We start from the raw sequence: 72,089 nt of genomic DNA on the forward strand, positions 1-72,089 counted from the left end.
GTAACTGTCCTACTCTACCCTACTCTATACTGTCCTACTCTACCCTACTCTATACTGTCCTAATATAACCTACTCTGTACAGTCCTACTCTACCCTATCCTGTACTGTCATACTCTACACTACTCTGCACTGTGCTAATCTTAGCTGTGCTACTCTACCCTCCTCTGTACTGCCCTACTCTACCCCACTATCTACTGGCCTACTCTACCCTACTCAGTACTGTCCTAACTTACCCAACTCTCAACTGTCCTACCTTACACTACTTTGCACTGTCCTACTCTGTACTGTCCTACTCTATCGTACTCTGTCCTCCTTTACTCTACCCAACTCTGTACTGTCCTACTCTACACTACTTTCCACTGTCCTACTCTGTACTGTCCTACTCTATTGTACTCTGTCCTACTTTACTCTACCCAACTCTGTACTGACCTACTCTACACTACTTTGCACTGTCCTACTCTACCCCACTTTCTACTGCCTACTCTACCCTACTCTGTACTGTCCTACTCTACCCTACTCTGTACTGCCATACTCTACCCCACTTTCTACTGGCCTACTCTACCCTACTCTGTACTGGCCTACTCTACCCTACTCTGTACTGCCCTACTCTACTCAGCTCTACTCTCTACTGTTCTACTCTACTCTGTACCGTCCTAATCTACCCAACTCTGTACTGTCCTACTCTACTCTACTCTTTACTGTTCTACTCTACTCTGTACTATCCTACCTTACACTACTTTGCACTGTCCTGCTCTGTACTGTCCTACTCTATCATGCTCTGTCCTACTTTACTCTACCCAACTCTGTACTGTCCTACTCTACACTACTTTGCACTGTCCTACTCTGTACTGTCCTACTCTATTGTACTCTGTCCTACTTTACTCTACCCATTCTGTACTGTCCTACTCTACCCTACTTTGTACTGTCCTACCCTACCCTACTCTGTACTGTCCTACTCTACCCTATTCTGTACAGTCCTACTCTACACTAATCTGCACTGTCCCACTCTGTACTGTCTTACTCTACCCACCTCTGTCCTGCTTTACTCTACCCTACTCTGTACTGTCCTACTCTACCCTACTCTTTACTGTCCTACTCTACCCTACTCTTTACAGTCCTACTCTACCTTACTCTCTACTTTCCTGCTCTACACTACTTTCCACTGTCCTACACTCTACTGTCCTCCTCTGTACTGTCCTGCTCTATCCTACTATGTCCTGCTTTACTCTACCCTACTCTGCACTGTCCTACTCTACTCTACTCTGTACTGTCCTACTCTGTACTGTCCTAATCTACCTTACTCTGTACTGTCTTACTCTACCCTACTCCGTACTGCCCTACTCTACTCTACTCCGTACTGTCCTACTCTGTACTGTCTTACGCTATCAACCTCTGTCCTGCTTTACTCTACCCTACTCTGTACTGTCCTACTCTACCCTACTCTGTACTGTCCTGCTCTTCACTACTTTGCACTGTCCAACCTCTACTGTCCTACTCTGTACTGTCCTATTCTACCCATTCTGTCCTGCTTTACTCTACCCCACACTGTACTGTCCTACTGTATACTGTCTTTCTCTACACTTCTCTGCACTGTCCTACTCCGTACTGTCCTACTCTACACTTCTCTGCACTGTCCTACTCTGTTCTGTCTTACTCTATCCACCTCTGTCCTGCTTTACTCTACCCTAATGTGTACTGTCCTACTCTACCCTACTCAGTACTGTCCTACTCTACCCTACTCTTTACTATCCTAATCTACCCTACTCTCTACTGTTCTGCTCTACACTACTTTGCACTGTCCTACTCTCTACTGTCCTCCTCTGTACTGTCCTACTCTATCCACCTCTGCCCTGCTTTACTTTATCTTACTCTGTACTGTCCTACTCTACCCAACTCTGTACTGTCCTACTCTACTCTACTCTTTTCTGTTCTACTCTACTCTGTACTATCCTACCTTACACTACTTTGCACTGTCCTACTCTGTACTGTCCTACTCTACCATACTCTGTCCTACTTTACTCTACCCAACTCTGTACTGTCCTACTCTATTGTACTCTGTCCTACTTTACTCTACCCATTCTGTACTGTACTACTCTACCCTACTCTGTACTGTCCTACTCTACCCTACTCTGTACTGTCCTACTCTACACTAATCTGCACTGTCCTACTCTGTACTGTCCTACTTTGTACTGTCCTGCTCTATCCAACTCTGTCCTGCTTTACTCTACCCTACTGTGTACCATCCTACTCTACCCTACTCTGTACTGTCCTACTCTACCCTGCTCTTTACTGTCCTACTCTACCGTACTCTCTACTGTCCTGCTCTACACTACTTTGCACTGTCCTACACTCTACTGTACTTCTCTGTACTCTCCTACTCTATCCAACTCTGTCCTGCTTTACTCTACCCTACTCGGTACTGTCCTAATCTTTCCCACTTTCTACTGTCCTACTCTACCCTCCTCTATACTGCCCTACTCTACTCCACTTTCTACTGGCCTACTCTACCCTACGCTTTACTGTCCTAATCTACCCAACTCTGTACTACCCTACTCTACTCTACTGCTCTACTCTACTCTACTGTCCTACTCTCTACTGTTCTACTCTACTCTGTACTGTCCTACCTTACACTACTTTGCACTGGCCTACTCTGTACTGTCCTACTCTATCGTACTCTGATCTACTTAACTCTACCCAACTCTGTACTATCCTACTCTACACTACTTTACACTGTCCTACTCTGTACTGTCCTACTCTATTGTACTCTGTCTTACTTTACTCTACCCATTCTGTACTGTCCTATTCTACCCTTCTCTGTACTGTCTTACTCTACCCTACTCTATACTGTCCTAATCTACCCTACTCTGTACTGCCCCACTCAACCCTACATGTACTTTGCACAGTCCTTCTATGTACTGTCCTACTCTGTGCTGTCCCACTCAACCCTAATCTGTACTGCCCTGCTCTTCACTACTTTGCACTGTCCAACCTCTACTGTCCTACTCTGTACTGTCCTATTCTAATCCAATATGTCCTGCTTTACTCTACTCTAATCTGTACTGCCCTACTCTACTCTACTCTGTACTGTTCAACTCTATCGTACTTTGTCCTGCTTTACTCTACCCTATTCTGTACTGTCCTATTCTACCCTACTCTGTACTGTCCTTCTCTACACTACTCTGCACTGTCCTACTCTGTACTGGCCTACTCTACACTACTCTGCACTGTCCTACTCCACTCTACTCTGTACTGTCCTAATCTACCCTACTCTGTACTGTCTTACTCTACCTTACTCTGTACTGTAGTACTCTACCCTACTCTATACTGTCCTTCTCTACACTACTCTGCACTGTCCTACTCTGTACTGGCCTACTCTACACTACTCTGCACTGTCCTACTCCACTCTACTCTGTACTGTCCTAATCTACCCTACTCTGTACTGTCTTACTCTACCTTACTCTGTACTGTAGTACTCTACCCTACTCTGTACTGTCCTACTCCACCCTGCTCTGTACTGTCCTACTCTACCCTACTCTGCACTGTCCTACTCTACCCTACTGTGTACTGTCCTACTCTACCCTACTCTGCACTGTCCTACTCTACCCTACTCTGTACTGTCCTACTCCACTCTACTTTGTACTGTCCTACTCTACCCTAGTCTGTACTGTCCTACTCCACTCTACTCTGCACTGTCCTACTCCACTCTACTCTGTACTGTCCTACTCTACCCTACTCTGTACTGTCCTACTCCACTCTACTCTGTACTGTCCTACTCTACCCTACTCTGTACTGTCCTACTCCACTCTACTCTGTACTGCCCTACTCTACCCTACTCTGTACTGTCCTACTCTACCCTACTCTGCACTGTCCTACTCTAACCTACTCTGTACTGTCTTACTCTACCCTTCTCTGTACTGTCCTACTCTACCCTACTCTGTACTGTCCTGCTCTACCCTACTCTGTACTGCCCTACTCTACCCTACCCTGTACAGTCCTACTCTACACTATTCTGCACTGTGCTAATCTGAACTGTCTTACTCTACCCTTCTCTGTAATGTCCTACTCTACCCTACTCTGTACTGTCCTGCTCTACCCTACTCTGTACTGCCCTACTCTACCCTACTCTGTAAAGTCCTACTCTACCCTACCCTGTACTGTCCTACTCTGCACATTGCTAATCTGAACTGTCCTATTCTACCCTCCTCTGTACTGTCCTACTCTACACTACTCTGTACTTTCCTACTCTACCCTACTCTGTACTGCCCTAGTCTACCATCCTCTGTACTTTCCTTCTCTAACCTATTCTGTACTGTCCTACTCTACCCTACTCTGTACTACCCTGCTCTACCCTCCTCTGTACTTACCTTCTCTAACCTATTCTGTACTGTCCTACTCTACCCTACTCTGTACTACCCTACTCTACTTTACTCTACCCTACTCTGTACTGTCCTACTCTATCCTTCTCTCTACTGTCCTACTTTACCCTATTTTAAACTGTCCTACTCTACTCTGTAATGTTCTATTATACCCTCATGTTTGTTGTTGTGCTCTATCCCCCTCTGTACTATCCAACTATACCATTCTCTGTACTGTCCTACAGTACCCTACTCTTTACTGGCCTACTCTGTACTGTCCTACTCTATCGTACTCTGATCTACTTTACTCTACCCAACTCTTTACTATCCTACTCTACACTACTTTACACTGTCCTACTCTGTACTGTCCTACTCTATTGTACTCTGTCCTACTTTACTCTACCCATTCTGTACTGTCCTAATCTACCCTTCTCTGTACTGTCTTACTCTACCCTACTCTATACTGTCCTAATCTACCCTACTCTGTACTGCCCCACTCAACCCTACTTTGCACAGTCCTTCTATGTACTGTCCTACTCTGTACTGTCTTACTCTATCCTACTTTACTCTACCCTACTCTGTACTGTCCCACTCAACCCTAATCTGTACTGCCCTGCTCTTCACTACTTTGCACTGTCCAACCTCTACTGTCCTACTCTGTACTGTCCTATTCTAATCTAATCTGTCCTGCTTTACTCTACTCTAATCTGTACTGCCCTACTCTACTCTACTCTGTACTGTCCTACTCTACTCTAATCTGTACTGCCGTACTCTACTCTACTCTGTACTGCCGTACTCTACCATACTCTGTACTGTCCTACTCTACCCTTCCCTGTATTGCCCTACTCTACCCCACTTTCTACTGGCCTACTCTACCGTACTCTGTAATGTCCTAATCTACCCTACCCTGCCTGCAACCTCCGTGTATCGCGGTACTTGTCATGTACGCTGAACGGAACAAAATGCACTCACTAACCTTTATGATTATTTGTGTTCTCTGTATCATACGCCATTTATTTTATCTAAATATGCACATTTTACTGATAAAAGTTCATTATTTCCATTCGTAGCGCCGAGTAAAAGCCAGGCCTCGCGCTCGGTTTGACAAGGGAGAGAACTCCATCGTATCGCGGTAAAGGGAAAAGTTGTGTATGGAGGCCCAAGTCAGACAAAAATGTTTACCTGCCACAAAGTATGATGATGCCAGACTTCGTGATTCATCCAGACAAGTGCAAAGACAGCACACAGGAAGAAAATGCATAAATAGTTCATTAGTCCCGAAATTTTTCAAAATCTAGAACAATGGAGTAATAGGTTAACAGTTAAATAGTCACCAAGGAGACAGTTTAAACACAGTGGGGGCACTGGAATTCACCATGACGCCTTACAAATGTGGTATTTGTACAAAATGACAGATGTGTCCAGTGTTGACATTTGTCACACTGAGCCCACTTGACAATCACCAGATAAGGGCATGACCTTAGTCCTGGTGGGGTGTGCTTGCCACAAACACAGCAGTTCTCTGAATCATCCTCAGACACATCAGGAGATGAACCTTGTTCTGAGTCGGAACTGTTAACCCAAAATGAAGATGGACCTGGCTGAGGACTTGTAGGTTTGGAATGCTTGACACAGGCAGCACGTTTTGTCGAAGTAGTAGCAGATCTCTTCAAATGTGTACTCTTTGCTGGAATGTTGGTTTGATTCTGTAGCTTTTTTGTGCTTTTTGAGGACTGCATAATTTCAACATTTTTTTGCTTCAGAAGATTTCCAGTCAGAAACGGTGGCACAAATTTTTTCTTAGGTTTACAGAAGACTTTTGTGATCCTCCGCTCTTGAAGAAACTGGCTTGTACTGGAAGCTGAAGGAACCTGAACTGGTGGTGTAACATCTGAACGGCTACCTGGGGTTTCATGCGTGGATTCTAAAGGTGGAGCATCCAGGGGTGCTTCATTTTCCTGATTTCCTTTGTCTGAGTGAGGATATATAGTTGCAGGTGCTACGGACAGATCCTCAATAGTCTTGTTGGAAAAAGGATAAATCCCAGATTTCCAGAAAGCTGACGCCAAATTATCTGGAGACATTGCCCTCAAATATGGTTTGGCAGTGAGCTTGGCAATCTCGTATTAGGTGATTTTCACACCTGGATTCCGTTGAAGATACAACTGACATTCCCTGCTGTACATAGATTTAAAGGGCCCAAACACTGCAACATCCAGAGGCTGGGTGATATGACTGGTATGTGGTGGCAGGACAAACAAAATCACGTTGTGCTTCTTGGCCCAGTCAACTAGAGTTAAAGACACATGTGATCTATGGCCATCAAAGAGAACTAATGTTTTCGGTGACATCGGATCTGTGCTTATCCCTGCATGCTTCACAAAGTGTTTTGTGAGATAATTCTGAAATATCTTTGCATTAGACCATCCACTGTCTGACATTTCTCCAGAAGATCCAGGTGGCGCTCCATCCAGGAACTGGTCATTCCACCTCTTGCCAGGGAAAACAAAGTATGGAGGAATGTGGTTACCAATGGCATTACCACCACCGATAATTGTAACTGTGGAAGATCTTGGTGATGTTACTGCTTGTGGTTGGGAAGTGGAGTCACAGACGATCTTAGGAGGGGCATGCTCAGTACTGATCCCAGTCTCATCCATGTTGTAGATCCTTTCTGGATTATCTCGCAATTCATTAAAAGTCAAAATGGTGGCAAGCTCCTTAAAGTAGGAACGCAGTGCTTCGCGGGAGGCATATTGTGCTCTCAGCATGGATAGTTTCTGGGGTTTGGCAAGTTTAACTTCGGGCCATCGCCTTAGAAACCCATAAAACTAGTTGTCACTAAGAGGTCTATCACTCTTAGTTTTTCTGCCACATGTCACTGCAAAATCGGCTGCCAGGTATTGCACATTGAGCTTTGTGTAGCCATATCCTATGCTGGACATGTACTTTATGTGAGTGACTAACTGTTGCTCCTCTTTGTCAGACAAAAGCGTCTCTCCACCGGGCTTGGCATGGACAGGAACATTACCCCTTGTTCTGTCTCGAAGAGTTGACTCTGGAATTGTATACAAACGAGATGCACCATATACTGACATACCATCGCGAGTGGCATCATGGTCAAGTGCACGCTGCAAATTGGCAGCATCATATTGGCATCTAATTTTAACTGTCTTAGGCTGCTGAAAAGTTAGCTGCCTCCTTACTTTAACAGTCTTGCTATCCTGAAAAGAGAAAAGGTAAGTAGAATTTAGTCTGTGCAATAAATAATAGGTATTACATGCATTCTTACCATTTTACCCCCCCAAAATTAATTTAAAAAAAACACAAACAACAAGTATGAGTAAAATATTGTAAGATTTTTATGAAAAAAGGATCAACAGTATTTGTCAAAAAAATTGAAAAAATGTGTAAAAATATTGTTTTAAAAAACTTTTAAATATATACATAAAAGGCACTACAGAAAACTATAAATACACATTTTTTCGAATTTACCACTCCTTTTATGACACCATTATGTATTCAACATATTTGGCTCGAAGTCAGGAACGTACTGGTAAATATGGCATTATGGCCCTTATTATGTACCATACATTTCTGACAACTTAGCGGAAACAAATGTGTGGACTACGTCACTTCTGCTACCTTATTTGTCAACATGAATATGCAGACGACCTTGTTCAGGTCGACCGAGAAAGTTTACTTGAGAAAAAGCGGGTTATATCGAAGTCAATTGATAGATAGGGGTAAGGCACTATTTCAAAACATGCCAGAACTAAGTATCAATCTGTCTTTAAATGATTACTTACCAGTAGACGGAACATTCTGCAGAAATTGCATTTGTTTACGAAGCGAAGACTTTCTGGTTGCTGATTTGCATATGTAAACAGCCGCTAGGAGGCGTGTCCCGCGTGAACTACCGGAAATCACAAATGCCGCGATACGATGAATGCCGCGGTACCATGGGGTCCGAGTATACTGCCCTTATCTACCAACTCTGTATTGTCCTACTCTACTCTCTACTGTCCTATTCTACTCTGTACTGTCCTACTCTATCGTACTCTGTCCTGCTTTACTCTACCCTTCTCTGTACTGCCCTACTCTACTCTACTCTGTACTGTCCTACTCTACTCTGTACTGTCCTACTCTATCGTACTATGTCCTAGTTTACTCTACCCAACTCTGTACTGTCCTACTCTATCCACCTCTGTCCTGCTTTACTCTACCCTACTCTGTACTGTCCTACTCTACCCTACTCTGTACTGTCATACTCTACCCTACTCTGTACTGTCCTACTCTACCCTACTCTGTACTGTCCTACTCTACCCTACTCTTTACTGCCCTACTCTACCCTTTTCTGTACTGTCCTACTCTACACTACTCTGCACTCTCCTACTCTGTACTATCCTACTCTACACTACTCTGTACTGTCCTACTCTGTACTGTCTTACCCTATCAACCTCTGTCCTGCTTTACTCTACCCTACTCTGTACCGTCCCACTCAACCCTACTCTGTACTGTCCTGCTCTACACTACTTTGCACTGTCCTACTCTCTACTGTCCTACTCTGTCCTGCTTTACTCTACTCTACTCTGTACTGTCCTTCTGTACCCTACTCTGTACTGTCCCATTGCACACTACTCTGCACTGTCCTACTCTACTCTACTCTGTACTGTCCTAATCTACCCTACTCTGTACTGCCCTACTCTACTCTACACTATCCTACTCTATTGTACTCTCTCCTGCTTTCCTCTACCCTTCTCTGTGCTGTCCTAATCTACCTTACTCTGTACTGTCTTACTCTACCCTACTCTATACTGTCCTAATCTACCCTACTCTGTACTGCCCTACTCTACTCTAATCTGTACTGCCCATCTCTACTCTACTCTGTACTGTCCTAATCTCTACTGTCCTACACTGTACTGTCTGACTCTATGCACCTCTGTCCTGCTTTACTCTACCTTACTCTCTACTGTCCTACTCTACCCTACTCTGTACTGTCCTACTCTACCCTACTCTTTACTGTCCTACTCTACCCTACTCTGTACTGTCCTACTCTCTACTGTCCTACACTGTACTGTCTTACTCTATCCACCTGTCCTGCTTTACTCTAACTTACTCTGTACTGTCCTACTCTACCCTACTCTTTACTGTCCATGTCTACCCTACTCTGTACTGTCCTACTCTTCACTACTCTGCACTGTCCTACTCTGTACTGTCTTACTCTATCAACCTGTCCTGCTTTACTCTACCCTAATCTGTACTGTCCCACTCAACCCTACTCTGTACTGTCCTACTCTGTACTGTCCTACCCTTCAAATCTATCCTTTGTACTGCCCTACTTTACCGTATGCACTTTCCTTATCTGCACTGTCCACTACTCTATATATTTTCCAAGACTATCAAGCTCTTTAATGTCCACATTAAATACTTTACTGTAACACATCATGTCCTGTCATGATCTACACTTCTCAGTAATGCCCTTTTCTACTATGTACTGTCCTGCTGTACCCTACTATGTATCGTCCAACTCTTCCCTCTATTATTCTACTCTATCCTCCTTCATACTGTTGTACTGTTCCCTCTACTCTATCCTCCGCTGTGCTGTCCGAATTTGCGCCCCTATTTATTGCTGTATCTGCACTGTCCACTACACTCTTTATTTTCCTAGACTAGCGCCCCCTACATTACATACTTTACCTTCCCATCATATCCCATTCTAATCTATATTTCTCTATAATGCCCTCCACTACTATGCTACTATGTAGTATTGTACTATTCTACTGTCCGAGTCCGTCCTACTCTGTATTAATCTACTCTCTTTTATATTGTGCTACGCTTTCCTCCACTGTACTGTCCTACTCGACTTGTATTTGAATTTTCCTTGAAATAAATTTAGTGAGAATGTTAAATTGAATAAAGAAAAATATATGTTGAGGAAATATGTCACTGTGCGCTTTTGTAATCAAACCTGGGGTGGATAGGAACGGCTGTGAGGGGAGGTTGGAGGCCGTACATTTTGGATGTAACAGAAGTACATGTATTTGTACATATTTTTAATTTGTTTAAGTTCTTTCTTAATAAAATATCTCTTGGCAGTCTAAAAGTTACTGTTGTATTTTAACGAATAAAGTCAACCGCGGAGCTGGTTAATGTGGAGGAACAATTGAGTGCAAAAATGTTGCAAAACATCTACACACTACTTGATGCCTATGGCAGTACTGTCAAATCATTATCTGAGGGTGAATGAGTAAACATTTTACATCACATTGGCACTATATATTATTGCAACAAATGTAGTAATGAGAGACCACATATGGGTTGTCCATCGGGAGGAAACTATGTTATATGAGTGAGGCTGTACCATTTTCTATTCTCCAAGATAAATGTGAAACATAATGCAACACACTGGTTAGGAAATGCATGAGTAAGTGACAGAAGAAGTTGACAACGTATATCTAGGTATAGTACCTGTGTAGCTTCACATGCATCTCCAGGGTATACTAAAGGAATGTTCTGACCTGGGCCCTTTATGTGAAAATTTCAAATATACCAGAGGGAGGCCCATACAAGCACAATGTTAAAATGGCCCATTGTAATAAAATGTGGGCCTTTTTTCATATTTAGGGGCTAAATGAACAAGGCACCACCCCAGAATTATGCCTGTATCTCTGAGTGAAGCAGTGGAAACGTGTAACACATGTTTGTTAACACACTCATGAGTGAGTGATTGAGGTAATCGGCATTGTTGCAACTTTACCATGGCGGCGTGTCAGGTAATCCAGCCTATACAAGGCAAACCAGTGGTTAGTGGGACAAGATGATTCATAGTAAACCATTTTACGGTTAGTCAATGATGAACACTGGCAATAAGCTGATACAACACGTCACAGCTGGTCCTCCATTTAGAGCTATTCATACGCAGTAGCAGCGTTAGTGTTAGCCAACTAGTCATCATAATGATACCTTTAAAAGGACAAATTTATCCTAAAATTCCTTATGGAACCTTAACTATTAGGCAGTTTGGCACTATAAGACCAGTGCAAAATTCTAACACCGAGTAGCCATTGTCACCAATATGTTCTTAATACAAACATGTGTGACTGGTAAATTATTCCGACTGACTCAAAAGCTGGGTCACTCAGAGGAACACTGATCATAAATGAACATATATTGAAGCATATAATACAACTTCATCAGCAGTATACGGATGGGAAACGTCTTTCCTTGGTGTTGCTGTAACTACAGCATTTTCAAAGTTATTTTCAGTTTCTGTCGGATGTCAAGGGATCGTGTAGTGTCGTGTCGTGTCGTGTCCATCTTCCCTCTCTCGACACTACTTCCTCTCCATCCTCTCTCCCTCGTGTCTACTTCCCCTTCATCCTCCCTCCCATGTCTCTACATCCCTTCCACCCAAACTCCCTACTTCCCTTCAACCCTCCGCCACCCCAACCTCACTAATCCCCACTCACTTACAATCCATTGTCTATGTCCCCTTCACCATTCCTACTTTCCCTTCATTCTCCCTACCTCGGCTCTACTTCCCCTCCATCCTCCCTCCCATATCTCTACTTACCCTCCATCTTCCCTCCTTCATGTCTAGTTCCCCTCCATCCTCCCTCCGACATCTCTACTTACACTCCATCTTCCCTCTCACGTCTCTACTTCTCCTTCATCCTCCCTCCCGCTCAATCACTGGTCTATACTTGCCCTCCATCCCCCTTCCCATGTCTCCTTCCCTACCATCCTACCGTCTCATCTCTACTTCCCCTAAATCCTTCCTCCCTAGTCTCTACTCCCCTTCCACCCCCCCTCCCACGTCTCTACTTAACCTCCTTCCTCCCTCCCATGTCTCTAGTTCCCCTCCATCCCCCTCCCGTGTCTCTTCTCACCCTTCATCTTCCATCCCTCATTTCTACTTCTCCCTCCATCTCCCCTCCCCGACCAGTGAAGACCTGGGGTAGAATAGGTATTCAGCAACCCATACTTGCCATAAAAGAGGCAACTAACGGGATGGGGTGGTCAGACTCGCTGACTTGGTTGATGCATGCAATCGATCCCATTTGCATGGATTGATGCTCATGATATCAATCACTGGATTGTCTGGTCCAGACTTAATTATTTACAGACCGCCGTCAAATACCTGGAATATTGCATTGTGCGGCATAACAAGAAACAAACCAAACCAACCAACACCCTCCATCCCTCTACCACGTCTCTACTTCCCTACCATCCTACCGTCTCTTCTCTACTTCCTCTCTCCCTCAATTCTAATTCCCCTCAATCGTCAACCATCTTCCCTAACTCGTCTCCACTTCCACTCCATCATCCCTCCCACGCCTCTACTTCCCATCTATCATCCTTCCCACGTCTCTACTTACCCGCCATCCCCCTTCCTACGTCTCTATTTATCCTCCATTCCCTACTCCTACGTCTCACTTCCCTACCATCCTGCCGTCTCTGCTCTACTTCCTCTCCATCCTCGCTCCCTAGTTTCTACTTTCCATTCTCACGTGTCTATTTCCAATCCATCATCCGTCCCACGTCTCTACTTACCCTCCATCCCCTATCCTCCCTTCCCTGTCACCTTACCCTCCATCCCCCTCCCACGTCTCTACTTCCCCTCCATCCTCTCACTCTCTCTTGTCTACTTCCCTTCCATCATCCGTCCCACGTCTCTACTGCCCCTCCATCATCCCTCCCAAGTCCCTATTTCACGTCTATCTTCTCTCCCTCGTCTCTACTTCATCTTCATCCCCCTCCTACGTCATCTCCATTCCCCTCATAAGTCCCTACTTCCCTTCCATCCCCTCTCTCTCCAGTCTACTTCCAATCCATCATCCGTCCCACCTCTCTACTTCCCCTCCATCTTCCCTCCCACGTCTCTACTTCCCCTCCCTCCTCCCTCCCATGTCTTTAGTTCACCTCCATCTTCTTCCTCTTGTCTCTACTTCCTCTCTCTTCTCTCTCCCTCTCATCTACTTCCTCTCCATCCTCTCTCCCTCTCGTCTACTTCCCCTCCATCTTCCCTTCCTCGTATCTACTTCCTCCATCCCCCATCCCACGTCTCTACTTCCCCTCCATCACCCGTTCTACGTCTCTACGTCATCTCTTCCCCTCCCTACGTCCCTACTTCCCCTCCATCCTCTCTCTTGTCTACTTCCAATCCATCATCCGTCACACCTCTCGACTTCACCTCCATCTTCCCTCGCACGTCTCTACTTCCTCTCCCTCCTCCTTCCCATGTCCTTAGTTCACTTCCATCTTCCCTCCCTCGTCCCTACTTCATCTCTACTTCATCTCTATTCTCTCTCCCTCTCATCTACTTCCTCTTCATCCTCTCTCCCTCTCGTCTACTTCCCCTCCATCATCCCTCACACGCCTCTACTTCCCCTCCATCTTCCCCTCCAGCATCCCTCCCTCGTCTCTACTTACCCTTTATCCCCATGCCTCTTCTTTACTTCCCCTCCATCCCCGCTCCCACGTCTCTACTTCCCCTCCATCATCTCTCCCGCGTCTTTACTTCCCTATATCATCTTTCCCACGTCTCTACTTCCCCTCCTTCCTAGCTCCCACGTCTCTGCTTCCCCTACATCTTCCCTCCCACGTATCTACTTCCACTCCATCCCCCATCTCTACTTCCCCTCCATCCCCCTCCTACGTCTCTACGTCATCTCTTCCCCTCCCTACGTCCCTACTTCCCCTCCTTCCTCTCTCTCTCTCTTGTCTATTTCCAATCCATCATCCGTCCCACCTCTCGACTTCCCCTCCCTCCTCCCTCCCATGTCTTTAGTTCACCTCCATCTTTCCCCCTCCCCCCCCCCCCCCCCCCCCCCCCCCTACTTCATCTCTATTCTCTCTCCCTCTCATCTACTTCCCCTCCATCCTGGCGTCCACTTACCCTCCATCTTCCCTCCCTCTCCTCTACTTCACCTCCATCCCCCTCCTACGTCCCTACTTACCCTCCATCTTCCCTCCCTAGTCTCTACGTCCTTCCCCATCCGACGTCTCTGCTTTCCCTCCATCATCCGTTCCACGTCTCTACTTCACCTCCATCCCCCCTCCTACGTCTCTACTTCCCTCCATCCTCCCTTCTTTGTCACCTTCCCCTCCACCATCCGTCCCACGTCTCTACTTCCCCTCCATCCTCCCTCTCAGGCCACTACTTACCCTCCATCCCCCTTCCCACGTCTCTGCTGGTAATACTGGGCATTCCGCTGGCAAGATCTGGCTTCAGATGCGCAAAGCGATTTTAGTGCTAATGTTTGAGTTTCCCAAGTTAAGTAGTTTAAAATATACTCTTCAAAAAAAGAAACTTTACGCTGACTTTTAAAATGTAATAGAATGCGATTGTTTCAAAATAGGACACAGAAACCATAATTGAAACATTGTTTGAAGATCAATGTACACAATGTTCAAAACATTAATCGTGTCACCTAAACAGACACACGTACACGATACAGTTAATGTCACAGGGGTACAGAAAATGTCAGTACCAATTGTGCCCACCACGTGCATCAATCACCGCTTGACGCCGACGACCCATAGATGCAATCAAGTTGTCAATAACACGCTGTTGGCTGGCTGCCATTCATGCTGAAGTGCATCAAGAAGAGCCGGAAGTGTTTGGGGCGGTGGATTCCTTCTGAGAACTCGTCGGTCCAACTCGTCCTAAATCTGGTGACCGGGCTGGCCAAGGTAATGTCTGGATGTTGTTGTGCTCTAAGAAGTCCGGACAAACACGTGCAATATCCTGCAGGAACTGTCCGCCATGAACGTTGACGTGAGGAAGAACGTAAGGCTGTAGGATCAAGTCTCTGCAACGCACACCTGTAAATGCACCTGCCACATGCACGAGAGGCGTCCTACCACCGTGATGAATTCCGGCCCATACTATGACACTCTCTCTCTTGTCTACTTCTCCATTCTCTCTCCCTCTTGTCCACTTCCCCTCCATCATCCCTCCCACGTCTCTACTTCCCCTATACCATCCTTCCCACGTCTCTACTTCCCCTCCATCATTGCTCCCACGTCTCTACTTCCCTCCACCCTCGCTCCCACGTCTGTACTTCCCTCCGTCCTCTCTCTCTCATCTACTTCCTCTCGATCCTCTCTCTCGTCTACTTCCCCTCCATCTTCCCTCCTCGTCTTTACTTCACCTCCATCCCCCCCTCCTACGTCCCTACTTAACCTCCATCTTCTCTCCCTCGTATCTACTTCCACTCCATCCCCCATCCCACGTCTCTACTTCCCCTCCATCACCCGTTCCACTTCTCTACTTCCCCTCCATCCCCCTCCTACGTCTCTACGTCATCTCTTCCCCTCCCTACGTCCCTACTTCCCCTCCATCCTCTCTCTCTCTCTCTCTCTTGTCTACTTCCAATCCATCATCCGTCCCACCTCTCGACTTCCCCTCCATCTTCCCTCCCACGTCTCTACTCCCACTACATCCCTCATGCCTCCCTCCAACATCCCTCCTACTCCTCCATCATCCCTACTCCTCCATCATCCCTACTTACCCTCCATCCTTCATACCTTACCGGCTCGCTGACTTGGTTGATGCATGTCGTATCCCAATTGCGTGGATCGATGCTCATGATATTAATCACTGAATTGTCTGGTCCAGACTCGATTATTTACAGACCGCCGTCATATAGCTGGAATATTGCTGAGTACGGCGTTAAACAACAAACCAACCAAACAATCATACCTTACCGCCAACATCCCTACTTCTCCTCCATCATACATACTTCAATTCCTAATGACTTCGAGTTACCTCCATTATCCCTACTTCACCTTCATCTTTCCTACTTACCCTCCACCCCCTGTGCCTTCCCTCCATCATCCCTACTTCCCCTCCATCCCACATGAATTCCCTCCATCCCACATGAATTCCCTCCATCCCACATGACTTCCCTCCATCATCCCTACTTCCCCTCCATCCTTCATACCTTACCGCCAACATCCTAAATTCTCCTCCATCACACCTACTTCAACTCAATCCCCCATGCCTTCCCTCCATCATACCTACTTCCACTCTATCCATCATCCCTACTTCCACTCCATCTATCATGCCTTCCCTCCATCATACCTACTTCCACTCCATCTATCATGCCTTCCCTCCATCATGCCTACTTCCACTCCATCCATCATGCCTACACTCCATCATACCTACTTCCACTCCATCCATCATGTCTTCCCTCCATCATACCTACCTCCACTCCATCCATCATGTCTTCCCTCCATCATACCTACTTCCACTCCATCCAGCATGCCTTCCCTCCATCATACCTCATTCCACTCAATCCATCCCCCATCCCTCATACCTCACCTCCAACATCCCTACTTCCACTCCATCCATCATGCCTTCCCTCCATCATACCTCATTCCACTCAATCCACCCCCAATCCTTCATACCTTACATCCAACATCCCTACTTCAATTCTATCAATCATCCCTACTTCCACTCCATCCATCATGCCTTCCCTCCATCATGCCTACTTCCACTCAATCCATCATCCCTACTTCCACTCCATCCAGCATGTCTTCCCTCCATCATACCTACTTCCGCTCCATCCAGCATGCCTTCCCTCGATCATGCCTACTTCCACCCCATCCAGCATGCCTTCCCTCCATCATACCTCATTTCACTCAATCCACCCCCTATCCCTCATACCTCACCTCCAACATCCCTACTTCCACTCTATCCATCATCCCTACTTCCACTCCATCCATCATGCCTTACCTCCATCATACCTACTTCCACTCCATCCATCATACCTCCATCCATCATGCCTACTTCCTCTCCATCCAGCATGCCTTCCCTCCATCATGCCTACTTCCACTTCATCCATCATGCCTTCCCTCCATCATACCTCATTCCACTCAATCCACCCCCCATTCCTCATACCTTACATCCAACATGGCTACTTCCATTCTATCAATCATCCCTACTTCCACTTCATCCATCATGCCTTCCCTCCATCATGCCTACTTCCACTCCATCCATCATGCCTTTCCTCCATCATGCCTACTTCCACTCCATCCATCATGCCTACTTCCACTCCATCCAGCATGCCTTCCCTCCATCATGCCTACTTCCTCTCCATCCAGAATTCCTTCCCTCCATCATGCCTACTTCCACTCTATCCATCATGCCCTCCCTCCATCATACCTACTTCCACTTCATCGAGCATGCCTTCCCTCCATCATACCTCATTCCACTCTATCCATCATGCCCTCCCTCCATCATACCTACTTCCACTTCATCGAGCATGCCTTCCCTCCATCGTACCTACTGCCATGCCACTCCATCCAGCATGCCTTCCCTCCATCATGCCTACTTCCACTTCATCCAGCATGCCTTCCGTCCATTATGCCTACTTCCACTTCATCCAGCATGCCTTCCCTCCATCATACCTACTTCCACTTCATCCAGCATGCCTTCCGTCCATTATGCCTACTTCCACTTCATCCAACATGCCTTCCCTCCATCATGCCTACTTCCACTCAATCCATCATGCCTTCCCTCCATCATGCCTACTTCCATTCCATCCAGCATGCCTTGCCTCCATCATACCTACTTCCACTCCATCCATCATGCCTTCCCTCCATCATGCCTACTTACACTCCATGCAGCATGCCTTCCCTCCATCATACCTGCTTCCACTCCATCCATCATGCCTTCCCTCCATCATGCCTACTTCCACTCCATCATGCCTTTCCTCCATCATGCCTACTTCCCCTCCATCTCACTCTTAGTTTGAAGCGCAACAAATGAAAATGTTAAATTCCTTAACAGAAAAGGCACCAGTTCAGCAGCTGCAGGTGAAAATATACAGCTCATTCGATTAGTGACCACAGCATGCACGGGACCACGTGCCACCGCATATCGTTGGTTGTTTCATATGTGAGAATACAGGACTCACATGTTTCCGTCCCTAATTTCATCTGCTTAGAGTGAAATCAGTCGGAAATATGCCATGCCTCGCTACTCCACGCCTCGCCACGCCACGCCAAGCAATGTCCCATTGACTATACAGGAAGCTAAATGCCTTGTCACACATTGTGGCAAATCCACAACCAAAGTACATGAATCACATGTGATGATGGAGATTTCTATAGGAAATGACGTGTTGTGCTCGCTGTCATCAGTGAAGGAACAACATTTCAAACTTGTTTTTCAGGAATGTTTGCTTTTCCTCGAGAATCACGCCTGATGTTTACTGGGAAATAATTGACAACAACGTTGCTAGCAACATACCCAAGCTTGTGGCCTAATTACTGTTTTATGTTTAACATAGCTGTATGTCTATTAAAAAGTGCCATCTGCCATGACGACGACAGCTTGTTGAGATTGCTGCATGGTCATGTAATAATCTTAGCCAGTCATCGTGAACTGCTCGCTGTGATGGGTCGACAGACTACTCATCGCTCGCTAGTGCTAATGACAGGATGTGCTTGTACGCGCAAGTGTGTTTTTGTTTAACGCCTCACTCAGCAATAATCGACGCCTTACAATGCCACGTGCAATGAACCAAGTGTCCGAGCCTGACCACCGATCCAGTTCGATGTAGTGGCTTCTAAGGGACCGACCGGTGAGGGAAGCTGGTATTTTGCATTGAGACTAGATATATTTAAGCTACAGCTGCGCCAATATAGTGTTATAGTCCAGTAGAAATTGACGTCATAATTAATTAACCCGAACATTTGTGATAACAACCCAATTATTGCACAAAGTCAATCTTCAGTGTGTCCTGGTTGTCTATACCAAACCCAAGAAAAATCAAGCTTGGGGAAATCAGTTTTTGAGGGTCTCCAAAAAAGGGCCCTAGGCTTTCATTGCAAGTGCAAGGGTTACTGCTTAAACCCAACACCTGTGTTTTGTGACGAGGTTATTGATGAAGATTAATGTGGACTAAGGAACGCTTTGCCTCTTCCTAAATTTAACATTGCAATATATTTCTTCGTCTCTGATTGTCTTCAATTGTTGGTGACTTATAGCAATATGTGTGTATTGATGGCTGAAGAAGTACTGGGTGCTATGAAAAAGTGGTTAGTTTTGTATGTGGAATGATTTGGGGACATTGACAGGATATGCAGTGGGCATATTATGAATTAGATCCCCAAGAGTTGTACTTTGAACTGTACTAATGTAAGGCCAGGCGTTTTATATTTTTCTGATTACAGACCCGCCGACTCTATTTTTATTTGGAAATGTAAAAAGAAATAGCCACATTGTCAGTTATTTTATTTGTTATCATCACCTTTTAACATAAAACATATGTGGTGTTATAACAATCTATATTTGTGGTTAAATGAGCAATGCCTTTTGCGGTTATTTTCAACTCATGCAAGTCCAAAAATTATTTTTGAGTTACATGAGACTGCCAGTAGCATAATTCAGGCAAATGAATCTAAATAAAGCATAAAACAAAAACTCTCTCAAAGATTACAAGAAACTGATGATAATGTTAAGTATTAAGAACTATTATTTATTGAACTTGTGCAATGTTACGCGTAAGTTAATGAAATGCTTAAGATAATAACTGCAATCATAAACTTTTGAGTTTCATAACAGCATTATATGTAGTAGAGTCAATTGAAGGCGACCATCTTGAATTCAAGATGGCGGCCATCTTGAATTCAAGATGGCCGACATTGACTATGCGATAAATAAATACAAATATTTTGTATCCGATCCAAGTAGGATTCCTAAGAAATGACAATACAGACTAGAATGAAGACCACAAACAATATTTTTACATGGTCCATGTAACCATGACAAATGCATTCCTGCTGATATTTGTGTGAAAAAACAACAGACCCCATCCCCAGAACCATCCAAATAAAACATATTTCCCCAACCTTGATTTTCTTTGGGTTTTTTATGGTGACATATAACACCCTGCTGGTGAGTTTATACACAGATTTGGCCTGTTATCAGAAATGTCCGGGTCCAATGCAATTTCTACTGGACTATTAATGTATTTCTAAAAATAACACCTTGCAACAGGGACATTTTTGTGGCCGAAGTCTGAACCACAAAAAATGTACATATAGCCTTATCCGGACTCCTGTCGGAGACAAAACATCTTGTTTTAAAGAGGTTGTAATATAAATTCGCTATCGTTTATCTTCAAAGTTGTGTGCCCAAAGTGTGTGATGCAATGCAAGATATCACAAGAAATCCTGATCATATTACAAAGAAACAAAGGTTCAAACAGGATATTTTCAAAGTCCTATGTTTGTTTCTTTGGTGTGAGTTTCAAGGATGGCAGTTATATCTAACTCTCGGACGTTCTTCAAGATTCGCCATTTTTATTTTCAGATGCTCAGAAGACATGCGCAAATAACATTATTTAATGTTCAATAGAATCAATATCACTACGAATATATATGTATTTATTTGGCATAGTGTCCTTCTGACTCTTCTCTTGCCTCGGGATAGCTTAGTTCAACATCACAGACTGCAGTCGGAATTAATAGTGCAAACAATATCAGTTGAATGATCTCACTGTGCAACATTTAGACAAGTTATTGTTTGACTTGACCATTATTCTTTCTAAAGTTAAAAAGGTCATTCAAGCCCTCAAAACTTTGTTTACAAATTATTTTGGACATATTAAAAAAAATAGGTGTGTTTTTGAACCGAATGAAGAGAACGTCCCAAAATGTGCGACCCCGTCTCGCGGTGCTGAACTGACGAAAACGCAGCCTTCGCTAGCGTAACGCATCGACCACAGAGGAGCCGACTCGCAATAGTCGAAATAGTTTTTTTAACGTATAGACGTTAATAAACACACGTGATTCCGAAACTAAATAAATGGACAGAATAATTGCATTACGGCGCATCGACAAAGAAAAAACAACTGATGATTTGAGGATTTATTAACACTAGACCATAACCACCAAGCTAAAGGATTACGACTCTCTCTCTCTCTCTCTCTCTCTCTCTCTCTCTCTCTGTGTGTGTGTGTGTGTGTGTGTGTGGAGGGGGCGAGGGTTATCTTGTTCCAGCTAAACAGTGGAAACACATAAACTGTGCATACGCTGGACATGTTGGACGTGCTGGAAAATGTGTTGTCAAGAAATAAGTTGTTCAGCTCCTTTCACAGAAAATAAAAGTAGTGCCGCAACAAACATCACCTCCCCGCCAGAGAAAATTAAATGGTTGTTCCTTAGGGCGTCTGTCGTTGAAGACATCCACTGTATCTAGAAATGTAGGAATGGGTGTCCACATTGTCTACGGACGCCATAGATAAGGGACAAACTCTATCATCCGGGGCTTTTACCGAGACCCTAGTTTGTGGGAACGTCCTGTTTCCGCATCTGTTGTACGAGACGGGACATTCCTGTGTCGGATCATTGAAGCGCACACACACTGAGACAGTGGTTTCAAGACAGCATTAACAGTCAGGCAAGGGCTCGTAAGGTAATCATAGTTAAACTTGTATATATGTTTTACTTCTAACTTTCTGATATTATTAAGTACATGTATATAAGGTATCATGAATACAGCAGTCCTTCGGCTTCAAGAAGAACAGTTACCATTGTAACGTGTTTTACACTTAAAGGCAAAAGTATTGTGATTATGTTGGTTTTAAGATTAAATTGCTCTGGCGTATAATTGTCTTTCTAATGGCGTATGTCTTAAAGTTATGATAAAAATTGTTATTTTCATCTACGTTAGACAAATATACCAAGTTTGAAAGGAAAGGAATATTTGAATATCCCCAATAGGCATTAAAACAGCAAACTACTCTTGTTCGTCTTATCAGGTACTTTTTGTGTACACAACAGATCCAAAACAAGATAGTCCCTGTCAACATAAGTGTTATTTTCAGTTCTTTAGTATTAATATGATCACAGTTAGTTTTAACTTTGAGAAATGTATGAACTATGACTGAAACCTTGTGATATTGAACACCCCATAATCGTTTATCCAGTGCATTTTGTACGTCCATTTCATTAAAAAAAATATTCCTTTGACCGATTCGCTACCAAAGTTTCTTTTTTAATCCGATTCAAATACACGACGCTACAACGAGAAAACTTCTGTGCCGAGTTGGGGTAACGTCACTTCGTCACTATAAAGGAAACACGAACTTATAGCAACCTGTATTTCCATGCTTGTTGTAAGAGACGACTAAATGGATTTGGTTGCCAGCTCAGTGACATGTTAATTGTGTGTCATCGTACCCTGACTACGCGGCACATTGCTCATAATACCAATCACTGGTGTGCCTGGTCCAGACCCAATTATTTACAGGTCGCCCTGATGTAGCTGGAATATTGCTGACTGGGGCATTTTAAGCTTTCCTCATCAACATGTCAAACCATATCGGTTAGTGTGTGAACTCTTTCATTTTTGAAATATGATGCTACTAACTGATCTTGAAACAAATTATAATCTTTAAGAATAATACACTTCAAAATAGTTTTACAGACACATAAAAGAGGTTCACATATTGAAGTTACCTAAGTTACTCCGCCCGTGTTTGGTTCAGTAATAAGCGTACGAAGTTTCATTTAACCTTTTGGTGGGCAGGGGCTGGCCCAGTCGTCTATGGCGCCACAATTTGCTGTGCAGAGTTGCGTCCCTTGAGCACACCAGACGCCTATGATTGTGGTTTCGAATCCCGGTACCCATGTTCGTGGGTTTCACGAAAGTTGTAAACCTCTGAGACCTGCATCACTTCAGGCTTTCCTCCAGCATTACGCTGACACACCGTGACATAATGGGAATACTGTTAAATGCAGCGTGATACCAAAATCACTCACTCATTTAACGTTTTGATTCGGTTTGTTTTCGTGCTTTTCTTGGAACTTTTCAAGAACTGCATTTCATGATGACCAACTTCTTACCACGAGACGGCTTGGAGCATTAGAAACCGTTACGTTCAGTTGAATGATCTATGATATGAACTGAGCTATGATGTTAACAAAGTTTAGTATTAAGCTATAAATAACTCCTTATTTAACACAGGTGCCGTATACTGGGTCGTACAAAGGACAACTTGGATTTTCTTACTAAATCCATTCTCCTTTCAATTCAAGAAAATTAATGTCAGAAATCGAGTTGTTGTATGAAACAGCGACTATTGAATGATCGGTTCCTCGGGGTTACACTACATGTCGCAAACAGTCATGTTTTTTTGTGGTAACGGTTAAAACGTCAGACATTTCGTGGTAAATAACACATATTGTTATGGACAGACTGGGGTTTAACCAGCGAGCTATTTTTGGGGCACCCGATCGGCTACATGTGATAATTCCCACTTGAAGTTTAAGCATCGTCACTTACTTCACAATGGCTATTTCCTGATAAATAGTCATGCCACTTCCTATGCATGAGCAAGACGTTTCGGTTTCAGTGTTATTAATATCACAGGCCATATATGGGAATTCCCATGTCTGGTCATATCCTAACTATGCTTGTAAGAATATATAAACATGCTTGCTAGGTTCAGGTCTCAGTTGAGTTCAAAAGGCGCGTGTAACAGGAAGACGTCTTACGGACAGGAGTGGACCCGGAGTTATACCAGGTACCAGTTAAGACACTGCTCTCCACTTCCGGTCAGTGCCAGTTCGCACATTCCTCCCCACTTCCGGTCAATACTGTCTCCCATTTCCGGTCAGTGCGAGGTGTAATATGTCTTTGGCGTCTATTGGGTCCGGCATTTAGCATTGAAAATACATGCTCCAAGTGTCTATTCCCTCGATTGGGTCTCATTGAATGTGTCTGTTCAGTCAATAGCCCTGAAGGCGTCCTTTTTGACGTGTTTGTATGGCAGACTATTGAAGTCGTCTGTATGAAGTGGCAATATTGTAGACCTATAGGGATCCATATGTTTTAGCCATTGATTATTTATTCATCAGTAATCATTCACATTGAGTATTCACCAATGAGTAGAACTTGGTTTAAATAACTCTTCTCACAATGCTGTTTCTGGTGACTTTTCATTTTCTTCTGTCAGTGTGCTGCCCCAAGTGCGTCATGTCGCATGTGCTTACAATAGCGATAGCCACATCTAAATTACACTAAACGAGACGCACCACTTCTGTACGTTAGTCACTGCAGTGCAGTCCATGTATACGTGATGCCTGCATTCGATCAGTAATTAAAGACCTGAAAAGACATGGGGCAAGCTGAAAAGACTACGTTGGGTATTTATGCACAAATTTGGTATCATCCCTGTTCCATAGTGATTAATAAACGCATGCTTATAATATAGTCGAAATCGTACAATGGACTCTGATTTTAGTAGAGACTTCTTATGATTATGGAAAATATTTTTGTCGCTTTTATTTATATTGCGTTGAAATATGTCGTGGCATTCCTATGCAAGCAAATCAAAAATTAATTGGGTCATGGTGATTTATATTGCGCTTTTATAAATATTTGTCAGGTGTTTTGTAATTTGATCAATAAACCTGCTGATTACCTGTTTCAGACACAACAAGGATGGGAGGGAACCACAGCTGGCTCACAACACTGGTCGTCCTCAGTCAACTCGTGATGACAACGACAGCCTGCGCAGGATGCGTGTGCTTCGCTACTTTCGCTACGTGTTCTGACATTAAACACGTGACAACTCTCCCGTCCAATATCGAGACACTAGTTGTCAGGGACATCACAGTGGAATCACTGCCGAGCTTTGCGTTCAGTCATCTGAAACAGCTGACCGAACTTGATATTCAGTCTTCATACATTGGCGTTGTTCGTAAGAATGCATTTAGTGACATTGACAAACTAGACGTGCTGTCGATATCGTTCAGTGACATATCAGTTGTTGAGAATGGAGCCTTTTACGGCCTTAGAGGCATGTCGTCTCTGGAAATAAGTGATACCAGACTCGATAAAATCGAAATGGATTCGTTCTCGGATATCACTGATATCAGCGATATTACCGTGAAATCATGCAACATCTCGGTTATTGGGAAAATGGCGTTTCATAATGTATCCACTGTTGACGTTTTTCAGTTTTACGAGAACAGGGTTGACGTTATTGAAGCTGATGCGTTTTCAAACTGGAGAAACATCAGAACTGCCAACGTCAACTCAAATAGATTCGAAAGATTCGAATGTATTTCTGACAAATCGTTCGCAGTTGCCTTTTCATTCAATTTCTACAAGAATTATCTGACATGCGAATGCCATACAGCTTGGATTCTTACATCGCCGTATCTAAAAGGACATTTATTGTCGAACATGTGTTTTGCCCCGAAGAGTCAAGTAGACTTGAGCATGTCTTCTGTAACAAGGGCCGATCTCAGTTGCCCTTTCAACCCATCGCCATTACAGATGGGGTGCCCTTCTGACGCAGCAGTGACGTCACCTCCCGTCGTTAATGATACAACTACGTCACGTCACTCACGAATGACGTCGTCAACCATGTCTACAACGCCTTCTACATCTACAACCAACTCTCAAACTGAGACTTCTACAGAATATGAGTCAACGTCAACATCAAAGACTCCAACTATTGAGACAGAAACGCCAACGGTGGCCGACTTCTCGCATTCATCATTCATTGCTACAACCACTTCTGGTGAGAACTCCGGAAGTGACGCGCCTTCATCAACTGACCAGTCAGCAACCAGTGTGTCTCCCAGTACTTCCGGGCAATCCTCGAGAGGGACCAACCCACAAGTTCACGTCCCAACACTGCTGGCTATTGTCATGTTACTTTGTACTATCATAGTATAGACACATCCTGCATGGGATAGACCGACAACGTCAGAGACATTTGCATGGAGAACATTGTATATTTTGGATAGTACATATAGTGATCAGCCCAATATATACACAGAACAAGGACCACGCCATACCACATTTAATATACAGATGTGAATGGACTCATATGTCATACGTTTCGATCAGTTACCACGCTTTAGCGTGTTCCTCGTCAGAATTGTTTTGTTTTTATTTTTGTTTTGCTCTATTGTCACATTTCATCCACGTGTTTGAAATGACCTTGTGGTGATGAGAAACACCTAGAAGGATCATGCTCTTACATGGAAACACTATCGCTAGTTTGTGATGGTGATATATGTGACAGGAGTGTGTTGTATATACTGAATATGTCGGTGTGATGTCATGTGAACCAACAAATTAAACTTGACTCATGTAATTTTTTATGTAAATAGTTAGCTCCTTATTTATCAGGTTTTGTCAAATGTTTTTTAGAAATAAACATATCATTTTTATACTACAATGTAAAATGCATTCCTCTCCAAAAATATAATAGCAAATACACATTTCAATGAATATAAATAGGAATCTCCTTTTGGCTATTTCGAGATAGATAAATGTTGCTACATGTAGGTGTGAGAGGACACGGATTTCCGATTTTCGGGACTTGAGGCATGATGAAGTGCCGGATGCGACACCATAGTATTTACATAAAGTAGGGAATACTCAGTATTTCGTCCAAGAAAACTGGAAATGAGACAGTTGTTGCTTGCTGGTACTCTGTTAAATGTAGAGACACCGATTTACTCTTTCCCTAGGAAGCTATGTGGCCACTGGTGGCCCAGCAATCTAAGGCGAATCGATTCACATTGCAGAGATGCGTCCCTTACGAGTCTGGATCCTCAGATCGTAGTTTACCATACCAGTTTCGGTTGATATGATTTGAAAGCATCACATTGGTCCTCGTGGGGTTTTAACAAATCGGTGAACATATACAACATGCGACACGTCGGGCTTTCCTCCCACATCAAGCTGACGCATCGTGATATAACTAAAATACTGTTCAAAGCGGTCCAACTTACTAACTGTATGGATAAATGAATCAACGGAATTTATTCCGAGTTAGAATTGGTTTTCAGCAAGCAATGTTTGTCTTAAAAGGTGACAAAGGGGATCGGGTGGTCAAGCCTCGCTGACGCAGTTGATGCGTGTCATCATATCCCAATTGTGTAGATCGATGCACATGATGCCAGTCGCTGGATTCTCTGGTCCGATTATTTACAGACCGCTGTCATTTTGCTGAGTGCGGCTTCAAATAACAAACACACAAACAAACGGAGTGTATACGGATGAGTCAATGTAACGCGCGCGTTTGTCAGATACGTAAAGAGATTCATACCAGAAGGCGTCACATATGTAAGGTAATTTACATCAGCAGTTGTCTGATACGTATATTGATTTACACCAGCAGTTGTCAGACACGTAAAGTGATTTACACCAGCAGTTGTCAGATACGTAAAGTGATTTACACCAGAAGTTGTCAGACATGTAAAGTGATACACACCAGCAGTTGACAGATACGTAAAGTGATTTACACCAGAAGTTGTCAGATACGTAAAGTGATTTACACCAGAAGTTGTCAGACACGTAAAGTGATTTACACCAGCAGTTTTCAGATACGTAAACTGATTTACACCAGTAGGTGTCACATATGTTAAGTGTTTTACACCAGCAGTTGTCCGATACGTATATTGATTTACACCAGAAGTTGACAGATATGTAAAGTGATTTACACCAGAAGTTGTCACGTATGTAAAGTGTTTTACACCAACAGTTGTCAGATACGTAAAGTGATTTATGCCAGCAGTTGTCAGATACGTATATTGATTTACACCAGCAGTTGTCAGACACGTATATTGTTTTACACCAGCAGTTGTCAGACACTTATATTGCTTTACACCAGCAGTTGTCAGATACGTATATTGATTTACATCAGCAGTTGTCAGATACGTATATTGATTTACACCAGCAGTTGTCAGATACTTAAAGTGATTTACACCAGCAGTTGTCAGATACTTAAAATGATTTACACCAGAAGTTGTCAGATACGTAAAGTGATTTACACCAGAAGTTGACAGAAATGTAAAGTGATTTACTCCAGAAGTTGACAGATACATAAAGTGATTTACACCAGAAGTTGTCAGATACGTAAAATAAATTAACTCCAGAAGTTGACAGATACGTAAAGTGATTTACACCAGAAGTTGTCAGATACGTAAAGTGATTTACACCGGAAGTTGACAGATATGTAAAGTGATTTACACCAGAAGTTGTCAGATACGTAAAGTGATTTACACCAGAAGTTGTCAGATACGTAAAGTGTTTTACACCAGCAGTTGTCCGATACGTATATTGATTTACACCAGCAGTTGTCAGACACGTATATTAATTGTTTTACACTAGCAGTTGTCAGATACTTAAAGTGATTTACACCAGAAGTTGTCACGTATGTAAAGTGTTTTACACCAGCAGTTGTCAGATACGTAAAGTGATTTACACCAGCAGTTTTCAGATACGTAAACTGATTTACACCAGAAGGTGTCACATATGTTAAGTGTTTTACACCAGCAGTTGTCCGATATGTATATTGATTTACACCAGCAGTTGTCAGATACTTAAAGTGATTTACACCAGCAGTTGTCAGATACATAAAGTGATTTACACCAGAAGTTGACAGATATGTAAAGTGATTTACTCCAGAAGATGACAGATACGTAAAGGGATTTACACCAGAAGTTGTCAGATACGTAAAGTGATTTACACCAGAAGTTGACAGATATGTAAAGTGATTTACACCAGAAGTTGTCAGATACGTAAAGTGATTTACACCAGAAGTTGTCAGACACGTAAAGTGATTTACACCAGCAGTTTTCAGATACGTAAACTGATTTACACCAGTAGGTGTCACATATGTTAAGTGTTTTACACCAGCAGTTGTCCGATACGTATATTGATTTACACCAGCAGTTGTCAGACACGTATATTGTTTTACACCAGCAGTTGTCAGATACTTAAAGTGATTTACACCAGAAGTTGTCAGATACGTAAAGTGATTTACTCCAGAAGTTGACAGATACGTAAAGGGATTTACACCAGAAGTTGTCAGATACGTAAAGTGATTTACACCAGAAGTTGTCAGATACGTAAAGGGATTTACACCAGAAGTTGTCACGTATGTAAAGTGTTTTACACCAGCAGTTGTCAGATACGTAAAGTGATTTACACCAGAAGTTGACAGATATGTAAAGTGATTTACACCAGAAGTTGGCAGATACGTGAAGTGATTTACACCAGAAGTTGTCACGTATGTAAAGTGTTTTACACCAACAGTTGTCAGATACGTAAAGTGATTTATGCCAGCAGTTGTCAGATACGTATATTGATTTACACCAGCAGTTGTCAGACACGTATATTGTTTTACACCAGCAGTTGTCAGACACTTATATTGCTTTACACCAGCAGTTGTCCGATATGTATATTGATTTACATCAGCAGTTGTCAGATACGTATATTGATTTACACCAGCAGTTGTCACATATGTCAAGTGTTTTACACCAGCAGTTTTCAGATACGTAAAGTGATTTACACCAGAAGTTGTCAGACATGTAAAGTGATACACACCAGCAGTTAACAGATACGTAAAGTGATTTACACCAGCAGTTTTCAGATACGTAAAGTGATTTACACCAGAAGTTGTCAGATATGTAAAGTCATTTACCGTGGCAGTTATTTATACTGCCAGTTTTCAGATGATATGTAAAGTGGTTTATTCTGGCAGTTGACAGGTGATTGTGGGAGACGCTCCATCTATATTACCAGTGTTTTCAAATGTATTTCGTGCTGGTGTAAAATCCTTAAAATGAATACTACTAGATTACAAAAGCAAACCTATCTTATGTTGTATAGCCTGGACAGTTTAAACCGCTGTTTAAATACGGATATACATACATTTCGATTGTTCAGGATGTTAGAGATACTGGTATTTTCTTATCTGAATTTTAACAACGATTAGCAGAAATACGTGTATAACACGAGTATCATGTGACGTCGTGGGTAACAATAATTTAAGTAGAAATACATTTAAATAGTAACTTGGAAACATCAAATATAGCACTAAATACCTAAAAATCACCAACACATCATGATCATTTCCTTTTTTATATCGAAATTAAATCGCTTCCATCTTTATTTTCGCACAGAATTTATATCACTCGCGAGAATAATTTGATTGGACAGCTACTTTAAGCGTCTTATTTTTTTCGAATCGGGTCTAAACGAATCTAAGGTAGTGAATTAGTGCGGGAGATAAACATATGACGTTTTGACAATGACGTATCCAGTTCATGCCTCGTACAAACTTATCCGATTCCCGTTTTGAATAGAAAATTAAAGCGCACGTAATATATTATATGTTCCACCTATTAGTGGTATTCCGGCAACGGAAAATTGATATTACTTCCCTTTGAAAACATGTTAAAATCCGGGAAATGGTGTGGACGTAAATAACGTTTTTTGTTGGACTTTGTTTTTCGGATGTCGTCATATCTTTGTTATTTTCACACATGATAGTATTTAAGTCCTTAGTTAAAGCATGAAAGTTAATGAAAAATAATGTTGTGTGCGAAAATGCCGAATGAAAATGATATATTTTCAGTAATTATTCCGGTATCATAATCCGAATCACAGGATTTCTCTTCTGTCTTTTCACAAACGTGTTGTAACATTACGAGCTAAGTAAGGCGATTATCAGTAATGTAAGTACAACTAGAAACAACCTAAATATTTCACAAGATGGCAGAAAGATCAATAATCTGGTTTGTAACTGAAATTCAATTTCCTTTTCAGGCAACGCCATTCAGTTCCAACAGTAAAATGGCATCCGTAAGGGATTATGGCGACTGAATCCGTCATCTTCAAGTTCACACCGTCGGTAGAAATAAGTCATTAGCTATAGTTGTCTACTATTCTGCTTGTGTCTCTGGAATGGAAGAGGAAACTGAACCAACACTTGCACCGTGAGTTTCATGTTCTACGATGCTATTTCACGCTGACAGGGTCAAGCGGTCGGTTCTCAAAAGTTTATTCTGTGACAAATATGAGTAAATGTTTCTGCATTGTGTTAATCACTAGCTGTAGTAATTTATGTGTAACAGAATCGACTAAATCAATGAATGTTGAAACTAGTCATTGTGGAGAAACACTGACAAAATCACACAAATGTTCGAAATTCATTGGGTAACTCTTAGGCCTGGTACGAGTCCAAATTTACTAGCCGGGTACCCGACCCTACCCGGGTACCTGCTGTAGCTCTCAAAAGTTGGGTACAAAATGTCCGATTGAGAATTGTTTTACTGGAGCCTGGCCAAAACTATTTTGATAGTAATGCATATCGTCGGATCATCATGATAATAGGTGTTCGGACGGCAATGTTAATCGCGATTTGGGCCTATTCGATGTAACATCAACAGACATTGTAAATAGCCAGATGATGGCTTATTTTTAACAGAAAGTTGTCTTTTATAAGTGAATGGGATGTTTTACAGTTGTTCATGTGATTTGGGAGAAAACTACGAATGTTTCTAAGCGTCCGAATACCCATAACAAGGGGATACAAAGAAATAGCATCTGGTTATGCATACACTGTATAGTTGACTGAAGCTTTATCTTTACTCAAAACATATGAAAGTCACAAGAAGTGCGTGCATAGAGAGAAGGAAATGCGAACATTAGCGACTTGTAGTGTAACCATGGGTGGATACAGCTTTTTCGAAAAGGGGGGGTGCACAATTAAGATCTATTTATTGTCTTTGGTGGTAATTTTTACAGAAATAAAGATTTTTTTCGAAATAAAAATGGGGGTTGCGCACCCCCGCACCCCTCTCTGTATCCGCCCATGGTAACCTTGGAGTTACAGTGAATTTTTGTCCTTAAACTTTATCAGGTTACTAACCATTGGTCCGGGTAGTCCTGAGCAATGCTGAGGGTACCCGGGTCCGACTCAGTACCCACCAGAACCCGGGTACCCGAGTTAGCCATCCAAGCCCTAGTGACACTCAACAAAATGTTACAAGTTGAAGATTTAGGCTAGTCTGGAGGCTACTATTAATAATAGTAACTGTATTGCACCTGCAATCTCAAGGACCAACACTGGCTACACATGCCAAATAACCCATTATTATTGTTCTAATGGACCCGTGAAGATCCAGGGTAGAATAGGTCTTCAGCAACCCATGCTTGTTGTAAAAAGTGACTATGCTTGTCGTAAGAGGCGACTAACGGGATCGGGTGGTCAGGCTGACTTGGTTAATGCATGTCATTGTATCCCAATTGCGTGGATCGATGCTCATGATGTCAATTACTGGATTGTCTGGTTCAGACTCAATGATTTACAGACCGCTGTCATATGGCGTTAAACAACAAACAAACAAACAAATATTGTTCTAATGATGTCACTAAGAATATGCAGGATGTCATCAAAAACGACTTAAGACAATGATTAAAAAATATATGACCATACCAGTTGAAGAAAAAAATGGAGCAGCTTTAGAATACAGTACCACTAGTTTTCTCTCAAAGACAATTTAAGCAACCAGCATTTGTGAGAATCCTCGGATGCAACCGTCAGATTGTAGGCCCGACAGCTAACCGACTGAGCTACGGCCACACGGTGAAACTGAGTGCAAATTTACCTAGTCATGCCATTACTGAAGAAATGTAGCGGTTGAAATTGGCTTTTGTGACTGTTCCAGGACAGTTTCCAGTCGCCAAAATATTTGACACTAAACCATTTCATCCTGCTTTCTCCATGTTTTTGTGTGAAGAATATTAGGAGCCATTATTGAATCTAAAATAACCACCAAACAGGTACTGTACCTAACCCCAATGATCATAAAGCTAGGATTGATTGATCGTAAAGGGGATCCAAGGGCTGAGGATAGAGTTCGGGTAAACTTATAGCCACTAAATGGGTACCTAACCCCAATGATCATAAAGCTAGGATTGATTGATCGTAAAGGGGATCCAAGGGCTGAGGATAGAGTTCAGGTAATCTTATAGCCACTAAATGGGTACCTAACCCCAATGATCATAAAGCTAGGATTGATTGATCGTAAAGGGGATCCAAGGGCTGAGGATAGAGTTCGGGTAATCTTATATGGGTACCTAACCCCAATGATCATAAAGCTAGGATTGATTAATCGTAAAGGGGATCCAAGGGCTGAGGATAGAGTTCGGGTAATCTAATATGGGTACCTAACCCCAATGATCATAAAGCTAGGATTGATTGATCATAAAGGGGATCCAAGGGCTGAGAATAGAGTTCGGGTAATCTTATAGCCACTAAATGGGTACCTAACCCTAATGATCGTAAAGGGGATCCAAGGGCTAAGGATATAGTTCGGGGTATCTAATCGGAACTTTGGTGACGTTTGGATGTGTTCAGCGCAAATATAATATACCTAACTGCGTTCCTGTGCATGCATGTCGAAATGATCGATCACTGAGAGGAGCTTATGCACATTCAATGACTAGACGTCACAGGACATGGTTTTGCCGGTGTGACTGACAAAAAGTACAACAAATTACGTCATTGGGTATTGTGATGTGTTTGAAAAGTTTGTGGTACTGTATTCTTAAGGTAGGGCGAAAAAACAATATTAGCAAACAGGACTTTTTAGAGAAAGTTCACACATATTAATTGATCTAACCAGGCCAAAACATGATTATGCATGAATTTTGCTAAAAAGTCCAGTGACACAGATTTTGAAAGAGCAGCAATAACCAAGGGGTCAAAGACACATATGATTTATTTGCTTCCAAGTTTTGTTAAGAAAGTTTGTCAGCATGAACCAAGTGCCATCTTCCCGAGGCCAATCTAGGCTGGAATTATGGTCTTATGGAATTATACTTTAGCTAGACAAACAAGTCTATGTATAGTTCGATCAAAATTGCGTAGCAAAATCAACATCCGGTTTGTAAATTGCTGTGCAGATTTCTGTCAATTGCAGGATTTGCAAAGCATGTGTACCAACAATTCAGCAACAACATGTTTTTACTCACGGTGCTCATGTGATTTGATGCACTTCACAAAGTAAGAACCATTTTATTACAATATAGATCTTGATTATTGATCAGATCGTCTTCACTTGGCGACGCCATTTTGTTTGAGTGAGTGAGTGAGTTGGGTTTAACGCCGCTTTTAACATTATTCCAGTTATATCACGGCGCGTCAGCTTAATGTGGGAGGAAAGCCCCAAGTGATGCAGGTCTCAGACTTTTTCCACTTCGGTGAAACCCACGAGCACGGGTATGGTGCTGACAAACCTAGAAACATAATTGGGGCGAACCGGCATTCGAACCCACAATCATAGGTTTCTGGCGTGTCCAGGGACGCAACTCTGCACAGCGAATCGCAGCGCCTTAGACGACTGGGCCACCCGTGACCACCCCCCCCCCCCCCCCCCCCCCCCATTTTGTTTGAAGCAAATCCAAGTGATATGAGAGGTGGAGTCTGATTGGTCAATAGGAGGGACTAGAAGGGACATACGGTAACTTGAATAGCCTCTGGTGGCGCTTCTATCGAACCCAGAAATACAAGCCTAGTTCGGCGAGGGTTGAAACTGGACTTTTACAGTCAGTTAGCTCCCTGCCTTGGGAATATGGCCAGGCGCAAGCTATATCTAGTTCCTTAAATTGAGCCCTTTCAGCTGTGACTCTAGATATTGTTTGACTGTCATCTGTTCTCCAGACAAAGTGAAGAGAATGTTGGTGTTGGTGATCCGGATGCTGTGTCTGTGGCGACATCTATTGGTGGGGACTTCAACTCCTCTCAGTCTCAGTGGGCGCTGGTGCCACAGAACACTCTCATCACCTTCCACACCCTGCCCTTCAACTTGGAACAGATTGATGGAGCCGCTGACATCGAGTCCATTGAACAAGGTAGCCACATCACAGCCATTGAGGATGTTGCTCCAAAGCTGGAAGAATCTCTTGTTGCCCAGAACGTAATCGATGCTCAGATTGATGGCCAAGGTCATTTCCCGGGCAACACTGTTGTGGATGATGTTGTTGGAGTGCCTACAGCGACCTTCTCAGCAGTGGTGGAGGAGGCATTGGTCAAGGGGTCAGTAGAGACATCGGTTCAGGTGCAGCTTCAAGCAGGGGCTTCGGACACTCGGACTGAACCAGCAAATCTGAACAGAGAAGAGTTTACTGTAAGTTCAAAGTAGGAATGTTAACCTGAGATTAGCAAAATAATGCTGCTGTCAAATATTTGTAGGTATCTAGCATGTCTATTGGATTATCTCATTTGTGGCAGGTATTAACAATCCCGTTACTCATCCTCTTACATTATTTTTGTACGTATATTGTCGATGGTTCTATGAAAAGGTTCAATGAAATGTTGCCTCGTTGAACTCCACTTTAACATGTTAAAGAACCTTTAACTTTTGATACATTAATTTACTTTTGACAGTGAAAAAGGGGGTAATATTTGTTAATTATTTATTTCAAATTATAGCAAAATTGATATGAAAATACGATCATTTTACAAACTACCCATAATTTAGGTATGCCTTTGCCTTGATTGCCTTTATTTCCTAGGTATCACGGATATTGTTTTGATTACTTGTTTAACAGCTCAACAGCCCCCAAAGTTCACACATTGTATAACTGTATAGTATTTAAAACATTTTACTTTATTCATGTCAAGTCTGTGACTTAAATCAGCAACAACTTGACCAACAGGCATATGGGGGAAGGGAAGTAACTCAGTGACTTGTCATTCCAGAAAACCTCTTTTGTTCTATCTCTTTCCTCATCCCCGAATGCTAATACTTAAAAGACATGCTTTGAAAAAAAATATTTCTACATGTATTTCATCCACCATGACCTCAGGCTGTATCATCCAAATGGTTTTGAAAAAGAATCTGTGAACCAAATAATTTATAATGAGGCCTTGTGTAAATGATAAGCATAAAAGAAGACATGATGAAGATTATAATGTGTAACTGAGGTAACTGATGGGGGGGGGGGGGGTTGTAGCGGGGGGAGTTGCCCAATTGTTAAAGGTGTCTTATAATTCACTGTGCAGAGTTTTGAGAGTTTTGGCCCTTGGGCACACCAGAAGCCTATAATCGTAGGTTCTAACCCCTGTTAGCCTGGCCCTGATTATGTTCCTAGGTTTGTCAGCACCATACTTGTGCTTGTGGGTTTCACCAAAGTTGTAAACATCTGAAACCTGCATTACTTTGGGCCTTCCTCCCACCTTCCTTCCATGCTGTGATATAACTGGAATACTGTACAAAGCGGCTTAAAACACATCTCACTCAATGAGAGCCTTGACCGTTCCAGCCAGAGATCTTCTGTCAAGTGTCAGCTACCCTGTCCGCTGCACTGCTGCACGCTATACCAGGCAGTCACTCGGTGCTGCTAGACGAGGTGCAGGCCGATGTCCGCACTCACCTCAACATCGACAGGGAGAAGGACTACACCATCATCGGCAACGTCAGCATGTTGGTCCGTGTCTACAACAAACTGCAGGCCATGATGCCCTTCTGTACAAAAACGAGGTAAGTCTCTACAGTGATTATGAGAACCACGGGAATGGATCCAGGGGTTAGTGGAGGTTGACTGAAATGCGAGCCCTGGAGATATAGAAGATGCATTTATGGTATCGTTACCTTAGTATTGTATCTAGCTATGAAATGCATCACAAACAAACTTACGAGTGGATTTATGGTTACAATAATCATTGTATTAGTAAGGCAAATTCATGGGATCCCAAAAGAGCTCACATTACTCTCGCTGTTTTCTGCTAAAGGATGTAATAGTAATGAATAAGATTGGCTACATATGTATTTTGGACATGTTGTTGTCAAAGTCAATGCCAGGGTAAAAATGACTCATGATTTTTGGATCCCTTGTATGCTGTTCTGACAGCTCCTTCCCAGCTTGTGACACCTTCATTACACTCTCGGCAACATCGCTGCCGTCAGCGTGGAAGCGGCCATTACAAGAATGAACTAACCCCAAATGTTGTCACGTTTATATTTTTGTGTATGTCTTTGGGAATGCCATCATTGTGCATTTTGAAAAGGTTTATGTCTGTCCAGTTTACCCAAATGAAGTTACCTTTATGTTTGTTTAATCAGGTTTGTTCGAGATTGCATAGAAATGGAAAATCTCCCAAATTTCCCCGTACATTCTTATTATTCCTATTTCATGCTAGTTGAAATGAAATAGAAATTCAAAGTTACAAAGAAAATAATTTAGCTGGGGTTAGAGTATTCGGCGTCATGACTGTCATCACTGGCTTGTAAACATAAAGGTAATTTATTATGGAGGTCGGGATGGTCAGTGGATCAGGGGATTAGAAAATATGACAGTCTCTGGGAAGGGTCATATAAACTAATACACATTTTTGGGGAGGGTCATTTAAAACATGTACAAGGACATGTAAAGGGACGTCCATTCCTCTACTCAACACCCCACCCTCAGACAAGTGGGGAGCATGGTTGACAGCATGAGCAAAGATCCATGCCTTGGGTCACGCATTGTTACCATGGTAACTCCCTGGTCCTCATTGGTTGGGGGAACTGGGGACCTTTTCTGTACTGAAATCGTAGCTGGGGCTTCAGAGGTCGACAAGTAATGTATGTTGTAATGTAACACAAAGAGGCAGATCCAGGATTTTGAAACTCAGAGGCTGACTGTCAGCATAGAATAAAATGTCTGAAAGAAGGTGGGGCTAGCAATCCTTGATATCTGTCCCAGGGACTTATCCTAGAAACCCAAACAGGGTCAAAAGGAAGACAAGTAGCAAGTAACATCACCTGTGTGTACATGCATTATTCTAGTCCTTTTGTGCCCTGGAATTTTGTACAGCAGGCAATATTAATATTTACTTTATTTCAGATTAGAATTTGTTGATGACAACAAAGAGGACAGCCCTGCTGCATGTGACGTGAAGGTGGAGCAGGACAGCAAGGGCACCAACTGTAACCTGCTGGTGCCGCTCGTGTCGTCCCATGGGCGGGAGGTCCACCAGCCCCTCCGCTACAGTGGCTGTGTGCAGCTCGGGGACATGGACCAGGAGGACGAGGAATACAAACCTCGGCGAACAAAGCGCAACAGGAAGATGCTGCATCCCAAGAGGGTTCCCAAGTCCCAGGGGGACAAGGTGAAGGTCACCAGCAGTGGAGCTGGAGGAGGAGGAACTGCTACAGGCGATGCAGGTAGTGAGTGTGTGTGTGTGTGTGTGTGTGGTGTGTCTGTGGTGTGTGTGTGTGTCTGTGTGTGAGAGAGAGATTTAAGATGCAGTCTGCAGTACTCCAGGAATATCACTGCACACCTGTAAATGTTCAGGTCTGGAACATGAAGACACAAAGCAAGGTCACACATGTGATCACCCAATCCACACTTTAAGTCTCTTGACCAAATCTCCCTGGAATCCGAACTAGTACGTGCAGACACACCTCACCTTCACCATATACTTGTCAACATCTGTCAGACCAAAGGAATGTAGGAAGAGTATTGTCATGGAAAATGGCTAAAACTAAACTATGGCCTGATGGTTAATCATGTGTTCTTTCATCAAACCGAAGACCTGGGTTGATACCCCAATTGTTACAACGATGTGTGAAGCACAGTTACGATGTCCGCCGCTGTGATATATATGCTATAAGGGGCATAAACCCTACTCCCTCATACACAAAAGCAACAAATTTTAGTTCAAGCAAGTTTGATTGAAAATCTGAAGGAATGTGTGCACAGTCGCAGGGAATGAAAAGATTAGTGCCTTGTTGTGAGACTGTGACATTTTATTGTTTTTGTCATTAAACAATGTAGCATGTGACTCCTGTGGATGTCTGGATCCCACTCAGGACCAGCCGAAGTGATTACTGAGTTACCTGTCAAAGTCTTAAGGCCTAAAAAGAGAAAGGATTGGTTCTCAGGCAATGGCTTTTGAAAATATAGTGCGGGCCGGCGGTGTTTTTTGTTGTTGCTTGTTCAAACTAGTATGTAACCAAATAAACTGTTGTGTACCATCAACCTGGGAAAGGGCGTCCCAATATAAACAAGCATACAAACTCCTATTGCCGCTGTGACCTTAACATCAGATGTGCAGTAAAGCAGTACCCATGTAAAAGGAAGTAATTGTGTGATATTTTGGAACACATTGTTTTTGCATATCAGGATTTTTTTTATTCTTTTGAAAATGGAAATAAAAACAAAAAAGGCAGCAGACTCTATTATGATGCGGGCAGTGTCTACGAGCCAAGACTATTTTTTTTTTTTAACCTAATTGAAACACTATAGTAGTAGTAACAATTTGTTACTTGTATCCTGTAATGTCTTTTTCAGACGAGTTACGAATACAGGAAAGAGCAAAAAGCAGAAGGAAATACGAGCTGAGAACACCATTCAAGTACTTCTGCAAGATTTGTTCCTTCAAGACAAAGCGAGAGAGTCACCTGAGCAAACACATGGTTCTCCATGAGAAGAACACTCGTCTGTACCCATGCAGTCAGTGCAACTTCATCGCCATCCGCTACAGTGTCATGCGCAGACACGAGATCACCCACAGTGGACAGGGACACAAGTGTGAACAGTGTCCTTACAAGGCAGACAATGCCAAGTTGGTTCTTAAACACAAGCGGCTGAAACACACACCCAAAAAATCAGCCCATCTGAAGTGTCCTGAGTGTAACTACAGAACCAGCCAAGACTCGTTGATGGCACGCCACATTCAGATACATTTGACAACTGGTGAACTTGAAGGGTTGAAGCTGAGCTATCCATGCCCTGACTGTGAATATTTGACTTATCGCAAAGAGCACTATCTACGGCATCGTGCTAATGTCCATGGAAACAGTCGGCCTTATTTATGTGATCTGTGCGGAATGGCCTTCAAACGACCAGACACACTAGCTCAACATAAACTGACTCATCAGGATCGTAAAGACAGAAACTTTTCTTTCCATTGTAAGCAGTGTGGGAAAGGCTTCCGATCTCAGGTTTGTGTTTCTTGTCTTAGTTTTAAGCTTGAAGGGTGAGGATTGGTGGTGTAGTCTTGTGGCGAAAGCGTCCACCCATCACGTCAAAGGCCTGGGTTAGATTCCCCACATGGGTAAAATGTGTGAAGCCAATTTCTGGTGTTCCCTGCCATGATACTGCTTGAATATTTCTAAAAGCAGCATAAACCAGACTCACTCACTCAAAGGATGTGGTGTCCTGTCGGTCTGTTCTTCTCCCAAATGATGAAGGACTGATCCCGAATCTTCAGTAGGATGTCAGGTATCAAACATGTCATAATAAGACTGAGATTTGGTCATGGCATTAAAAAGAAATATTTTCTTTTAAACTTGTTTACATGGTTTAAACATGTTTAAAATAAGTATATATATATATCTTTTGAAAACCATGAGGTCTAGGAATCTGAGATCATTGATATGATGTAGATTTTATCATTCCAGTGACATAAGAATATTAAAAAAAAAAAAATCAGAAAAAAATCAAACTTTGAAAATCTGTAAAGTTCTCACTCCTCAGAAAACGACAGGGCTCGGGGAGCTGAAACCTTATATAGATGAGTAAGACCATTTGTTCATGGCATGGAAATGAAAACATTATGTATTTTTGAAAATGAAAACACAGTCTTCAGTCATGAGAGTCTGTCGTTGGCTTTGGTTTCCAGTCACTTCTCTTACCCACTTCCATTTTTCCGTATCTCAACATTTGATCAGTCGGGAGAATATTAATGAAAATCAGGGGCAGGTAATTTGAGATCGGGAGAACTACGGGAAGGGGTCAAGGGATTAATGTCTGTTCACTGAAATGTGAGCCCTGAAAACACAGATTATTATTGTTATTATTGTTGTTGTTGTTGTTGTTGTTGTTATTATTATTCCATATTGAATTGTTATATTATCTTAATAAGCATGTGAACAACCACTATACCTACCTTTGATTTCTATGCAGTCACACCTGGCGGAACACCTGACCATGCACTCGACCGAGCGACCATACCTCTGTGATCACTGTGGAGCTTCCTTCAAAACTCAGAACGTGCAGAAAAAACACATCCAGACAATTCATGTGAATCCCCGGTCCTTCGGCTGTGATAAGTGTAGCAAACGCTTCAACACTAAGTACGCTCTGCGCCGCCATGTACGGACTCACGACACTCCGGGCATGCGCGAGATGCAGAACCTGGCCGTGGAGCAGCTGACAACGGTGGATGCAGATGCTCTGCAGACTGTTCACACTGTCACGGAGCAGCCCACTCTAGTTCAAGACGTTATCAGTGCTTCAATGGAGGAGTCTTACGACCAGTCGACTGACGGCCTCCGGCAGGCGTACAGCGTCATGCCTAACAATGAAACTACTACTGCTCTACTATACCTTACCAGCAACCTACAACTGGACTGATTCTACCCCAAACTGGGATTTTCTTGCTTGTGGGTGTGGTACTGTTTTGTTTTACAGTGTTAAAAATACTCCTGTAACCATGGTAACAATGCGCTGTACTGTTATTTGATATGTGTTCTGGTAATAGGGTTGTGATCTCAAACAGGAGTTCAATCTCATTCAATACAGATCCTTGCTCCTATACTATTCAACTCTGCATGGAGATCTAACATATAGGAAGCAATCAGCATTGAACATCTAAATATTTTGTATGTGCAAGTGAAACATTCAGAGCAGCATATCTTATTTCTGTATCTTGAAAACAAACAAAAATGGGCAGTTCCAAATGGAAAATAATACAGTTCACACTATTATGTTGTTGTGGATATTTACATACCCTGTCGTTTCTTAACGCCATGGCATCTCCACCCAAATTGTGTCCTACATGTGTACATGCTATCGAGGGTACACTTGTGTTTCATGTGTGTTCTCTTTTTAAAGATAGAAATTTCCAAATTGAGATCGTGAAGAAATTACGGGGAATCTGACTTGCTCAAGAATCTATGCATCCTTCAAAGTTTGCACAGGGTTCAGCTGATGTGATGCTCACCAGGTCTCCATACAGAGTGGTATCAGAGTAGAAGGTCTGTTTTACTCCGAGTCAGTCAAACAAACAATATATTGGGACTAGGGCTGGGATGGGTAACTCAGGCTCTTGGGTCGGGTGGGTCCCGAGTAGGAACCGGGGACCCACAGTACGACCCAGACCCCCATGGTTAGTCATGTGATACACTGTTTAACGACAAAAAATCCCAATAACTCAGTGGTTACACTACAAGTTCCTTTTGACTTGTGTATGGGTGGAACCTCATTATCGGTGGTTCGATAAGGGAGCTGACTCCGTTTGCCTAATCGAAAGTTTGAGGTGGGCCCACATTTGAAACTAACGCACTTGTTGTAGAGAATATGTACTACGTCAAAAATCTGTATCAAGAACTACTATTTTGTCTATTTAAAATGAGTATTGTGACTTTTAATTGGAGAAGAATATACAAACACGTAGAAACTACAGCAGGACTCACTTGTACAAACATCGCAAAACTAGGTCGTTGGGTCATTAATATTCATGACTTATTCCTTTTATGGAACAAGTTCCCGGAGAAATTTTGAGGTCATATAGGCTTGTATCATAACCGAGTTCGATAACGTTTATATGGCCACCGACATTTTTGATTAGATTGATGTGTTATATGTACTGGAAAATGTGAATTGTATGGTATTGTCTCTCAAATTTAATTTGAAGCACGTTTCTTGTGTTGTTACTATTTTTGCATAACTTTGAAACGAGAGTTAATCATTGCAGTCATGTTTATCATGTTTATTAAGACTTGTATGGGAAGTTTGTTTTATTTGCCATTCTCCAGCAGTGAATGGGTACCCGTTAGGATGAGACCCATTCAACTGACATGCTGTCCTGTCAAATTACTCACGAGTGAAAGATATTCCGAGCTAAGATGGTGATAAGAGTGATGGTGATGGTGATGTTGTTTCCCAAAATGAAGCTTTAATGGAGAATGGAGGTATTTATCAAAATCAAATGAAGACATGGTAGCCTGGATACTCGAGGATGGGACATGTGGACATGAAGTATGACATATCATCAGGCAGATTGTTATTGATTGATTTCTAAACAAAGAAATAGAACAGATTTACTACATTGTGTGGCACTGGGTTTTGATTATGTTCGCGCTGTCTAGTGATAACTGACAACAGGTAAAGCATGTTAATGTCATTGCCAGTATGTGACAGGCTTGTTCCTCCATCAACAACATTCAAACAAAGAAGTTACTAAAGTTTGGCATCCTAATTGATCAACTGCCAGTTTATGATATACTGCTAGGGGCGGTCGGGTAGCCTAGTGGTTAAAGGGTTCGCTCGTCACGCCGAAGACCCGGGTTCGATTCCCGACGTGGGTACAATGTGTGAAGCCCATTGCTGGAATATTGCTAAAAGCGGCGTAAAACCATACTCAGTCAGTCAGTGATATACTACTAAAAAGGAGTTAAAGAGTTCCAGATAATTTTAGTATGAATATAGTTATTCTGTCATGGTTTGTATTGCAACACAGCCTACAACTGTGGGTGTTCTTTAACTTGTTTTGAGTAGTATGTATAGACTCCTATACTGTCTTATGTAAGATAGCTACGTGATAAATCGCAAAGAACAATGAAGAACAAAGCATGGTTTATTATCATGAAACATTCTATCATGATGTCATTTATGGAGATTCGAACATGAGCTTGCAATTTCATGACATCGTAACTTGGACAAAGTTATTTTTTTAGCAGGACATATCTGGTGAGTTGTTTCCATAGACGTAACTGGGCAACGTAGATAAACACAATGGCCAATTGATTGCACCTAAAAGTGGGAGAGATATGTGTATCGATATTTAGAGAAAAGGTACAGATAATCGACCTGTAAATGAATATCCGGGAAATACCAAATTTAACTCCCCTGATCATAAAATAGACTTGTTCAACATTTCCAAGGTCAGATTGTTTTCAGGGGGTTAACATTATTTAAATAGTTGCATATAGCACTTTAAAGCACGGCAGAGGGAATAAACCAGGGTGTGCACCTCATGGTTAATTCTCCCTGCAGTGTTTTCTGTATGATAAACAACAACCACCAGTCGTTTAGTGTCTTGTATCCTGAATTTCCATGCATCTTTTGGAGACAGTTATATTTTGACATTGATTTAATTTTACTATGTGTCTTAGATTCCATCAGTACCTGAAGACAATTGGACAAGGAGCGGTGTATGTTATTTTAGATGGTAACATCTTTTTGTATGAAGAAGCAGCAGGAGCATTTGACAGGGAACTCAAATAACAGTAGCCATGATTGTATCAAGAGCATGTAGGTGTATTGTGGTAAGTGTTGACTGCTCTGATAGATCAGAGATAGAGCCTGATTGAGGAATCTTGTGTAGTCTGTTGATGAAGGATGTGAAGTGGAATAAGAACAATGCTTATGTGTAATAGTGTTATCAGTAGTTTCTTAAACAAATCAACCACTGCAAAATAGTTCAACAAACACAATACACAAACAATTTTTACAACATATAGTTTTGTCTTTCAAAAAAAGGTCACGTCCAGTTAATAGTAGAAACATGTGAAACTTAACAAAAGACTTGTAGTACAACATAGTTTGATTCCTGACCATTGGTGGAGCCATTTTCTGTTGCTGTCTAACTGCAAGCAATCTGACGTAGACATACCAACATACCATACCAACCAAATATACCATTACCACACCAAACCAATACAACATACCATGCCAACACAACATACCATCACAATATACAATACCAATATTGAGAGAGTGAGTGAGTATGGTTTTACGCCTTTTTTTTAGCAATATTCCAGCAATATCACGGCGGGGGTCACCAGAAATGGGCTTCACACATTGTACCCATGTCGGGAATCAAACCCGGGTCTTCGGCGTGACGAGCGAACGCTTTAACCACTAGGCTACCCGACCGCCCCCAATACCAATATTGACACAACATACTATCATACCATACAATACCATACCATACCATACCATACCATACCATACCAACAACAATCGCTTCACAATATACCATCCCATGCCAACACAACTTACCGGTGAACAGCTGAATGTGCTGTAATTCTGTTGTGTACTGTGAGTCTTATTTATTACCTTGAGAGACTGCACCTACCTTGACATGTTGCATGTGAAAATGCTTGGTGCAGTTACTATAATTATCTTCTTGTAAAAGGTGCATTGGCATTAAATTTACAGTTTGTGGTCTTGCATTTGTCTTCTCTTTACGTCAGTTTTGATAAATGTTGTTTTCCTTTCCCCTGGACTATGGCGCCATGGTTGTGAAGGAGCCTGGTGACCATGGTAATGTGAGTCCTGTTTCACACAGCAATCAAGCATTTAGAATTAGTCCCCTGTAACCCTTGTTTGGGGTCCACATAATTGACTGGGTGGTCAGGCTAGGGGACTTAGTTTATACCATGTCTTTGTACCTGGTGCAGTGTTTGAAATAAGCGCCTGCCCATAGGCCTGTGGCAGGTAGATCTCATATCAGCCGTGGTTGTATGGGTCCTTGTGGCCTGCAGTAAATTTATGTGTATATTCAAATGTCACAATAAAGTACAGTTTTTCTGAATGAGTGCTTAGGGGCTGACCATTTGATATTCTTGGGGGGCCTGGGATTTTATCGAAATTAATAAATTGTCCCTGAAAATTCTTTAATGAAATAATTATGCTTCATTTTGTGGGGAAAGAAAAGAAATGGTCTGCCACAAAAATTACATAAATTTTGTCCCATAGTTTTAATTTAAAAATATATGGCTTTGCAGCTGTAACTGGAAAAATACCTGGTCTCAATATGAACCCACCTCTCTTTTACTCAGATACCAGTATACTGGTACGTAGGTCTCTGCGTGATCTGATAATAATGAAAATGAAGACCTGAAACCTTTATGAATAAAAGAGACAAAATCCTTTCAATAATCATAAGAAATTTCTGCCAAAAGAAGAGTCCATGACTATCAAATAGTGATGACACCAGTTGTTCACGAAAAGGTGGCACCCGTCAAAAACACATGCAACATCACAACTTCTTTATTATTTGCAATGAAAATTGAGGACTACTTCTTAATGTTTCTTGACTACTTCTTAATGTTTCTCTACTACTAGACATTTCAGGACTACTACTTTTACTTTCCAGGACTACTTCTTGATGTTTGAGGTGGGAAGGATGGCTGCCCAGTCGTCTAAGGCGCCGTGATTCGCTGTGCAGAGTTGCGTCCCTTGGGCACACCAGAAACCTGTGATTGTGGGTTCGAAACCCAATTCGACCCGATTATGTTTCTAGGTTTGTCAGCACCACACCTGTGCTCATGGGTTTCACTGAAGTGATAAATGTCTTCACTTCGGGCTTTCCTCCCACATTAAGATGACATGCCATGATATAACTGGAATACTGTCAAAAGCGGGGTTAAACCCAACTCACTCACTCACTCTTGACGTTTCAAAACTACTTCTTGAAGTTTCAGGGCTACTTCTTGACGTTTCAGGACTATTTCTTGACATTTCAGGGCTTCTTTTTGACGTTTCAGGACAACTACTTCACTTTTCAGGACTACTTCATGAAATTTCAGGGCTACTTCTTGACATTTCAGGACTTCTTCATGACGTTTCAGGACTACTTCTTGACGTTTCAGGATTACTTCTTGACTCTCCAGGACTACTTCTTGCGGTTTCAGGACTACTTCTTGACGTTTCAGGATTACTTCTTGACATTTCAGGACTACTTCTTGCGGTTTCAGGACTACTTCTTGACGTTTCAGAATTACTTCTTGACTTTTCAGGACTACTTCTTGACATTTCAGGACTTCTTCTTGACGTTTCAGGATTACTTCTTGTCGTTTCAGGGCTACTTCTTGCCGTTTCAGGACTACTTCTTGCCGTTTCAGGACTACCTCTTGACGTTTCAGGATTACTTCTTGACATTTCAGGGCTACTTCTTGACATTTCAGGACTTCTTCTTGACGTTTCAGGATTACTTCTTGACTTTCCAGGACTACTTCTTGACGTTTCAGGATTACATCTTGACGTTTCAGGGCTACTTCTTGACGTTTCAAGACTACTTCTTGACGTTTCAGGGCTACTTCCTCACATTTCAGGGCTTCTTCTTTACGCGTCAGGGCTACTTCTTGACGTTTCTGGACAACTACTTCACTTTCCAGGAGTATTACTTTGCTTTCCATGACTACCTCTTGACGTTTCAGGACTACTTCTTGACATTTCAGGACTGCTTCTTCACGTTAAAGGGCTACTTCTTCACTTTTCACAGGACTACTTCTAGACGTAAAAGGCTATTTCTTGACGTTAAAGGGCTACTTCTTTCTCCTTCATCAGGTGAAAACTGAGTAGGCATGCATATAATCTATCTATATATTATAATACATCTTTCAGGCATTACGCCATTTTAGGGCATAAGCCTGGGTGTAGCTTGCTTGAAGTACAATACACCTTGGGTGGGGTTTTCTTGTTGGAAGGAATCTCACACTGAAACAATAATGGACAGGGGATTTAATGTGCACAGTAATTTTATTTTATTTACGTAGGTTACATTAATTAAAATAACACAGAACATAAATCCAGCGCATAAATTGTTAGGAAAGGGTATGGACACTCGCATTTTAAAATGCGCATTTATGTCTAAAATCAAGAGCTCGCATTATTTTCATGTCGCATTAAATTCTTTTTTTACAGTATATATATATATATATATACGCCCGGTGGCCCTCTTAATCGTGTGATGTTTGTTTGTCTGTTGTTAAACGCCGCACTCAGCAGTATTCCGGCTATATGACGACAGTCTGTAAATAATCGAGTCTGGACCAGACAATCCAGTGAGTGTTATCATAAGCATCGATCCACACAATTGGGACCTATGACATGCATCAAACAAGTCAGCGAGCCTGACCACCCGATCCCATTAGTCGCCCCTTACTACAAGCACAGCGTAACAAGTAACAAGTACACTAACAGGCAAGTGAATGGGCCAACATTCCTCAACGTGTACTCTCCGTACTCTCATATCGTCACAGTCCCCCGCCGTGACATTGATGGAATATTGATATAACACGTCTCCACCGTTATCCTATTGCATCATTTCATCACTTAAGACTTCAAACATGAAATGTGTGGTAGTCCCCCCGACGGTACCCCAAATCTAGTGGCGCGTTTAATTTTTAATGAGTTTTTCGAGTGAGTAACTTCGGTTTAACGTCGCTTTCAACAGTATTCCAGTTATAACACCTGTGTCTCAGCTTGATATGGGAGTAGAGCCCGAATTGATGCAGGTCTCAAATATTTACTAGTTTGGTGAAACCCTAGAGCACGGGTATGTAGCAGACAAACGAAGAAACGTAATCAGAGCAAACCGGGATTCAAACCCACAATCATAGTTTCTGGCATGTCCAAGGGACGCAACTCTTCACAGCGAATTGCGGTGCCTTGAATGATTGGGCCACCCATGCCCCCGTGACAAGTATAGATATGGAATACTTGAAAGCCGTGTTTTCACGGGCAAACCATCAGGAAGCATGGAAAGAGACGTCCGCCTTGGGTCTCGTGACTCATGACAATGTCTTAATCACTAACGGCCATTCTTCCCATCCTCAGACAGCGTTTCCAGAACAGTTGAGAACCTCTATGAGCTGGGACTAACACACTACTCTCTGCTATGCCTTTATCCCGTAATACCCCTTTATCAAATTAGTACTGTAAAATAGTGATTTAAGAGCTTCCTCACCCTCGAAGCCAGCTTTCTTGATTAAATCTAACACCGTGCCATTGTCAGTTTCGGGGTGAGGACTGGCAATTTCATAGACTTAGTCTCACTCCAGCTGGATACAAATTGGTGTCAAATTACATGCGGCTCACCTTAACCGCACCATAAGTTGTTAACTTTGGAATAGGACTCAAATACTCGAGACGACAAATTGGAAACAGTCTTAAGAAAGATTAAGAATAATGAGTTGTGTAAGTGATCTATGAGGCAATTGTTTTCTGACAAACTATCGCACCAATGCCTTAATACGAGAACCTTTTAAACTGGTATATGTATCTTTCTTTGCACCTGAGTTATTTTGGGCTTACGGAATTAGGTAATGTTATTTTCTTCTCAATTGTATCTCAATTATAAACCGTTGCTAGGCTTGTAATATAGATAGCTACGCGATAAAATCGCAAAGAATGAAATGTTGTTTTTTTCATTCGTCTTTTATTTCTTAATTATACACCATTTTTTAAAGAAATAAACGAGTGGGAATTGTTTATCGCACAATAAAACTGTGTTATTTTTAAAGAAATAAACAATGAGGGGCGCAGTGTTTTATTGTACGATTAACAACGACCACGAATCGTTTATTCCGGCTTTAGTACAATACTACTGTCTCATGAAAGTCTACTATACTGGGGGCTTTGGGGTAACCTTGTGATTAAAGCGTTCGCTCGTCACGCTGACGGGTACAATGTGTGAAGCCCATTTCTGATCATCATATTGCTGGAATATTGCAAAAAGCAGCGTAAAACCATATTCACTCAATCATTCTATAACACCGAAGGGTACCGTGAGTGTAGTTTTACGCTAGATATTTTCAAGTTACATAATGGCAACATTAGGAATAATCGAGACTAGGCGAGGCAAATTAGTGGTTTACGAAGGGGGTGTTCTGGAGACCGCTGTCTGACGTCTGGGCTCTGTCCTGCATGAAGGAACAATCAGGGTGGGTGTGTTCTGGAGACCGCTGTCTGACGTCTGGGCTCTGTCCTGCATGAAGGAACGATCACGGTTTGTTCTGGAGACCGCTGTCTGACGTCTGGGCCCTGTCCTGCATGAAGCACCCATCAGGGTGTGTTCTGGAGACCACTGTCTGACGTCTGGGCTCTGTCCTGCATGAAGGAACCATCAGGGTGTGTGTGTTCTGGAGACCGCTGTCTGACGTCTGGGCTCTGTCCTGCATGAAGGAACCATCACGGTTTGTTCTGGAGACCGCTGTCTGACGTCTGGGCTCTGTCCTGCATGAAGGAACCATCAGGGTGGGTGTGTTCTGGAGACCGCTGTCTGACGTCTGGGCTCTGTCCTGCATGGAGGAACCATCACGGTGTGTTCTGGAGACCGCTGTCTGACGTTGGGGCTCTGTTCTGCATGAAGGAACTATAATGGGTTGTTCTTGAAACCGCTGTCTGACTTTAAGGTCAGTGTTGTCATCAACTCGCTAAACACTCATCACTTTTACAGCTTACGTCCACTTATCGCTCCAGAGAAATTCTACAAGCCGGAAATGACGCATGTTTTACCCCCATTGTTCTGTGGCCGAACCTCTAGGGACACCCTCAAAATAAATCCTTGCAAGAAACGTGTCCCCAGTCGGAATGTGGGGCTTTGGTGCAAAGTAGCGTTAAATGGAGTCAACTGATTGCAATCTTACACCCTCGTTCCCACAGAGGTAACTGCTGCCTTGGGATCTACTGCAGTTATAAGTTCCAGATTGAACACGGTAAACTAGCAAATCTCCACGTCTGACGACCGTGTAACGCCTCGTTCTGACATGAATCTCACCATACATTGGTGATGTGGTGGCTCGCAATGAAATCTAAAGCACATGCAAACAGATATTTTATTGCTGTTAGGATCTGGACTTTTAATACTCTTACAAGGAAATGTGTTTTAAGGTGGTTCAGTTCCTTTATAAGACTGCAGAGTCCAGTTCGGTTCATTGTGCTTGTTGGGCAGACTAAAATAGCGTCAATGGTGGATTGGTGTTTAAAAGACCGCATGTAAAGGAGTTCTGGAGCTGTTCCACAGAGCGATTATGCTTGATGTCATGCTTGTCGTAAGAACAAACTAAATAGGGATCATGGTTGGGCTCTGTAGGGCACGGGTAGAATAGTCGTCTAAAGCGCTGCATGTGAGGGGGTCCTGGTTAGAATATGTCCCTATGACCTCATGCTTTTCGTAAGCACAAACTAAATAGGGATCATGGTTTGGCTCTGTAGGGCGCGGGTAGAATAGTCGTCAAAAGCCCTGCATGTAAGGTTCAGAACAGGTCCCTAGGACAACGTCTAAAATAGCATATGTGGCGGGTTACTGTGGAGAGTTCTGATGGACTAGCCTTCTGAGGTGCTGCATTTCGCAATGCAGAGTTGCATCCCTTTGTCGTGCTAGAATCCGATGACCATGGTTCAAATTCGTATCCGTTTTAGTTTGTCAGCACCATATATATGCTCGCAAGTGGTAATGGTTTAGGGCACCGTGGTATAACTGACTGAATACTGGAGCGGAATTAGTGGACAGTCACTGGTTTGTCCGGTCTAGATTTACAGACCTCCTCAACATTAGTAAAAGTGCGGACATGGTGTCAAACAACTATCACTCACTCACTCACTCACTCACTCACTCACTCGAGAGCTGACCTGATAACATGTCAATACAGTGAAAGTATATATATATATATATCTGTCACGCTAACAAACTAAGACCATCAGGAAGCGACCAACCAATGTTAACCTTTATGAAGGATATATATTAACGACGGTTCTAATCACGCAGAGACAAAAGCTAAGTTCCACAAAGTACCAATTACAACGTCTAGACTTTGACACACGATACCAGATAGTTGATCACAGTCCCACTTTAACAGGAATGCCCGACTTGAAGGTTACCATGCACAATTCTGTTATTCGAATACCATTACCAAACCGAAGGACCGGTGATAGAAATACATTTAAAATTTGAAAAACACGTTATGTTTCGTTTGTCGTTTAACGTCTCACTCAGCAGTATACCTACTTTGACGTCGGCCCGTAAATATAATCGAATCTGGGCCAAATAAAACAGTGATTGATATCATGAGCTACACCCAACGCCGTTGAGATAACAAGCAGTCCATGCATTTGTCATTTGTCATTATGGAGGCGAATTTGGGACTCACACTAAGGACCACCATATCTGATGTCATTATGGGGGGTGAATTCTAACTCGCGATCATCAGATCCTTGAGATTCTATCTACAGATCAAGGGTCGTTACCTGGGCGCACCACAATCTGGCAATGCTAAATTAAGATCACGACGAATCAGAGATTCGAACCCCATTCAGGCGATCCTGACGCGAATTATTGACGCAACTCGGCACGGCGAGTTTCGTCGCCTTGAACCTCTTAGCCATCTAAGGCGCCGCGATTCGCTGTGCAGAGTTGCGTTCCTTGGGCACGCCAGAAACCTATAATTGTGGGTTCGAATCCAGGTTCGCCCCAATCATGTTTCTAGGTTTGTCAGCACCATACCCGTGCTCGTGGGTTTCACCGAAGTGGTAAACGTCTTAGACCTGCATCACTTGGGGCTTTCCTCCCACATTAAGCTGACACGCCGTGATATAACTGGTATGATGTTAAAAGCGGCGTTAAACCCAACTCACTCACTCACTCTTAGCCATCTGGTTTCCCGAACACACTGAATACAGCATGACTGCAGCGGAACACTTCGCCAGAAGCTCAAATGTGTGTGTTGCTCGAATTATGGTTCGACATGATGGATTCATGAATTCATGCGATCTTGTGTCGCCGCATGTCCCTCGGTGTGGAGTAAAGGAAGTCCCGATTAGACACATGTTTTTATTTGGTACATTGACGTTGTGAAAACGGGACTGACAGAGATCGGTATTAGTCAGGGCCCGGTTTTGACAGATTACTCTTTACATGGCTACCAGTGTTCGAGATAAGCGCCTGTCCCTTGGCTCGCGGCAGGTTGAGATTGAGTCACGTACGTAGTTTCAAACTTGTTTGGGTCCTTATGGGCTGCAATTAATGTATGAGTCGATTTGTTTCTTATAATAAGCGACATTGTTTAAAATGAGGGCCTGAAGTGTTTAGTCAGGACCTGCAGCTTCTTTAGTATGTGGGTCCTGATGGCAGTCATAAATATTTCCAACACTGATCTCAGTGCTTTTCCCCAGAAGCGTTTAGTGTTACACGCTGGAAGCCGTCCCTATTTTTCAAACAAGTTAAAAACATGTTATATCCCAGTAAGTGATCTACTTTTTCGTCCATTGTGTGTTCCGAATTCTTAAAAAAATTGGAAACAACTTTTTGAGCATATATTTTTTTCCACTTTGTTTGCTTGTGAACAATATTTAATTTTTAATTCACCCAACTGAAAGTCAAGTGAGCTCATGTCATAGCCTGCTTGTCCGGGGTCGGGCGTCCGGCGTCATCATCATATCCTTCACTGGGTCCAATGAAGCTGAAACTTTTACAAGTTTGTTCCCACGATGATGACATTTGGATTTCTTGACAACTGAATATGAACTTTGGTGTGCTTGTTTCTCCATTTGATGACATCATACATATAGTGTTCAAATCATGAGGATTTACATGTGTTTTTGTGAAACAATTGGAATATTGTTTGGCTTTATATTCTCTTTATAAGGTATGTTTATCCAGAGACCATGAAATAGATGGTCTCTGGTACATCGCAAAGTGGAAACTTTGTGTAAATTCATATGTTACATAAAATTATTGTTACACTGTTATCCAATAGTACATTCATTCTTGCACATTTAGGAAAAGTTCATTGTTTCATATGTGTTAATTATTTTGTTGTTGTTGTTGTTGTTGTTGTTGTTTGTTATTTAACGCCGCACTCAGCAATATTCCAGCTACATGTATATGACGGCGGTCTGTAAATAATCGAGTCTGGACCAGACAATCCATTGACTGACATCATGAGTATCGATATACGCAATTGGGATACGATGAAATGCATCAACCAAGTCACCCGATCCCGTTAGTCGCCTCTTGCGGCAAGCATGGATTGCAGAAGAACTATTCTAACCCGGATCTTCAAGGGTCGTTAATTCTTTTGTCATCTGTGTTTATGCTGAGAATATTTGAATAGCAATGTTGACCGCAGTTTTTATAAAGTGATGGTCTTTGTTGACAGGTAACTGCTGACTAGATCCTGGTGAGCTATAGTGCCGTGGCAGTATGAACTTATAATAACGGTTACTGTCTTGGGATTGTATAACAATTTGTTTTCACTCAGTGATTATAAACTTAGACCGTGTTTTCTATCAAGTTAGTCTGGAAAATAATAATCTGAAGTGTTTGGTTACAATCTTGACAAAATACATACAGGCCGTCGTAGCTATATTTGCTGCGGTGTTCTTCCATATGTTCCAAATACCGAAGGTCAAATCATGGATCAAAATGATCGAGTTGTTTTGTAATTCCTCTCGTTAATTGACTAATTTCCAAAGTGAGTGACTGATTGACTGATGTGGAAATTCAGTGAACGCTTAAAACCATTGCATTGTATTTTTGCATTATGTAGCGTATGTGTGTGGTGTGGTGTGTGTGGTGTCGTGGTGAGATGGTGTGTGTGTGTGTGTGTGTGTGAGAGAGAGAGAGCTCCCAGACAGTCCTTGTTTTATCCCTGTAATGCCGACGCCCAGGCAGGGGTACAATACGTACCATATGTTAACGTCCATTGTTCTTTACTACGAACTGGTTAAAGCAGAAGGTCAAAATCGGGATTCGAACTGACGACCAGCAGGACCAAGTGTCGCAACTATGCAAGGACGCGATGTCGCGTATTTGCCTATTGGGCCACCAGTATTATAATAATTTTTGTCAACTTCAAGTCATCCGTCCCTTTCTTTATCATTTATAATGTTTCAGATACGTTGGCGGCCTTCCTGGTGTGAAAGGGGCGAAAGAACAGGATCGGTTCTCCGCATAGGTAAACCGTGTGAAGCCAATATTTGGTGTCTCATGTTGGAATTGGTGTGATATTGCTAAAATGGACGCAATACCATACTCACTCACTCAATCGAGGCAGGGATGTGATCTGGTTATTACTTTGACGGACTACTTCCACATTCTTGTACAAATAAATACTGATTATTTAGATACTTAAACCTGGACGCATCCTTCTGAACATAACGAAGAAATCCACACCCATGCTATACACTCCAAACATTGTATGAGTGAGTATGGTTTTCCGCCGCTTTTAGCAATATTCGAGCAACATCACGGCGGGGGACACCGGAAAATGGAGTTCACTCATCGTACCCATGTCGGGAATCAACCTGGTTCTTCGGCGTGACGTACCAATGCTTTAACGACTAGCAAGGCTGCCCCTCACCTAAACATTGTATGAACGTCGGAGATTGCGTTGGCCCTCACTATGAAGGTCCATACACCAATGAGTCTGGCAAGCCCCTCCTCCCCTGAACCCAGAATGCCATCTTATGTATCACACTGAGCCTCATTGCTCACCTCTGAATCCCGAATAGTACTTTTATAACAAATCTCAAAAGCACTGAGAAAAGTTTGCGATTTGAAGCTAAATTACTGAAAAAATATAGAAGAAAAAAATATATAATGGATTTCTTACGTAAGCCAGTTGCTTTTTAAATATTGAATCGTACCAAATACGATGTAATTTGCGTCCCGCGTACCACACTGCTGAGTCTCGAACACCCTCTTAAAGGACTCCCGAAACCTGAATACCCAAAGTAGTTGACAGCCTCACCAATGAACTCACACGAACTGAAAGACCCATAAAAGTTCGGGGTAAAATAGGTCTTTATGCTTGCCGGAAATCACGACTAACGGGATCGGGTGGTCAGACTCGCTGTCTTTCTTGATGCATGTCATCGTATCCCAATTGTGTGGATCGATGCTCATGATATCAATCACTAAATTGTCTGGTTCGAATTCGATTATTTACATACTGCCGTCATAGAGTGCGGCGTTAAACAACAAACAAACAAACAATTCTAAAAGGATCAAGAGCTCAATGGCACCAGGTCCAGACAAACTGGAGACATGTTTGCTTATTCTGCTAAATACATTAGCATTACATATAAGTAATAACTTTCCGATGTTTGCACATCGCGTTTAAGCGATTCTCCGTGACGACTGGTCATTTGAACCGATAGGATACCACACTGTTGAAAAAACAAACGATGTAAGGTCACATGTTGTTCATGACGTAAAAGACTGACCACATTCCGTCATCTGAACAATAGGCTGACTTCAGTGAAGTTTCTCTCCTTAGTTAACATTTCAAAAGTTCTTTATTTTTTTTAATTCCAAACCACAATGGAATAACCTTCTCCAACCTCGGAATTACGGATTTTCTGTCCATCTTGCATGATCCAGGAATCGGGGCTTACAAAATTCCGTCACTCGGGAAAGACAATCCGTAAGGACTTGTTGCATATTTTCTAAATATCAGACCCTTCAATATCCGGGTTAGAAAAGGTCTTCGGCAACCCATGCTTGTCGTAATAGGCGACTTACGGATCGAAAGGTCAAGCTTGCTGACTTGATGCATGTCATCGTATCCCAATGGCGTAGATCGATGTTCATGATGTCGATCACTGGATTCTCTGGTCCAGACTCGATTATTACAGACCGCCGTAATATAGCATGAATATTGCTGAGTGCAGCGTTAAACAACAAATACACACATTCTAAGTATCAGGTAGGTTTGTCAAAATTGATACCAGGGTCAGGGGTGGCCCAGTCGTCTAAGGTGCCGAAATTCGCTGTGCAGAGTTTTGTTCCTTGGGCACGCCAGAAACCTATGATTGTGAGTTCGAATCCCGGTTCGCCCCGATGATGTTTCTAGGTTTGTCAGCACAATATCCATGCTCGCTGGTTTTACAAAAATGGTAAACGTCTGAGACCTGCATCAACTTAGGGATTTCCTCCCACATTAAGCTGACACATTAAGCGTGATATAAGTGGATTACTGTTCAGAGCGGCGCTAAACCAAGTTGACTCACTTATTCAACTGCGACACCATCAATAGAAATAAACCAACGAGCTCAAGAGAATGGCGGATAATCTGTCCTGAAGAAATGAAAAATCATTATGTTAATGGCGAGCATTTGGCCTGGGACTCACAAGATTCATTCACGTGGGACATATTCTGAATGAGTTATATATGCTGTTGTTATCCGCGAGGGTTACTGGAAATCCATACGAACACACAAACTATGATAATAATGATTCCCCGAGATCCAAAGCATTGTTGACGTAATGGAAATACCCTAGTTGACGTACAAACATAATTGTCGACGTAATCTTTGATGACATCTCTATTAATATAACATCACAGCCTATAATTATCAATTTTCATTACGTCAACAAGGCTTACGTGTATACAGTGAATGACACCAGATGTAGATATTGGTACATAATACAAATGTTAGCCTTTTCTCGATAGGTTAGTTTTGAAAGAGAGTTGATTGTTAAAAAAGGGCTTTGATATGTAAACCCTGTCGCGACAAGGTTTATAATAAAGTAGATATTACTTCTTCACTGCACCTTATGAAAATATCAACACAAAATCTCCTAATATTACCCTTCAGGGTAGAAAGCAGGAGACCAATAATTTTCCGGCACATTAGCACATAAAAGTTTTTGATTTGATGAAAACTGATTGGTCAATTTAATCTCCATAACGTCACATTGTTCCTTTGCTGACGACACAATATCGTCACACATAGACCATGACGTCAAATTTTGATAAAATAAGTCATTATAAGAAATGCTGCAAGTGCTTAAGCAGACTCTGGCTAATATATAAATCTTTCGTTCACAGATAATCCGCCATTCGTCTAATTGTTTAGAAATATTTTCAAAAGCGCTTTATTGATGGCAAAAAACTGTTTAGCACAAGGAATTATTATACTGAATGCCCGCTTCTGCCCCGTGTATTCTCTTTAGCCGCACGTGTAAATGAACAGCAGAACATGACAGACCGGGAGCAGAACACCAAGCCTCACAAATGGGCTTTTCCGCGATCAATATTGTCAAGTCGTTTCCCGGCACACATCCCTCGACCTGCGATAATCTGACGTGGAATCTTGTATTTACCCTTTCAAAACATTCCAGACATAATCTCTAAACCCCAAACAGTTGTATTATCGTTGTGTTTACTTTCAATTTTTAATGGCTTACACTCATGCACTATCTCATCCAATTAAAACGTCTGTATCGCGAATCCCTCATCTCTTCCACAAAAGCTCTTCATTAAGGCGTGATTTCATTGGCCCATCGATTATGACTCCACGCTAAACGTGGCCTGTTTTTCTCTCCCATGTGTTGCTGCAATCTGATCATCTGCGGAAATGTGTTCAAAGGAAGCGGCCGCCTAATTCCTTGTTCAGTAGGTAATTACATTCCTCTATCTCTTGCTTGTGTGACCGATCGTGTATTTCAAAGAGGCGAATGTTGGTGCGACCGAAAATGGTCTCTTTGTATTGTCGTCTGCTAGGTGTGTGCCGGTTTATGGCAGTGCAGATGGTGACTGCCAATGTCGCGATAGTCAGCTCAACCCGCCAGCTGTCATGTTTAGCAATCACATCGTAAACGGTTCGACTGTCCTACATGCTTGATAATAGTATTGATTGTAGTACCTTCGCCTACCAGAGACACGAGCGAGGGATGTGTCGGTTTCAATATACGATGGTGATTGGGATATGTTCGCCAACAGGCTAACCCTGGTATCCTAATATTTAAACCATTACTGTAAGATTTTCCCGAGTCGAACTTTGATATTTAACTGCGTAACGTGAGTTACTTTCACACAAGTGATATTTTGAACAATACATGTTATTGAATATTTTTATATGTTTGTCTCAATAATCAATGCATGCCAAGGGCAATATATGAACATACAGAGATGATTTATGATATTGTCACTGCTGGAACAATATATACAGCTGGTATCTGTATTGCCAAGGAATTAAATCATTTGTTTTGCTGTATATAAAAACTGGCTGCACAACATGTGTCCGAGGCGCAGGAGATTGGACCGTCACGAATGATCACAATGTTGTTCTAACAGGCAGCTTGCCTTTGCACGTTGGGCACGTGCGCAATATAAACACCTGGCAGCCATGAACACAAGCTTTTTTTGTGACAGCGCCACTCTCCCGCGACCACTGCAACTGTGAATATGGGCTCAACCTTCTGTCACTGCTAACAGAGTGAGAAATCTGGTAGCTGTATTGATTCAGTCAATTAAGTTTAAAGCTAGCAACATATATATCCATCTAGACGGTGTCGCTCGTGTTTAACAGCGAAATTACTTAGGCCTCATGATCTGTTGTGAGGCAGTACGTGCGTCAGGTTTGTAAAAATCGGGTTACCACTTTTCTGGCAACCTGGGTTGACAAGATTCAACCTTAGTTAACCAGCCTTAACCAAGGGGAACTTAGGGCGTTACCAAAAACAGAACACATAAATGCAACCTTGGTTATGATGATGGCTGCCAGGAGGAGAATGAGAAACTAAACAGCCATTACCATAACACACAACTATGTGAGGTTAACAAGTGTTTCATTGCTTGGCAACGTTGCCATTGCATTTTATTATTTTATGCATATAAAACAACAAGAACATTCTACATAATGCGTAGAACAGTAAACCAGATGCCAAATAATCATCAAAATATATTTACAGTTAAGTTCAAACTCCTGACGCATATCATAATACATATGCACTATCAATTCCTGGTTAATTTTATTCATTAAAATGCTTATATTCATGATACAACAATACATGAAACTTGGCTTTAACGATTACGTCACATGAAGGTCGCTAACCAAAGTACCGCACCCCTCGAGTTCAGTTGGTATGGCAACTTTGGTCAACCGAAGTATGACGTAACTCAGCTAACAAGTGCTAACATTGGCCAACCCCAAGGTTAACTTGGGTTCACCTGGGTCGTCCAGGGTTTTGAAATGGAACGCTAGCCGTGGAATGTGGAAAGAGATTGATGAATGAAAATGAATGAGGAATGAAGATAAATGTCTGTAAAATTATTTTCGGGCGTGTAAATCCAAATCTGGTGTGTCCGCCATGTTGTGTGTTAAATGGGCACTGTGACTCTACTCATCACTACAATGAAGACCCATGCCACAACACATCACTACAATAAAGAACTATATCACAACACATCACAACAATGAAGACCCATATCACAACACATCACAACAATGAAGACCCGTGCCACAACACATCACTACAATGAAGACCCATATCACAACACATCACTGCAATGAAGAACCATGCCACAACACATCACTACAATAAAGAACCATGCCACAACACATCACTACAATGGAGACCCGTGCCACAACACATCACTACAATGGAGACCCATATCACAACACATCACTACAATAAAGAACTATATCACAACACATCACTACAATAAAGACACATGCCACAACACATCACTACAATAAAGACCCGTTCCACAACACATCACTACAATGAAGAACCATGCCACAACACATCACTACAATGGAGACCCGTGCCACACCACATCACTACAATGAAGACCCGTGCCACAACACATCACTACAATGAAGAACCATGACACAACACATCACTACAATAAAGAACTATATCACAACACATCACTACAATGAAGACCTGTGCCACAACACATCACTACAATGAAGACCCGTGCCACAACACATCACTACAATGAAGACCCGTGCCACAACACATCACTACAATAAAGAACCATGCCACAACTCATCACTACAATAAAGACACATGCCACAACACATCACTACAATGAAGAACCATGCCACAACACATCACTACAATGGAGACCCGTGCCACAACACATCACTACAATGAAGACCCGTGCCACAACACATCACTACAATGAAGACCCGTGCCACAACACATCACTACAATGGAGACCCGTGCCACAACACATCACTACAATGAAGAACCATGCCACAACTCATCACTACAATAAAGACACATGCCACAACACATCACTACAATGAAGACCCGTGCCACAACACATCACTACAATAGGGCCCGTGCCACAACACATCACTACAATAAAGAACCATGCCACAACACATCACTACAATGAAGACCCATATCATAAGACATCACTACAATAGGGCCCGTGCCACAACACATCACTACAATGAAGACCCATGCCACAACACATCACTACAATGAAGACCCATATCACAACACATCACTACAAATCGCCGAATGGAGCATTTCTGGGAATGCACGTTACATGGTGTGGCTAGAATTTCAAAGCTTCATGCTCATCAAAGATTCCTAGTAGATATTCTTAAGATTCGATTTTCACGGCATCGATCACCACGCGATAGCGTATTTCTGCCTTTTCTGCCAATCTGGAAGACAGGTGCTCTTTCAGAGGGATATCTCACGAGCTGCGATTACCGATAGGGACACGTGGAAGTCTGTTTCCAATATACATGAACTAATTGCTTCCTGGTTCCTAGATATGAAGGATGGACAGGTAGTGTTTTCACAAGATAGATCTGTTATTGGCAGTGAGACCAGAAGCACTGTGTCTGAATGTCACGTTGGAAGCTCTTGAAACATATCGTCGCCTGTACACTAGAGGCCATGGCGCTACTCGTGTTACGTATTGTGTGGCTCAATGCTCTTCTTAATTCTTTTCTAGATGTTATACAAATTATACAACATGCATATAATAAGAGGGCGGTGGGGTTGCCCAAATTTTGGTGTCTACCCCATCCAGTACCCACGTGATATTCCTTGAAAATTACTTAAACCTTACTGTCCCGGTGTTGCAAAATCTAACCTTGTCGCGGTCTAGTGATCGCAACGATCCCGGCTTTATTTCCGACACCGCTCGGGTATGTCCGTCGGTCGTCGTAGTACAGTGTCATTGCATTCTGTGTAAGAGGACTAGTGACCCGATTATGTCATTCTCCTGTGATCTAACGGCACCCCCTTACCATGTATTAACTTGACGTTTATTATCTCCTATATGTTCCTATACCATGTTCCTATGTTGGCATGGAAAACGACTTTACTTGCCGTAAGAGGCGACTAACGATTAATTCTGGACACTTGATCCTGTCCACGTCGACAGCACACACTGGAAACATGCCTCGGTCCACGCCGACTACACATTCTTGACACTTGACTCGGTCCACGCCGACTGCACATTCTTGACACTTGACTCGGTCCACGCCGACTGGACATTCTTGACACTTGACTCGGTCCACGCCGACTGCACATTCTTGACACTTGACTCGGTCCACGCCGACTGCACACACTGGAAACATGCCTCGGTCCACGCCGACTACACATTCTTGACACTTGACTCGGTCCACGCCGACTGCACATTCTTGACACTTGACTCGGTCCACGCCGACTGCACATTCTTGACACTTGACTCGGTCCACGCCGACTACACATTCTTGACACTTGACTCGGTCCACGCCGACTGCACATTCTGGACACTTGACTCGGTCCACGCCGACTGGACATTCTTGACACTTGACTCGGTCCACGCCGACTGCACATTCTTGACACTTGACTCGGTCCACGCCGACTGCACACACTGGAAACATGCCTCGTTCCACGCCGACTACACATTCTTGACACTTGACTCGGTCCACGCCGACTGCACATTCTTGACACTTGACTCGGTCCACGCCGACTGCACATTCTTGACACTTGACTCGGTCCACGCCGACTACACATTCTTGACACTTGACTCGGTCCACGCCGACTGCACATTCTTGACACTTGACTCAGTCCACGCCGAGTACACATTCTGGACACTTGACTCGGTCCACGCCGACTGCATATTCTGGAAACATGCCTCGCTCCACGCCGACTGCACATTCTTGATACTTGACTCGGTCCACGCCGAGTACACATTCTGGACACTTGACTCGGTCCACGCCGACTACACATTCTGGAAACATGCCTCGGTCCACGCCAACTACACATTCTGGACACTTGACTCGGTCCACGCCGACTGCACATTCTTGACACTTGACTCGGTCCACGCCGACTGCACATTCTTGACACTTGACTCGGTCCACGTCGACTACACATTCTTGACACTTGACTCAGTCCACGCCGACTGCACATTCTGGACACTTGATTCAGTCCACGCCCACTGCACATTCTGGACACTTGATTCAGTCCACGCCGACTGCACATTCTGGACACTTGACTTGGTCCACGCCGACTGCACATTCTGGACACTTGACTCGGTCCACGCCAACTGCACATTCTTGACACTTGACTCGGTCCACGCCCACTGCACATTCTGGACACTTGACTCAGTCCACGCCGACTGCACATTCTGGACACTTGACTCAGTCCACGCCGACTGCACATTCTTGACACTTGATTCAGTCCACGCCGACTGCACATTCTGGACACTTGACTCAGTCCACGCCGACTGCACATTCTAGACACTTGACTCAGTCCACACCGACTGCACGCACTGGACACTTGACTCAGTCCACGCCGACTGCACATTCTGGACACTTGACTCAGTCCACGCCGACTGCACATTCTTGACACTTGACTCAGTCCACGCCCACTGCACATTCTGGACACTTGACTCGGTCCACGCCGACTGCACATTCTGGACACTTGACTCAGTCCACGCCGACTGCACATTCTAGACACTTGACTCAGTCCACGCCCACTGCACATTCTGGACACTTGACTCAGTCCACGCCCACTGCACATTCTGGACACTTGACTCAGTCCACGCCGACTACACATTCTGGACACTTGACTCGGTCAACGCCGACTGCACATTCTGGACACTTGACTCAGTCCACGCCCACTGCACATTCTGGACACTTGACTCGGTCCACGCCCACTGCACATTCTGGACACTTGACCCAGTCCACGCCCACTGCACATTCTGGACACTTGACTCGGTCCACGCCGACTGCACGCACTGGACACTTGACTCGGTCCACGCCGACTGCACATTCTGGACACTTGACTCGGTCCACGCCGACTGCACATTCTGGACTCTTGACTTGGTCCACGCCGACTGCACATTCTGGACACTTGACTCGGTCCACGCCGACTGCACATTCTTGACACCTGACTCGGTCCACACCGACCTCACATTCTGGACACTTGACTCGGTCCACGCCGACTGCACATTCTGGACACTTGACTCGGTCCACGCCGACTGCACATTCTGGACACTTGACTCGGTCCACGCCGACTGCACATTCTGGACACTTGACTCAGTCCACGCCGACTGCACATTCTGGACACTTGACCCGATCCACGTCGACTGCAAGCAAGCACAGGACACTTGACCCAGTCCAAGTAGACGTCCACGCTTGTTAAACAGACCGCCCCCGTGAAACAAGAACTGTTGAGATCGGAGTCAGTATACTACACTGTATTTCTGAGTGGGGTATTCATGTTAAACTGCCGCACGGTATCTCAATGAACTAGCACTATGAAATCGCCCTTAGGCCCGACTAGTACAAGCTGTCACACACACACACACACACACACACACACACACACACACACACCTATATGAGTGCAATAAATCTTGAACGCGACGTTAAACCCCATGTCACCTTATCTCACCTTGTTAACCAACGATCTATTTCCAAACAAAATCCGTTAAATGTCACCAGATGAGAGGTAAGATATCATTCCATCAATAACTCCAGCCACCAGGCAGGATGGGTCATGCCTTGGCACGTGGATATAATTAATCTTACAGTCATGCTAGTTATTTTGGCATTCAGCCTGAACGATGCTCTTTTCGAGCGAGCACTTGTTTTTCTTATATCTGGTAAAACAATCCGTTTTATATATTTTGTAGGAATTTTGGATATTCATTCGCCACCACATATCCCTTTCAATGATGATGTTTATCGCTAGCCAAATCGATATTTCTTGAAAAGGGCACTTTGCATTTTTTGTCATTACTGCAAGTTGTATATTCCTTTTCGGTGGAATGTCTTGTTTTCACTTTATACGTATTAGAACACTTGCAGCTATCTTCGTTAATTATAATCATTCTTTCATGATCCTATGTCAAGTGCCCTTACCAAAAGCATGTAGTTCACGGTCGTGCTGGTCAGTCGAAAGGGCGGTGATTCAGGTTCCGGTAAAACAAAATGGCCTCTTCCTAAAATGGTATATGTCACCCAACACCATCTTGAATACGACAACAGAGGCGTGGTCCAGCCTATCGGTTGAAGCACTGGCCTGTCACGGAGAAGGCCCGGGTTCGATTCAAGATGTGGCTGGAATGTTGTTGAAAGCGGCGTAAAACCTTTTCACGCATTCACTCAAAACATTTGCTGTCTGAAGGGCCGCGATTCACTGTGCAGAGTTGCGTCCCTTGGGCATGTCAGAAACATATGATTGTTGGTTCGAAACCCGGTTCTTGGTTTGTCAGCACCATACCCGTGCTCGTGGGTTTTCACGAAAGTGGTAAGCGTCTCAGACTCTGAGACCTGCATCACTTCGGTCTTTTCTCCTACGTCAAGTTGACACGCCGTGGAATACTGTTAGAAGCGAGGATTTAACCCATCTCACTCACTTACTATTTAAAAACAAGTCTAGACAAACAATTAAATGCTAGCATCATGACGTTTAGTCACACGATCTTTACTTGAAATATTTCTAAACTTGCCCTTTATAGTAACTCAAATGAATATATGCTTGTTATTTTACGAACGAATCATAATAAAATGTATATTATGTCATTTTTATGAGTGGCATTGTATGATTCATTACTGATATTTCACAATCTGGTAGAGGTCACCTTGACTTCTATGACGTGAGTTGGTTTACACTGGCGAGCACGGGCTTCGCCGTCTTGGCTTTGTAAGTTTCTAATCCAATATCAAACACAGGGACAGGGGTGATCCAGTCGTCAGGGTGACGCAATTCACTGTGCAGAGTTGCGTCCCTTGGTCGTGTCAGAAACTTATGATCTATGTTCGAATCCTAAACTCACCCTGATTAAGTTTCATCAAAGCAGTAAATTTAAATGTCTACGACCTGCATCACTTTGGGCTTTCCTTCCACATTAAACAGACACGCTGTGATATAACTGGAATACTGATCAAAGTGGTGTTAAACCTCACTCACTGACACATAGTGATATGACTTAAATACTGTTCAAAACATTACACCACCCTCTCTCTAATATGCTACACAACACGCCGCTGTGACATGGCATTCCATTGGCCCAGGGGAACAAAATTTCGTCATATACAATACTACTGTTAAGCCAGGAAAAGCCGAGCTGTCATCTGATAATTCACCCGGTGTGACTTTGTATGAGCTCCGCCCTCTGGCACGTACCATTGCGAAGAAAGGAGTAGCAGTAGGTGCGCGACAAGTTGTACGATGGATATGTGTGTGTCCTGTCTCGGCTAACAAAGGGTTCAAGTGGTGAGTTTAATAGCACAAAATAGTACGTGCTGATGTGAGGTACACGATGACTGAACACAGCGACAGCAAATTGGCATTGATAAGAAAGTATGGAAACAATTGGAAAGTATGGTGACAATTGGATAGTATGGTGACAATTAGAAAGTTTGGTGACAATTGGAAAGTATGGTGACAATGAAGGCAATTCATTTTCTGTAAGAGTGGAATACTTTCTTTTACCCCAGAGCGCGACATTATAGGGAATGAGAATGCATGATTTTGCCATGCTTTCCTAGCTTTAATATGTTTATTTGTTTGAATTAACTTCTATCAAACGACTGTTATTCTAGAAAGTATCTAGTATTCAGTAATAGTCTTATGAGCAACACGTGTGTCCACGGGAGCGTGGTCAATTTCATCGTCATGACCTGCACATGCACAAAATGCGTACACCCTCTCTACCTGTAACAAACCAAATATGTTTTCCCAAATTCTGTGAACCCCCTACTTGTCTTAAACGCGTTTTGTGAGATGGTTTCAACTTGAGCTGGATTACCAGTAGCTCATTAAGTCTTAAGGGTGTGGGTGATCAACAATTTTTCAATCCATCTCTTATTGTCACGTTTCTTTCTACCTTAAAGATGAACGCCATCTCCTAGGTTCACAATCAGGTTGACATATTCGAAACCAGCTTCATAAATCATTGCGAAGTAGGATTCGCTGTACCCAAGAATCGCATTGAGGATGTCAACATTTTATTAAGTTTGGCTTGGGATTTCCTCACACGTTCAACTGACAGACCGTGATAAAGCTAAAATAGAGATGATAGCGACGTTGAACCCAATTCATCCACACTGTAGCTTTGAAATTACTGATTACTGAAGCATCATTTATCTGGTTTTCAATCCCGACCTGTATGCTATGACGTGCATCGGTTAATGAAAGTCATCGGGCAATACCAGGAGGCTGGAAGACATACACTAGACTATGGCCCAATGACGTCTCAATTGGATTCCCTTTTTCCACATGACCCTAGTGTTCTAACTACTAGGTCAGACTTTGTGTGGTAAGACCCAGTGATTCTAAAAAAGACACGATGATGTTTCGGGACTAATGAGCGTGTCATTCAACGCAGCTCCCTCCACATAGTTCACGCTCACATCCTCGCGACTGCCTCAGTCGTTTTGTGGTAGAGCGTTTGCCTGGTGAGCGGAAGGTCGGTGGTTCGATCCCCGGCTGTGTCATACTAAAAGACGTTAAAACGATGGTCCAGTTTCCGCCCTTGCCGAACTAGGCTAGAAAATCCAGGCTCGATTGTAGTGCCACCAGTGGCTATTACTTGTTATGTCCCTTCTATGTCCCTCCCATTGACCAGTCATACCATCTCTCATATCACTTGCATTTGTTTCAAACAAAATGGCGGCTCCAAGTCCAGTCGCTCTGATCGATAAACAAGATCTATATTGTGATAAAAGGGGTCTTACCCCGCGAAGTGCATCAAATCACTTGAGCACCTATATTAAAAACCTTAAAAGATTTGCAAAATATCTGTCGACGCACAGTTGGCGGTACACATTCTTTGCAAATCCTGCAGTCGACCGAAATCTGCACGGTGACATCCATGTCCGCGATTTTGATTGGATATGCTGCGACTCGTTAGCCCAGCCAATATGTAACTCCGGAATTCCAGCCTGGGTTGGCAAGGGTAAAAACTGGACTTTTATAGTCAGTGAAATCCCTTGTCTCGGGAAGATGGGCATCAAGGGAATATAACAATGACTGGTCGGCTCGTCGTTAGTATTTTGTGTCTGAGTGGGGTAGTCATGTTAAACTGTGGCATTGTATCTCAGTGGGCTAGCACTATGAAACCGGCATTGGTCCAGACAAGTACAAACAACCACACAGACTTGCACGCACGCACGCACGCACGCACGCACGCACACACATGCGTGCACGTTATGTAAGTAAAATATAACCAGATTCTCCCTGATTGTGTTTTTGTGGTATTCAGCTCCCTACCCCTGGTCATGTGTTTCATCACAGTGTTAAACGCCCAAGACCTTCATCACTTTGGGTTTTTCCTTCTACGTCACCTGACACACATTACCTATTTCTGAGATATAACTGAAATACTGTTTAGAGCTGCCTTAACCTTTACATCAATCCCTCACTGTTCTTCATAACAATAATAAAACACTTGATGGCTGTTTGAAGAGACGAGAAGGACACAGCTGATCGTTTCTCACAGGTCGCCTTTTAAGGTTTTGCTATCGATATTTAAAGTGTTTTCTTTGGTGATCTTTGAACAATGCCAATGATATCAATGCCAATGATGCACAAATGTATGACAATGTACATGTATCTCCGTGACATAATTATACAAGCAAAGATATCGGTGATCCATCACGTGTCACACAGATAGACACGCATTTGTTATCTACAAAACCGCACGACTCTATTTTCTAAAAAAATGATTTTGATGAATTATCGATGCTATTCACGTTTTTGTTCTTTAACTCATATCAGAAGCGTCCGTGTATCATCATCCACTGTATTGATCGGGGACTTCATCAATAACTTTCACTGTCATCGCCAAGTGTTTCACACCAACCTCTTAAGACAATGTGGCGCACTTTCTTCATAGATTATTCACGATCTCACTACACTTTATGAGAAGGAATCATTTCACCTGGAAATAAACGAACTACAATCTTAATTTATGAATGAGTTCTCATCTCAAGTTACAGCTTACATTATCTCTGAGCAGACATGCCTTGCATCACGTGCCAGTACGCCCGCTCCCCTTCAGCTTGTTTCCACATAGTGATTCCTGGACAGACTAGGTCCCCATGCCCCCTTTAGCATGTCCCACATAGTGATTCCTGGACATAGCAGGTCCCCATGTCACCTTCAGTATGTATCCTCATAGTGATTCCTGGACATACCAGATCCCCATGTCACCTTCAGCATGTCCCACATAGTGATTCCTGGACATACCAGGTCCCCATGTCACCTTCGGTATGTATCCTCATAGTGATTCCTGGACAGACGAGGTCCCCATGTCACCTTCAGTATGTATCCACATAGTGATTCCTGGACATACCATGTCCCCATGTCACCTTCAGCATGTCCCACATAGTAATTCCTGGACATACCATGTCCCCATGTCACCTTCAGCATGTCCCACATAGTGATTCCTGAACAGACGAGGTCTCCATGTCACCTTCAACATGTATCCACATAGTGATTCCTGGACAGACTAGGTCCCCATGTCACCTTCAGCATGTCCCACATAGTGATTCCTGGACAGACGAGGTCTCCATGTCACCTTCAACATGTATCCACATAGTGATTCCTGGACAGACTAGGTCCCCATGTCACCTTCAGCATGTCCCACATAGTGATTCCTGGACAGACGAGGTCTCCATGTCACCTTCAGCATGTCCCGCATAGTGATTCCTGAACAGACGAGGTCCCAATGTCACCTTCAGGATGTCCAACATAGTGATTCCTGGACAGACGAGGTCTCCATGTCACCTTCAGCATGTATCCACATAGTGATTCCTGGACAGACGAGGTCTCCATGTCACCTTCAGCATGTATACACATAGTGATTCCTGAACAGACGAGGTCTCCATGTCACCTTCAGCATGTATCCACATAGTGATTCCTGGACAGACGAGGTCCCCATGTCACCTTCAGTATGTATCCTCATAGTGATTCCTGGACAGACGAGGTCCCCATGTCACCTTCAGTATGTATCCTCATAGTGATTCCTGGACATACCAGGTCCCCATGTCACCTTCAGCATGTATCCACATAGTGATTCCTGGACAGACGAGGTCCCCATGTCACCTTCAGCATGTCCCACATAGTGATTCCTGGACATACCAGGTCCCCATGTCACCTACAGCATGTATCCACATAGTGATTCCTGGACAGACGAGGTCTCCATGTCACCTTCAGCATGTATCCACATAGTGATTCCTGGACATACCAGGTCTCCATGTCACCTTCAGCATGTCCCACATAGTGATTCCTGGACATACCAGGTCTCCATGTCACCTTCAGCATGTCCCACATAGTGATTCCTGGACATACCAGGTCCCCATGTCACCTTCATCATGTCCCACATAGTGATTCCTGGACATACCAGGTCTCCATGTCACCTTCAGCATGTCCCACATAGTGATTCCTGGACATACCAGGTCCCCATGTCACCTTCATCATGTCCCACATAGTGATTCCTGAACAGACGAGGTCTCCATGTCAAATTCAGCATAGACAACACAACATACATCATTCTTAGACATGCTTTTGCGGCAAATCTCAATATTTCTGGTCCAAATGTTGATTGGGTTAATAAAACAAACTTTGTAAATAGTTAACACAAAAAAATGTAATGAATCCACTGTAAATAAACTTCAGTTCAAATGTAAAAAAATACGCAATTATTGAGGGATTCCTATTTATCAAACAGCAAGTTAAGTCAAGTCACAGTTTGGTCAAGTCATCTATAAATATTGAGAATTATCTTACATCTTGTGAAAACAAAGGTCATACGTCACTTTTCTCAAAACATGGTTTAAGTAATCACAAACTAAAAATTGTAGATATACGAAAACACCAACCCCATTGGAACAACGTCTCTGTGGAACATGTGATGTCTCAGAAGATGAGCAAAATTACGCACTGTCTTGTATAAAGTACAATCAAGAAAAAGAATCACAAATTATCCTCAATCATGATAAAGAATTAAGTACACTCTGTTAAAAGGAATAGTTCTTGATAAGTTTACCAACAGTTATCCGGAAACAACTTCCAAGATCTGTTATCATATCAACAATTACAAACAAATTCCTTGTATGTACAACATTACCATAGTTTTACTCAATTCTCATATTGTTTCCATATCATTATAATACACTTGTTTTAAAATAAAATTGTTACAATGTACCTCCTTTGTATGTTGAATGTATATGTGTTTTTAATTGTCGTTTATTGTGCATGTATTTTATAGTTTGTGATAGTGTAATATTGCCACTGTTTCTTCGTGGAATGTTCCGCAATACATGTCTCATCTAAAACATCTTTGTTGTATGATAGTTTCTTACAGTTGTGTACGGGGGCACGGTTGGCCCAGTCGCCTAAGGCGCTGCAATTCGCTATGCAGAGTTGCGTCCCTTGGGCACGCCAGAAACCTATGATAGTGTGTTTGAATCCCGGCTCGCCCCGATTTTGTTGTCAGCACAAAACCCGTGCTCGTTGGTTTCAGCAAGGTGGTGAACGTCTAAGACCTGCATCACTTCGGGGTTTCCTCCCACATCAAGCTGACACGGAATACTATTCAACGGCGTTAAACCCAACTCCCTCACTCACTCTTGTGTACGGTTTCGTTTGGTTAACTGGGATTGTGTTGTGGTTCTAAGTGATACAGCTTGAATAAGATACGATGTACAACATTGCAAGGTCAGTGCACGATAAAGCTCTATACTACGTCTATAGCTGAAGGAGATAATCGCTCAATGCGCAATAGTTTATTCTTACAAAATATGGACCGGTTAACTTTAGCGAAATGAGACATATATTTCCCCTAAACATTTTAGCTCTTTTAAAAACATGAACAAATGTCATGGGTTATCTGCATTTCGAATAGCAAGACAATTTTGAAGTCTCTCTTATTGCTGGAAAAAAATAGCATCAACATTACACGCACATG

At 42.9% G+C, this 72,089-nt stretch overlaps 6 protein-coding genes and 1 pseudogene across 8 annotated transcripts; 5 read left to right on the plus strand and 2 right to left on the minus strand.

Moving 5' to 3' along the window:
* Positions 1–5,701: 5,701 nt before the first annotated feature.
* Positions 5,702–7,453, minus strand: LOC139464773 (uncharacterized; annotated as a pseudogene).
* Positions 7,454–13,265: 5,812 nt separating this feature from the next.
* On the plus strand, positions 13,266–14,558 carry LOC139464774 (uncharacterized). The gene has a single exon (XM_071246283.1). The coding sequence runs from the start codon at positions 13,266–13,268 to the stop codon at positions 14,556–14,558; it is 1,293 nt and encodes a 430-aa protein (XP_071102384.1).
* Positions 14,559–16,426: 1,868 nt separating this feature from the next.
* On the plus strand, positions 16,427–18,121 carry LOC139464775 (putative proline-rich protein 21). Its single transcript, XM_071246285.1, has one exon. The coding sequence runs from the start codon at positions 16,427–16,429 to the stop codon at positions 18,119–18,121; it is 1,695 nt and encodes a 564-aa protein (XP_071102386.1).
* A 3,596-nt stretch (positions 18,122–21,717) lies between these two features.
* Positions 21,718–26,521, plus strand: LOC139464600 (slit homolog 1 protein-like). 3 transcript variants are annotated; one of them, XM_071246121.1, is made up of 3 exons: positions 21,747–21,789; positions 23,822–23,933; positions 24,812–26,521. In XM_071246121.1, the coding sequence occupies exon 3, from the start codon at positions 24,823–24,825 to the stop codon at positions 26,065–26,067; it is 1,245 nt and encodes a 414-aa protein (XP_071102222.1). In that variant the 5' UTR covers positions 21,747–21,789; positions 23,822–23,933; positions 24,812–24,822; the 3' UTR covers positions 26,068–26,521. The 3 variants fall into 3 exon arrangements, with proteins under 3 accessions (XP_071102223.1, XP_071102222.1, XP_071102224.1); XM_071246122.1 differs by lacking the exon at positions 23,822–23,933 and having other exon boundaries at positions 21,718–21,789; XM_071246123.1 differs by lacking the exon at positions 21,747–21,789 and having other exon boundaries at positions 23,893–23,902.
* A 4,260-nt stretch (positions 26,522–30,781) lies between these two features.
* On the plus strand, positions 30,782–43,425 carry LOC139464601 (uncharacterized). Its single transcript, XM_071246124.1, has 7 exons — positions 30,782–30,866; positions 30,958–31,127; positions 34,859–35,324; positions 36,463–36,680; positions 38,026–38,345; positions 39,475–40,127; positions 41,092–43,425. Exons 2-7 carry the CDS (start codon positions 31,096–31,098, stop codon positions 41,539–41,541), a joined length of 2,139 nt encoding a protein of 712 aa, XP_071102225.1. The 5' UTR covers positions 30,782–30,866; positions 30,958–31,095; the 3' UTR covers positions 41,542–43,425.
* Positions 43,426–45,428: 2,003 nt separating this feature from the next.
* LOC139464777 (uncharacterized) lies at positions 45,429–47,495 on the plus strand. The gene is made up of 2 exons (XM_071246286.1): positions 45,429–45,461; positions 46,683–47,495. The coding sequence occupies exons 1-2, from the start codon at positions 45,429–45,431 to the stop codon at positions 47,493–47,495; spliced, it is 846 nt and encodes a 281-aa protein (XP_071102387.1).
* A 15,537-nt stretch (positions 47,496–63,032) lies between these two features.
* Positions 63,033–64,707, minus strand: LOC139464778 (streptococcal hemagglutinin-like). The gene is made up of 3 exons (XM_071246287.1): positions 64,702–64,707; positions 63,759–64,256; positions 63,033–63,392 (listed from the first exon to the last, which is right to left on the minus strand). The coding sequence occupies exons 1-3, from the start codon at positions 64,705–64,707 to the stop codon at positions 63,033–63,035; spliced, it is 864 nt and encodes a 287-aa protein (XP_071102388.1).
* Positions 64,708–72,089: the final 7,382 nt, after the last annotated feature.

The sequence above is a fragment of the Haliotis cracherodii genome, unplaced genomic scaffold, assembly GCF_022045235.1.
Source record: "Haliotis cracherodii isolate W230 unplaced genomic scaffold, xgHalCrac1.p SCAF_17, whole genome shotgun sequence".
NCBI classification, from domain to species: domain Eukaryota; kingdom Metazoa; phylum Mollusca; class Gastropoda; order Lepetellida; family Haliotidae; genus Haliotis; species Haliotis cracherodii.

Coding starts and splice junctions, on each gene's coding strand:
- LOC139464774 (XM_071246283.1), top strand. CDS start 13,266: ATGTCTTTAGTTCACCTCCATCTTCTTCCTCTTGTCTCTACTTCCTCT.
- LOC139464775 (XM_071246285.1), top strand. CDS start 16,427: ATGCCTTCCCTCCATCATACCTACTTCCACTCCATCTATCATGCCTTC.
- LOC139464600 (XM_071246122.1), top strand. CDS start 24,823: ATGGGAGGGAACCACAGCTGGCTCACAACACTGGTCGTCCTCAGTCAA.
- LOC139464601 (XM_071246124.1), top strand. CDS start 31,096: ATGGAAGAGGAAACTGAACCAACACTTGCACC. Junction 31,128..34,858: donor ACTGAACCAACACTTGCACC/GTGAGTTTCATG, acceptor TCTGTTCTCCAG/ACAAAGTGAAGAGAATGTTG. Junction 38,346..39,474: donor AACTGCTACAGGCGATGCAG/GTAGTGAGTGTG, acceptor TGTCTTTTTCAG/ACGAGTTACGAATACAGGAA.
- LOC139464777 (XM_071246286.1), top strand. CDS start 45,429: ATGGTTGTGAAGGAGCCTGGTGACCATGGTAAT. Junction 45,462..46,682: donor AGCCTGGTGACCATGGTAAT/GTGAGTCCTGTT, acceptor TTGACGTTTCAG/GACAACTACTTCACTTTTCA.
- LOC139464778 (XM_071246287.1), bottom strand. Junction 63,393..63,758: donor CTGAGTCAAGTGTCCAGAAT/GTGCAGTCGGCG, acceptor TAGAATGTGCAG/TCGGCGTGGACTGAGTCAAG.